Below are 72,089 nucleotides of genomic sequence, written 5' to 3'. Positions count from 1 at the left end.
ACCACGACCGCGTCCACAGCCTCTGGTGGTCTCAACTGGTGGCACTGGTGGTCGTCCACCTCATCCGGTAGCTCGCGTACTTACCATCTGTGAGAGAATAGAATAACAAAAGTTTAGTACTTGGAATAACAAGTTCGAACGACAAGGATTTCAAGAATGTGAAGTTTTTCCTAAAGGTTTTGATGCCTCTCGAGGATAAATACAGATGTCTCCGTACCGATCCGCGTGACTCTACTAAACCTGCTCATGACTTGTGAGACCTAAGTAACCTAGGCTCTGATACCAACTTGTCACGACCCAAAACCCGAACCCGGTCGTGATAGCGCCTCTCGTGAAGAAAAGGCCAGCCAGTCTAACACAGTACACTTCTTTAAGCAGTTAATTATCATAAAATGGTTTAAAGCATGATTTACTAGCAATAATTCATGGAAATATAGATAACAATAGAAGAAACCATCCCGACACAGCCCAAACCGGGGTGTCACAAGTCATGAGAAACTAAGGATCCCGATACGAGTCTACTAAATATAATATCTGGTACAACTGTTTGAAGGACATAAAAGTAATAAGATAAGGGAGACACGGGAGTTACAGATGCCAATAGCTACCTCATAGTCTCCGAAACACCACCTGGACTAGAGGAAATCAGCACTCAGGAGCGGGACCTGTTACGCCTGAATCTGTACACAAGGGTGCAGGGAGTAAAGTGAGTACTCCAACTCAGTGAGTAATAAACATAAATAATGGCTGAAAGCAAGAAATCATGTGAAAACACAAAGCAATCTATACCGAAGTAGTAAAATCACTTAAAAACAGTAAATCAGTGAAATATCAACTAAATTTTCCTTTTTCAACCAGTAAAACAAGTAATTCGACAGGTAATTAAAAAATAGAAATCCGCCCCTCGGGCAACAACTCTGAACAGTACCAGCCCCTCGGGCTCACTCTCAGAATAATATCAGCCCCTCGGGCTCACTCTCAGATCAGTATCAGCCCCTTGGGCTCACTCTCAGAACAGTATCATCCCCCCGGGCTCACTTTCAGAACAGTATCAACCCCTCGGGCTCACTCTTAAAACATAATGGGTACCCGCGCTCACTGGGGGTATGCAGACTCTAAAGGGGCACCTTACGGCCCAAGCGCAATATCAAGCCATATCGTGGCGTCATCTCTCGGCTCTCGGATTCACATCACTCAAGCCACCTTGTGGCGTCTAAATGTATATCAGGCCCTCGGCCTCATATCACTCATTGTATCCTCACATCTGGCCCTCGGCCACACTCAGTCAGAAAATCATCACAAGCCCCTCAGGCATTTGTAAAACAGTAGTGCTCAGGCCAAAACATCGTTTAGAAATATCATTTATGTCTCAAAACTAAGTAAAAGTGGCTGAGTTTAAAACAGTGGAAAAACAACAGGACTGAGTTCAAGTAATAAATCAATACAGTGAGGAAATAGTTATAAAATCCCCGGAGGGGTCAAATAGTTGCCATGAAGCCCAAATATGGCAATCAGCCTAAACCATGATGATAACAAACAAGTTTCAGTCAAATACACGGTAAAATCATCAATCGAGATGGACCAAGTCACAATCCCCAATAGTAAACGACTCCACGCTCATCATCAAGCGCGTGTCTCACCACAATATAGCACTAGATGTGCTATCCGGGGTTTCAAACCCTGAGGACATCATTTACAATCATTACTCACCTCAACCGGCTACAACTCTAGCTCGCGACACCTTTGCCCCTCAAATCGGCCTTCGCGCACGTCGAATCTCTCCAAAATCAGAACGAATACGTCACAATATGCTAAGGGAACAAAGCCCAGCAAAAACAATCGAAAAATATCAAAAATCCCGAAATTAGCAAAACCCGAGCCCCGGGCCCACTTCCCGAAACTCAGAAATTTTCACATCATTAGATTCCTTATCACCCCACGAGTTCATACATATCAAAAGTTCTCCAATTCGACCCCAAATGGTCCTCCAAATCCAAATTCAAAAGCTCAAAATCCCAAGCCCTAGTTCTTCCATTTTTAGCTTAAGTTTCATGATTTTATAGGTGGATTTCACAATAGATTCGAGTTTTTGGTCCGAAATCCTTACCTCCAAACGTTTCTCCTTGACTCCCTCTTCGATTTCCTTCAAAGAGCTCTCAAAAAGACAAACTATGGAGTAAATGAGCTTAAAAATTGCGGATGAAATAAATTTAAACATTCTGCCCAGGGGTTTTCGCTTCCGCGACCCCAATGCCCATTTCTACAGTACCGCTTCTGCGGTTATTTCTCCGCATCTGCGGAATTCACTTAACGAGCAAAAAACCACATCTGCGGTACACTGCCGCATCTGCGACTCCGCATGTGCGGTCCATATTCTGCATCTGCGGTTCCTGACCTCTCTCCTCAAATCCGCATCTGCAGAAAATCCTTCGCACCTGTGATGCCGCCCCTGTGGTCCCCAAACCACAGGTGCGAAAACACCAGAAGCAGCAGAAATTCTGCAATCACTCAAGTCCAAAATCTTCCCGTTAACCATTCGAAATCACCCCGAGGCCCCCGGGACCTCAATCAAAAACACAAACATAACCCAATACCTTATTCAAACTTTTTCCCATCATCAAAACACCTCAAACAACATCAAATTACCCGAAACACATAGGATTCAATCTTAATTTTTGAGAAATCTTCCGAAATAGGATTTCGATTAAAAACCCAAACAAACCACATCCGAATGAACTGAAATTTTGCACACAAATCCCAAATGACATAACGAAGCTATTGCAACTATCGGAGTTCCATTCCGACCTCTATATCAAAATTTCGCCTATCAACCGGAAATCGTCAAAATATCAACTTCGCCAATTCAAACCAAATTCTACTCCGGAATTCCAAAACCCATTCTGATCACACTGCTAAGTCATAAATCACCTCCGGAAGCTAATCGAACCATCGGAACTCACATCCGAGCCCTCTAACATATAAGTCAATATCCGACTGACTTTTCCAACTTAAACCTTCTTAAAAGAGACTAAGTGTCTCATTTCTTACCAAATCCACTCCGAACACCAATTAATCCACTCGATCATATAAAACACGGATAACGGAGCATAAAGAAGCAGAAATGGGGGGAACAGAGCGGTAACTCATGAGATGACTGGTCGGGTCGTCATATACAACCGTCAGAGGCCGGGGCCAGGGTAGAGGCCGAGGACGCGCACGTGGTGCAGCCAGAGCACCTTCGTGAGCTACCATTGAGGTACCATCAGCAGTTCTAGCTAGAGTTCAGGCACCTGATACGCCTACTGCTACTACTACTCCAGCACTTCAAGAGACTCTAGCATAGTTCATGAGCATGTACACTATTTTGGCTCAGGCAGAGTTGCTTCACCTTGTTGCAGCTACATCTCAGGCCAGGGGAGGAGCATAGACTACTGTCGCCCGTACTCCAGAGCAGTGAGTTCTCATTGTTCAGGTTCCAGGTATCATGGCAACACAGCCTGTGGTCCCATTTTAGCAAGTGGTGAGGACCTCTCGTCGAGTAGAGGACAGGTGGGTCCAGGAGAGAGAGGACATACGAGGTCAGGAGAGAGAGTATAGGGAAGTAAGGAGACCTCATAGACTGGAGAGAGCCATTGGTCGTTATCTTGGAGGAAGAGTACGGTACGGTAGAGGTTTTGTGGGTCAGCCAGCTCAGTTTGCATCTTAGACTTCATATAGTGTTTCAGGTGTTCAGGGGTCTTGGAGTACCCGTACCTCACAGATCCCACTGCCACATCCTCCCAGAGCTTGTTTTGAGTTTGATGACACACGCCATATGGTAAGGGATTGCCCTAGACTTGGGAGGAGTGTACCTCCATAGACTTCTCAGCCACGGCATGCCCGGTAAAGTTCTCAGGCTATGGTTACAGCACCAGTTGATACCCTACATACTCAGCCAGCTAGAGGGGGAGGCCAGGCCAGATACTATGCCCTTCCTACCCGTACCGAAGCTGTTGCCTCTGATTCTGTCATCACAGGTATTATACTGGTTTATCACAAAGATGCATTGGTTCTATTCGATTCAGGCTCTACTTACTCTTATGTGTCTTCTTATTTTGCTCCACATTTGGGTGTACCTCGGGATTCTATGAGTTCCCCTATTTATGTTTCTACTCCTGTAGGAGATTCTCTTGTTGTGGACAGCATTTATCGGTCGTGTTTGGTTGCTCTTAGTGGTTTTGAGACCAAAGTTGATTTATTGTTGCTCAACATGGTACATTTTGATATTATCTTGGGCATGGACTGGTTGTCTCCCCATTTTTCTATTCTTGATTGTCACGCCAAAATTGTAACGCTGGCTATGCCAGGTGTACCGCGTGTTGAGTGGGGGGGTACATTAGATCACACTCCCGGTAGAGTTATTTCTTTCCTTAAGGCTCAGTGAATGGTTGAGAAGGGGTGTGACACGTATTTTGCTTATGTGAGAGATACCAGAATTGATACCCCTTCAGTTAATTCAGTCCCAATAGTACGAGATTTTTCCGATATGTTTCCAACTGATCTTCCAGGCATGCCGCCTGATAGAGATATTGATTTTGGCATTGATCTGTTGTTGGACACTCAGCCCATTTCTATTCCTCCATATTGTATGGATCCTCCTGAGTTGAAAGAGTTGAAAGATCAGTTACATGAATTGCTTAATAAGGATTTTATTTGGCCCAGTGTATCACCTTGGGGTACTTCTGTCTTGTTTGTAAAGAAAAAGGATGGTTTTATGCGTATGTGTATTGATTATCGCCAATTGAACAAGGTTACAGTGAAGAACCGTTATCCTTTGCCTCGCATTGATGATCTGTTTTACCAGCTTCAAGGTGCACGAGTGTTTTCTAAGATTGACTTGCACTCAGGTTACCATCAGTTGAAGATTCGGGAGCCAGATATTTGAAAACTACTTTCAGGACTCGGTATGGTCATTACGAGTTCCTTGTCATGTCATTTGGGCTGACCAATGCCCCAGCAGCCTTTATGCATTTGATGCACAGTGTTTTCCGATCGTATCTTGACTCGTTCATCATTGTCTTTATTGATTATATTCTAGTGTATTCCCGGAGATGGGAAGATCATGAGCAGCACATGAGGACTGTACTTTAGACTCTAAGGGAGAAGAAGTTATATGCTAAGTTCTCCAAATGTGAGTTTTGGCTGGATTCCGTGGCATTCTTAGGCCACGTTGTATCGAGTGAGGGTATTCAGGTGGATCCGAAGAAAGTAAAGGCCGTGTAGAGTTGGCCAAACCATCCTTAGCTACTGATATCCGCAGTTTCCTTGGCTTGGTGGGTTACTACCGTCATTTTTTTGAGGGGTTTTCATCGATTGCAGCCCCTATGACCAAACTGACCCAGAAGGGTGCTCCGTTCTAGTGTACGAAAGAGTGTTAGGCGAACTTTCAGAAGCTCAAGATAGATTTGACTACAGCCCCAATTTTGATACTGCCTACAAGTTCGGGGTCTTATACGGTCTATTGTGATGCCTCGAGGATTGGCCTTGGAACGGTTTTGATGTAGGACGGTAGGATGATTGCCTATGCTTCCAGACAGTTGAAGGTGCATGAGAAGAATTATCCTGTCCACGACCTTGAGTTAGTTGCCATTGTTCACGCCCTGAAGATCTAGCGTCATAATTTGTATGGTGTGCCTTGTGAGATTTATACTGATCATCGGAGCTTGCAGTACCTGTTCAAGGAAAAGGATCTAAATTTGCACCAGATGAGGTGGTTAGAGTTGCTGAAAGACTATGATATCACTATTTTGTATCACCCGGGCAAGGCCAACGTGGTGGCCGATGCCTTGAGTCACCAGGCAAAGAGTTTGGGGAGTTTGGCTTACTTAGCAGCATCGGAGAGGCCTATGGCGATGGATGTTCAGGCCTTAGCCAGCCAGTATGTGAGATTGGATCTTGCGGAGCTCAGTCGGGTTCTAGCTTGCGCGTTTTCTTGGTCTTCCTTATTTGATCGTATCAGGGAGCGTTAGTATGATGACCCTCATTTGCTTGTCCTCAAGGACAAGGTTCAGCACGGTGATGCCAAAGATGTGACTATTGGTGATGACGGGGTATTGAGGATGCAGGGTCGGATTTGTGTACCCAATGTTGATGGGCTTTGGGAGTTGATTCTGGAGGAGGCCCATAGTTTGCGGTATTGCATTCATCCGTGTGCCGTGAAGATGTATCAGGATTTGTGACAGCACTATTGGTGGAGGCGGATGAAGAAAGATATAGTTGGATTTGTAGCTCGGTGCCTCAACTGTCAGCAGGTGAAGTATGAGCACCAGAGAGCAGGTGGGTTGCTTCAGCAGATAGAGATTCTGGAGTGGAAGTGGGAGTGAATCACCATAGACTTTATAGTTGGGCTCCCATATACTTTGAGGAAGTTCGATGCTATTTGAGTGATTGTGGATCGGCTGACCAAGTGCGCTCACTTCATTCCTGTGTGTACTACTTATTCTTCGGAGCGGTTGGTGGAGATTTATATCTGGGAGATTGTTTGTCTTTATGGTATTCCAGTTTCCATCATTTCAAATAGAGGTACTCAGTTCACATCACGGTTCTGGATGGCCATTCAGCACGAGTTGGGTACTCAGGTAAAGTTGAGTACGGCATTTCACCCTCAGACAGATGGACAGTCCAAGCGCACTATTCCGATTCTTGAGCATATGCTCCGTGCATGTGTGATTGAGCGTGGATGGTCTTGGGATGAGTTCTTTCCATTGGCGGAGTTTTCTTACAACAACAACTATCAGTCCAACATCTAGATGACACCGTATGAGGCTTTAAATGGTAGGCGATATCGATCCCCGGTAGGTTGGTTTGAGCTGGGTGAGGCCAAATTATTGGGCACAGACTTGGTTCAGGATGCTTTGGAGAAGGTTAAGGTGATTCAAGATAGACTCCGTACAGGCCAGTCCAGACAGAAGAGTTACGCAAACCAGAAGGTTCATGATGTTTCCTATATGGTTCGAGAGCGGCTTCTACTTTGGGTTTCGTCTATGAAGGGCATTACTACTGCTAATCCCTTTAATGCACTGGAATTAGAGGGCACTATTAATGCTAATCCTCCGAATGATGACCTAAAAATTTCCTCAAACAAACAAACTCTTACTCAAGCATATCTCACCCTCCCTATCTCCACGGCCCAATAACACTTGGTCCACTTTCCAGCACAACCTATCACCATGCATGCAATATTCCACGACCAACTCCCTCACATGCAAGACCTAACCCCTCTCTTACCCATTAGACGGTCAGCTTCATTTAATGATACCCAACAAAAGCCACAAACAACACACAAGCAAGACAAAAGGCATTATTCAATCACCACCTTCAAATTCTTCAAACCCTAGGCTAGTCTCCATGCAGGAACACAATCATGAGATATCCACTACCATATCTCATTCTTATTCAAATACACAACCTTCCACTTCATCAATCAAACCGCCTACATCCTTCATTCATATTCCTCCGGCTTTAGCTATACTATCATCTCCCACATCAGTCTTATCTCCTTTAAACACTGCCTCAGCAGCTCCCACTAAAGTATACAATGATTGCCAACAACTTCAACTACCTAAGAATGTCACAACCTCACCCACACAGACAGAACATCCATCGTCTACTCCGTTCACAGAACCCACTCTCATTTCCTCCCTCCCACTTGATAATGGAGCCCAACACCATAATCTACACAGCTCAGTAACCACAAGCTCCATTAACTTTAGCATCTTGGCGAGAAACGGGCCTCCAGAACCATGCCCTAACCTTCACTATGGAGGTCAATCAGCAAGAGGTGACCATCCTCATAAACAACCCAAGAAATCTTGCGCAGATAATATCGGAGGGCATGCAACTAGGGACGGAGTTATTTGCACGATACCATTGGTCTATGATGCAAGCTCCACACCTCTCCCCATATCAACCTCTAAACCTTCCAATTCCGGTATGGGACCCTACTCATTTTTACCCACATATAATTCGTGTGCCTTTTTATCCACCCCCTACCCCATCAACTCCATGGATATAGCCATATGCAAATCCACAACCCCTTCTACCTCTCTTGGAACCTCCAATACCAGCCCCATCTCCAGTCAACTCACCCTCGCCCAGTCCCAATCACGAAGAACAAGACGACAATTTACAGGCGGAACTCGACGCAACAATCGTTTACAACAGGGAAACTCGTCCAATACATGCATGGCTCAATGGGATCAAAGTGTTTGTGCAAAAGGAAGAATACGAAAGAAAAATATTCGTAAGGTGTCCCCCAACCCTAAGGAGAGTCTCTTTTTGGCTAAGGCCCACCACCAATCCAGAGGTGGGAAAATATGCAATGCTATTACTGCCAACCTTTCTCCTACATCCGGGAGAGAGCAGGAGTAATTGGATGAATCAAAGCATAAGTCCTACGGTTGACCTAGAAGATACTCATATGAATTTTATCATATGGAATTGTAGGGGAGCACTTTCCACTGAGTTTAGACGTAATTTTAGGTCTCTACTTGACTATAATAGGCCAGCGTTAGTTGTCCTTTTGGAAACACAATGTCAAACACATCAAAGTGTGAAGGATGATTTTAATTTTGATGGTATGATTGAGGTGGCCAGCACAGGCAATTCTGGAGGAATTGCTATTTTGTGGTTGGATAATGCATTAGATGTTCATCCAGTTGCCACCACTACACAAGAAATTCACTGACATGTCCAGGTAAAACCTTTACCTTTTAAATTTTTATTTACTGCTATCTATGCCAGTAATGAATTAGTTAATAGACAGTTGTTATGGGATAATCTCATGTCTGTACACGATAATTATCATGGACCTTGGTTAATTGGAGGTGACTTTAATGAAATCACTCATGCAACTTGGTGGACTTCCTTGATAATCTCATGTCTGATAAATTTGGTGGACTTCCTATAAATAACTCATGCTCAAATAAATTTTTAGACTGCCTTAATTATTGTCACATGACTGATTTAGGTTTTAAGGGTAGTCGATATACTTGGACTAATGGAAGACATAAGAAGTATACTATCCTTGAACATATTGATCGTATAGTTGCTAATTATGATTGGATTAATCAATACTCCAACGCTCTTGTTACACACCTTCCCCGTACACACTCGGATCATTGTCCCATTAAATTAGAACTTCATCATTGTCCATTACCTAGGACAAAATTATCTAGATTTGAAACTATTTGGACTAGTCATCCTGATTTTAATAATGTGGTTAAACAAGTTTGGCTGGATAATGTCACATTGCTTCATGCAATTGATAATTTCACAACAATAGTATAACAATGGAACAAATCTACCTTTGGTAACATTTTTAAGCAAAAAAAGAATATTCTTGCTAGATTAAATGGGATTCAGGCTTCTATCCACTATCCAACTAGTAAGTTCTTACAAAATTTGGAAAAAGACCTAATGTTGGATTTTAATAGAATTCTTAATTTAGAGGAAGAGTTTTGGAAACTAAAATCACGTATTGACTAGCTTAATAATGTGGATGCCAATAATAAATTTTTCCACCTCACTACTATTAATCGTAGAAGGCACAATAGAATCACAACTCTTCAAGACCAGGGGAAATTGGATAACACACCCTACAAAAATTCTTGATCATATTTTCCTTTATTATTAAAATCTATTTACCACGCAGAAAACTATCTCGATTTCAAAATCAATACTACTTCCTTCTAATATATTAACACGGGCTGACCATGATTCCTTAATACAACCTTTACAAAAATTTGAAATTCTGAATGTTATAAAGTCATTCAAGCCTATGAAAGCACCTGATCTTGATGGACTCCATCCCCTTTTTTACCAAAATTATTGGGACACTATTGGGGAATCTGTGATACAGTTCTGTCACAAGATGTTCACTAACTATAAAATTAACCCCAAAATAAATTCTACCTTTATCTGTCTTATTCCTAAAAATAATAATGCCTCCACAATTGCTCAATATAGACCTATTAGTCATTGTAATACTATTTATAAAATAATCACAAAAATAATGGTTAATAGATTAAAGGCGATATTGGAACACATCATGCATCCTACACAATCTAGTTTTCAACAAAATAAAAGAGTTGCGGATAATGCTATCATAGTTCAAGAAGTTATCAATAAATTTCAAAAAATGAAAGGGAATAAACTTAGTATGCTTCTTAAGATTGATCTAGAAAAGGCGTTTGACAAATTAGAATGGTCTTTTATTCGTAATACTTTAGTTAGTTTAAATTTTCCAGCTAAGTTTATTAAGTTAATTATGTCTTGTATTACCACCACTACTACCTCTATATTAATCAATGGTAGTCCAACTGATGCCTTTCAGCCCACAAGGGGTATAAGATAGGGTGATCCTTTGTCACCTTATCTGTTTATCCTTGTCTTGAAATGTTGTCTAGAAAAATCAATAATGTTGTTGATTATCAGGCTTGGAAACCCATATCATTAGCAAAAACTGGGCCTTCGTTATCTCATTTATTCTTCGCAGACGTTATTACCCTCACCTTGCAAATTACAGCTAGTACATGTCAATCAATGGTTAGTACTATGACACAGTTTACTAATCAATCTGGCCAATCTATTAACTTTGAAAAATCAAAAATCTACTTCTCCAAAAATTGTCAACCCAATACTAGAAATATAATTTTGCAACTTTTTTATATGAAAGAGGGTCATAGTTTTGGAAAGTACTTGAGTTTCCCAATTTTACAACCAAGCCTGCAAAATTTGACAATCAATTCTTACTTAATAATTTCAAAACAAATTGGCAGGCTGGAAAACTAATTTTCTTTCTCGAGCGGGAAGACTAACATTAATAAAATCCACCCTTAACCATCTTCCAAATCACTTGATGTTATATATAAAACTGCCTAGTTATATTCTAAGCCACCTTAATAAATACCAAAGGAATTTCCTATGGGGCACAACTGTATAAAGGAAAAAATTACATCTCCTTAAGTGGTCCACAATCACGCAACCTTTGGAACTTGGGGGTATAGGTATACAATGTCTTGATACTAAAAATAAGTCACTTCATGCAAGTCTTGCATGGAGAATGTTCAATGATCCACAACAGTTATGGCACAAGTCCTTTTACACAATTATGTACGGCCAAAGCCACTACCAAGTTACAATAGCTCTACTATATGGCATAATACTATTAACGGCTGGAAATATTATAGATTAGGTTATAACTGGAACATTGCAACGGGACAACATGTTAAGTTTGGACTGACCCCTGGCTCAAGCATAATTTCATACTTAGAGACTACATTCATGGCCCTATGCCTCAATTTGAGGAAAATAAATTAGTACCTAATTATTATTTTAATAATAGATGGCACCTAGACAACATACCCTTTGAATTACCTTTGCATATAATTTCTTTTATTAATAATATTTATATGCCAATAGAATCCACTAACTATGACAAAATTTACTGGAACTTAACGGATAATGGAATTTTCTCAGTTAATTCTATGTACAAGTGTTTAACCACCATTAATACACCCACTGGTACATGTCTGCTTAACTCCTACAAGTGGATTTGGAAACTTCCCATTCCCCCTAAAATATCTTTTTTCATTTGGTTATTATGTCATAACAGACTCCCAACAGCTGTGTATCTCTCACAAGTAGGTATTACTAACTCAGCAACCTGTCCACAATGTCACCAACATAATGAAACAATTCCTCATTTATTTCAAACTTGTGCTAATACAATACTTCTTTGAAAATCTCTTAGAATATCACCTCCCACTAGCACATTAGCTGTTCCTCAAAATGAGCTTATGCCTTGGGTGTACCAACTTATACATACACCTTTGCCTTCTACACCATACAATATCCCTTCTACAATTATAATTCCTTTTGCATTATGGGAAATATGGCTTAAAAGGAATAAGTTTGTTTATGAATAAAAAGTAAATGACTTAAATATGCTTTCTTTGTTCGTAAAGGTAGCTGAATATTACTTTTTAACAAATCAATCTAGTAAGAAGAGATAAAGTCTCATATCTATATTAAATGGCATTCACCTGATCATATGTATTAAAATTAAATATTGATGGATCTTGCTGCCCGGCTCTATGCACTTATGGAATTGGTGGAGTTATCCGCAGCCACAAAAGCAATTGGATCATAGGCTTTGCAGGATCTGTCAAAGAAGGCACCTCTATACAAATAGAACTCCTTGCACTCCTCAAAGGTTTACAAATTGCTATCCAATAAAGGCTCTTACCAATCATCATTGAGACGGATGCACAAGCAATAATTGGTATGTTAAAGTCACCAGCAATGAGCTTTATTAATATTATTAATGATTGCAGGTACTCCGACAGTTGGATAGTCCATAAGTACAAGTTATCTACAGAGAGCAGAATTGTGTAGCAGATAAATTAGCTAAATATTGTGCAACGCATGTACAGGAGCAATATTTACTTTTTCGAACACCCCCACCTTTTGTTATGTCTTGTTATGAACAAGATCACCAGGGCACACTCCACAGCAGGATGTCTCGGCAACTTATTAGGAATGTTACACAATCTCTATCTGGATCATATGTGTGAGCACGTGATTTTTGCCCTACATGAAGATAACTCCTTAAAGTAGACCAAAAATAATTTTTATTGATTTTTATGAATTTTTCTTTATTTAGTTGCATTTCATGCATTTTTAATATTTTAAAATCATAGAAAAAATCATAAAAATTGTCATTTTTACATATTTAACTTTTAGTCTTTAGAAATTAGTGTTTTACTTAGTTTTAAGTTAATTAGTTGTTTTAATAAATAAAGAATTTTAATCTCTACAAAAAATAGTTTAATTTAGGTTTTTAATTAATTAAAGAAAAGAAAAAGAAATAATAATAGAAGAAAATAGAAAAAAAATGTTTGGTCTTGTTTATCCAAAATTGGGCCAATCCTTAAGATGGACCACATTCAATTAACCCAAGTCCAACCCTTTATTCCAAGCCCATCACTCTAGCTTACCCAAACCCCTTACCCTTTAAAAAACCAAGATATAGGAGACCTAAAGGGAAGAACAAGATCAGATCCCTACCCCTAAGAAACCCAGCAAATGGCGCATCTCAGAGAAGCTCTCATTTTCCTTCTTCACTATCATCTTCAACCTTGAAGACTTAGCCACTGCTCCCCACTTTTCCACCATTTTCGTTTCTTCTCAAGCAAATAAAAGAGCCAGCTTCTTCAGTTTCTTTTCTTTACTTCAATGATCAGAAAATACAAGAAAAGATACCGAAAGAATACATAGCATAAAAGCTAAAAAATGAGATGAAATGAAAAGCAAGAGATCCTAGTTCCGACGAATTTTGGTGTAATTTGAATTTTTCGGCGAGGTCCAGGTCCGTGGAAGGTCGTACTCTGAGCTTTCCCGGGCTGATTCATTATTGTCTGCTTCATTGCTAAGCCCCAACTTTCCTTTGCCTTTACTTGACTGCTTTAGATCAAATGTTGCAATCTAGGTACGTTTATGTATTTCTGCCAACCTCTAAAGAATCATGAATAAAAATCCTACTTGTTCATTTTCTGATTCTATTCAAGATCATAAATGTAGCATGTGTAATTGTTAAATTGGTTTGAGGTTTCGTTTTTGCTAAGCTGTGAAATTACCAATATGTTAAGTTAGATACTCGAGTTGTTAAATGTTAATGGATAATTCGGTGATTTACTGTTGATGATTATTTAATTTATGAGATTATTGATTCATGCTTGAAATGCATCTTTAATTTCTTTTTTTGTGCTTTAATTTTATATTTAAAATACCTACGTTTTTTTTATTGTTTGAATGGAGTTCCTTTGTCGAATTTGCTAATGGTTAGATCATAAGTGACTTAGAAACAAAAAAAAATATATTAATGATCATTATTAGTTGTTTAGTATTTCTCTTCTAAAAAAATTGAATAAATACTGAATATTTATTTGATTTTAGGCATTATGCAATGGCAGATAATTGAAACGATTTTAGGATCAGTTGTAGTCAATGTGGGACTATTTGTCTTCTATTTCCTTGCAATGACTTCAAATTTAGAAAAATAATTAATTCATGAACATCCGTAGATTGCTTTAATTGAGTACAAATCTTTTAAAATAAATTGGGACGTGCCATGCCAAATAAAATTCCAAAACCCATGGCCCTCACTTAATTAAATTTAACCCTTTAGAAATCGAGGTGTGCCATTAGTTGAATTTTTCATGGCCCTAGCAAACTTGAAAGTGCGTAGTTGCTTTAGGCGCGCTATTAAATTAATTTACTTAAACTCGGGTATGCACTTCATGTGACCCAAATCCAAATCTCAACAACGTTAAATAAAAATATGTCAAGGACCGCAGGTGTATTTCATGTGGTGTGGTTCAAGGCGTGTTTTAAATAATGTTGAATCTTCCTAAAAATAATTTAAAAGAGGTTAATAATTTACAATTATACCATAGGTTAAAACATGTATTAAACTCAGATAATAGGCTAATTATAATAGTTTAAGCGATTGTGCTAGAACCACGGAATCCAGGGGTACCTTACACCTTCCCTCGATTAACAGAATTCCTTATTCAGAATTTCTGGTTCGCAGACTTCAAAAGGAAAGTCGAGTTTTCCTCGATTTGGGATTAAAAATAAACTGGTGACTTGGGACACCAATTAAAATATTCCAAGCGGCGACTCTGATAAATAAATAATCTCATTTCGAATAATGTCACTTAAAATGGAAAAATTCCCTGTAATACCTTCGGGTGTGTAAAAAAAAGGTGTGACAGCTCTGGCGACTCCGCTGGGGATCCGAACCCAGAACTCCGGTTCAGGGTTCAAGAATTCGAGCTTAGTATAGTTGTTATGATTGGTTTTATTTATTATCTGATTTTTGTACATGTTGGAGCCTATATGCTAAATGCCGCTTTTACCGCTTTGATATTCTGTCAACTGTATATTAACTGCTACGAAACTCTTCTTCTCTCTAAGTCTTCTAAATCATCTGGGGAGTGTGCACTTCGTGTGACTTCTCTTCTGTCTAGAGTCTTATCCAATTTTAGAACGAGGTTCAGACAAGTTGTAAAGCCGGTGAAGCTTCTGTATTTCCGGTACGCTGCCCTCCCCCCCCCCGGCTCGAGCTGTCCGCTCGGGTAAGCCAGGTCTAGAACAATAAATTCAGATTTTTAAACCTAGTATAACAAGCCTCATGTCGGATCCCTAGTAGGAACGTTTGTTTGCATCACGTGCATTTGACCTTGGAGACTCAACACAGGGGTTGGGTCTGTCTAGGACAGGTGTACCCAAATGAAAAAGACTATCCTTATGCATCTTACGTGCTACTTGCGCATCTGCTTGTTTCGGCTTGCATGTTGACCTGCTTCTACAATAGGGAAAGAAAAATAAAAAGAAAAAAAGAAAAAAAAAAGAGAAAATCAAAAAAAAAAGTGAGGTAGGTATTTAGAAAATCCTGAAAATCTGCCGAAATTCTGAAAAAAGAAAAGTCATTTCAAAATGAGCCAAAATTTTCAAGTGCCATGTTTCCCTTGTTCCGTCAAATCTGACCAAACTACGCTGGTCTGATTCTCACCGGATGTGAGATACGTAGGCAAACCTCATCGTTTCCGACCCCAATTTTCAAAAAATCCAAAAAAAAAAAATCATTAGTTCCTTCTTTAGAAATTTTTCCTTAGAAAATTCAAATAAAAAAAAGAAGAAGTTTTTAAAAAATCTCAAAAAAAAGTAGTATCCTTCTTTCTGAAGTTTTTCATACGGAAAAAGAAATAAAACGAAAATCAATAAAAATCAAAATCCAAAATACAGGTTTCCTTCATTTCGAAGTATTTTTCCCAAAAATTCAAAAAAAATCAAAAAGAAAATACTTTTTAGATGTCTTTCTTTTGTAAATGTCCATAAAAAAAATTGAAAAAAAATTAATTCCAAAAATATTTTTGCCTTTCTTTAGAAGTGCTTTTGTAAATAAATAAAAAAAAATCAGAAATCCAAAACATTTTCTTAAAAGTCTCTCTTTCGAAAATTAAGAGGCAACATCCAAAATCCAAAAATATTTTTCTTTCTTCTTTAGAAAAAGAGAAAACAAATGAAAATTCAAATAAAAATATTTTCTTTTTACTTTTAAAATTTCCAAAGTTCAAATCAAAAGCAAATGAATTTTTTAGAAGTCTTTCTTTCAAAAACAAAACAAAAATCAAATTTCAAAAGCAAAAAAAAATCAAAAATATTTCCTTTTTTCTTTTAAAGCATTTCTTTCAAAAATTCTAACCAAAAAAAAATAGTTTATTTACTCCTTTTTCGATCTTCCCGAACTACGCAAGATCTGATTCATGCGGGGTAATGATACGTAGGCAATCCTCATCGGATTCGATCATAGCTATAAAATAAATTGAGTGAAAAAATAAACTGAAAAAAAAAAGAGAAAGAAAATTGAGTGAAAAAGAGAAAAAGAAAAAATAGTGAAAAGAGAAAAAGAAAAAAAAAGTGACAAAAAATAAAAGAGTGAAAAAAAAAGAAAAAAAAGAGTGCCAAAAAATAAAGGAGCGGCAAAAACAAGAGTGATTAATGAGAGGCGGAAATGAAGAAAAGAGGAACAGAGTGAAAAGGGCTAGTTAAGGCCGGGATGAAACATGCAACCGTTCAAACACACGGTAAAAGCGTTTAACTATTAGGTGCATTGCATCCCAACGTGCGATTTTCTATATGTTAAATGTTTCAAAACTAACAAGGTTGTTGGATATGCAAGCATTTAACCAGGTTTTGGTGGTTGGTTTTGTTGTTAGTCTAGTCTCCCCTCCTTCACAAAGGCACATATGGCCTCCGCAAGCAATCTACCAATCATCGGTCCTGAGGATAGCCCAGCATCGGCTATTCTACAGCTAGAATCAGCAGCTGCTGAAGAGAACAAGATGTTGCGTCTTCGCATATTGGAAATGTGGGAAGCCTGGTCTAATGGTAGGGAACCTCCAAGTGCAATCCCTGGGTTCCCTGAATTGATCCCCAGGTCAGGTGAGGTTACCAATGCCCTTGTGCCCAACCCGCTCGTCCCATGCGGGCACCCTCCAATGCCTTCCGATGATCCTGGCATGCCTTATGTGGTTCGCCCCCAGGCACCGGCTTCAAAGGCACCGCCTCCAATGTTCATCTTTCAGGGTCCACAGCTTCAGTCAGAAATAGCATATGTGACCCCATACTCTTTCACTCAACCTCTGCAATATGACCTCTCGGCGGAGCAAGAAAAGGTTGTTGAAAATCCCGAGCAAGAAGAAATGGCTCGGAAGATGAAGAGCCTAGAACAAAGCCTGAAAAACATGCAAGGTCTGAGTGGCCAAAAGAGTGTGTCATACTCTGACCTCTATATGTTTCCCCATGTCCACGTGCCAGTTGGCTTCAAGATGCCAAAGTTTGAAAGTACGATGGGCACGGAGACCCGGTCGCTCATCTGAAATGATACTGTAACCAGTTGAGGGTTTTTAGTGGGAAAGAGGATCTGCTAATGGCCTATTTCGGGGAAAGCCTCACCGGAATCGCTTCTGAGTGGTATACAGATCAAGAAACTACTCAGTGTCATGTGTGGGACGATATGGCCAGAGATTTTGTTCGCCAGTTCCAGTATAATGTGTACATCGCTCCCAATAGAAACACTTTGTCAAATTTGAAAAAGAATATCACGGAAAGCTTCTGTGAATATGCTGTCAAATGGCGTGAGCAAGCTGCGAGGGTAAAGCCTTTGATGGACGAAGTTGAAATGGTCACGGTCTTTCTGCAGGCCCAAGAGGCTGACTACTTTCAGAACATGATGGCCGCTATGGGTAGGCCGTTTACTGAGGCTATCAAAATTGGGGAAATGGTTGAAAACGGTTTTAAAATGGGCCGAATCTTGAGTCATGCTGCCTTTAAGGCCACATCACAGGCTGCTCAGAATGGTTTGTTGGAGGGTTTGATGAACAAAAATGGGTTCGAAGAGGGAGCCATGATGGTGTCAAGCTCGAGGGGTGCGCGCAGGTCATTCAGCCAATCATATGTGCCTTCTGTCATCCCACCACATTATTATCCCCTTCAAGATGATGCTTATGCTGTGGCACCGCCTCCCTATGAGGTGATGGGTGTGCAATCTTACACGCATCCACAATATTATACACAAAATCGAGCTCCAACTCCCATAAATGCCCATCCTTACCAAGCTCCATATAATCCCCAACCAGATCTTCCCTAGTACAATCCTCGCCCAAGAGACCCTTTTAGAAAGAATCAGTTCACCCCTATTGGTGAATCGTATTCAAGCTTGTTCCAAAAGTTAATCAGGCTAAATCTATTGCAGCTAGTGGCCCCGAACCGGCTGAACCCTTAGTCCCCTCGCACCGAGCTGATGCTATATGTGAATACCACTCTAGAGCAGTGGAACACAGTACAGAGGACTGTTGGACCCTCAAAAGGGTAGTTGAGGGTTTGATTGAAGTTGAAAGAATTATTTTTCGGGAAGAAGAAGCTCCTGATGTGATAAACAATCTGTGGCCTGCCTACAACATCGGGCCAATAGTCGGAATGATTTGTGAAGCTGAGGAATTTGATTCGACATTGAAGGCCATTGCAGCCATTGCCGAGACAGGAGAAAAGCCAGAAAATGATCACCAAACATGATAGTTCCCCATTAGACGGGAGTCTCGGTAGCCAGTCTTGCTATCCTTTCTGCGTCCGGATTATCTCAGGGTGTGATCCGGACGTTTTACTTTATTGTCTTACTTTCTGCCCTTCTATCTTCAAAAATTAAAAAAAAAACAAAAATCAAATGAAATTAATATTTCATTGTCTAGGAATGTCTCTTATCTTAATCTTGTCATTTTTCTTTCTTATTCTTTTTTTAGTTTTGTTAAATGCAGATTTCAAAGATATGACATGCTTGCGGACTTCATGCCCAGATCCTGAAAGCTGTCAAACCTCGAAATAATGAATCAAGGATTAGATCGCAATGAAGATAAAGTTTAAGGAAATAAAACAAAGAGTTGGAACATCTGAAGGAAAATTGGTTCTAGATTGGAAAGGTCCATCCATTGCAACAAGAGTACTGCCAAAAGAGTGTGTTGTACTTGGGACACGTCAAAGGAAATGTCCCTGAAACAACTATCAATGCAAATGCAGTCAAAAGGTACTCTGTTTGATCCTTCATATAGCATTAATATTCTCCGATTGGGATGAAGAAGGCTTTTATTCTCACTACCCAAACACTATCAACCCTTTGCAAACCCTTTGAGTCGGCTACCGTTCTTTGACTACCCTCATTGGAACCTAAAAGTTTCATTGAAAAAAAAAAGAAAAAAAAAAAGAAAAAAAAGAAGAGCAAAAAGAAAGAATTGGAAAAATGGAAAATGAAATAGAAGGAAAAGAAAAAAAAGGAAGAAAAGACAGATAAAATGAAATGAAAAAATGAAAAGGAAAGGAAAAAGAAAGAGAAAACAAAATAGAAAAAAAAACAAAAGAAAATCCAAAAACAAAAGTTTCCTGAACTACGTTCGACTTGATTCCGAAAGGATACGTAGGCAGCATCTTTCTGGGGTTCAGTCACACCAAAATAAAAATTCAAAGTCCCCCAAAAAGTGAAACTGGGGCAGAAGTTATAATGGTTCGGCAATGATCCCGCCCAAAACGTTCCAAAGTTGTAATTCAATCCAAATTATTTTTACCCCAAACCTTGTTCAAGTCCTTCTGATCAATCGGCAAAGAGGTTCAAAATGGGAGGATGGAGTTATTTGGATCTAATACAACAAAATAAGAGGAATAAATGAGAGAGACTTATTGGTGAAAACTCACACGGGCACCGTAAGGCGATGGTAAGCAGAGAAAATCAAAATGAGAGAGTCTTGTTAGTGAAAACTCACACGGGCACTATAAGGTGCTGGTGAGAAGAGAAATGAGATAGGTTAGCTAGTGAAAACCTGCAAAGGGCCCCACTGATCGAAAAGAAGATCCTTACAGCCATCAGCATCGACAAAATCCTGGCAAGATTTCTCGAATTTTGAGGCAAAGTTGTGATGAATTTCTGAGAGTCGGATGGTTTACACAGATTTGGCATCCAGTCCAAAAGACATGTCATGTTCATTGAAGTCCGCATGTACTCCAGATAAGTCCTTCTTTCCTTTCCCCGAAAGGGATACCTCTTCTCTAAATTCGTTTATCAATTCCTTTGTCTGTTTTCTCTGATTCCTTTTCGGTCTAACACTGTTCTGAAACTAAGACAAAGAAAGGATGGCAAGGCTGATTTACAAGGCTTTCATTTGATACAAGTTAATGTCCAAAAGGCACCCAGCCTCATCAGGGGCATCAAGTCGACCTCGACTGGCCATGACGGCCGATGCTCCGAAACTGAAAACTCTTGGAAGGAGAAAATCAAATCGAAGTGCCCGTAAAGGCAAATGGAGTTGAAAACATTGAGTCCTACGTGGCCAACCATCTCGGCAAAAGTTTGAAAAGCCAAGGTACCAAAATGATCTGAAATTAACGTTGGAAGAAAGAAGCCAAAATGAAAGGCCTATGAAGGCGAAATAAAGTTGGAAAGGTTGAGTTCCACCGACCAACCGTTAAGGCGAAATCTGGAAAAATAACCCAGAGGTTCTCAGGGCCTGGAATGAAATGGGTCCCCAGGAAACAAGCAGTTGCAATTGAGATCTTCATCAAAGAAGCTAGGCCGAGATCAAGTGATTAAGACAATCAAGGCCACAAAACCAACCACCGTTTCAAACTAACAATTGTTCTTTGTTTGATAATTTGAAACAGGTGCAATCCAAAGCAACCGTTCAAGAAGCAGGTGCAACCAGAAAAAAAAAGAAGTGTGCAAGTGTTAGAAACAACTTTTTAATCCATATAAAGGGAAGTCCACTCCAATTTTTCTTTCCCGCATTTACTCATTTCAAAAAAAGGAGAAAATCCAAACAAAATGATAGCTTAGATTCCCAACCTCAATCTGTTACTCTTTTGCCAACATTAGGGCTCCAATCCCTGAGTTGAGCCTTTTTAGATATAGGGCCTCCATTCCCTAATTACCTTTTTGCCAAAATTAGGGCTCCAATCCATGAGTTGAGCCTTTTAGACATAAGGCCTCCATTCCCTAGTCGCCATTTTACCAACATTAGGGCTCCAATCCCTGAGTTGAGCTTTTTAGACATAGGGCCTCCATTCCCTAGTCGCCTTTTTGCCAACATTAGGGCTCCAATCCCTGAGTTGAGCCTTTTTAGACAAAGGGCCTCCATTCCCTAGTTGCCGTTTTGCCAACAATAGGGCTCCAATCCCTGAATTGAGCCTTTTTAGACATAGGGCCTCCATTCCCTAGTTTCCTTTTTGCCAACATTAGGGCTCCAATCCCTGAGTTGAGCTTTTTTGACATAGGGTCTCCATTCCCTACTCGCCTTTTGCCAATATTAGGGCTCCAATCCCTGAGATGAGCTTTTTAGACATAGGGCCTCCAATTCCTGAGTTGAGCCTTTTTAGACATAGGGACTCCATTCCCTAGTCGCCTTCTTGCCAACATTAGGGCTTCATTCCCTGAGTTAAGCTTTTTAGACATAGGGCCTCCATTCCCTAGTCGCATTTTTCCAATATTAGGGCTCCAATCCCTGAGTTGAGCTTTTTAGACATAGGGCCTCCATTCCCTAGCCGCCTTTTTGCCAACATTAGGGCTCCAATCCCTGAGTCGAGCCTTTTTAGACATAGGACCTCCATTCCCTAGTCGCCTTCTTGCCAGCATTAGGGCTCCAATCCCTGAGTTGAGCTTTTTAGACATAGAGCCTTCATTCCTTAGTCGCCTTTTTGCCAACATTAAGGCTTCAATCCCTGAGTTGAGCCTTTTTAGACATAGGGGCTCCATTCCCTAGTCGCTTTTTTTTTGCCAACATTAGGGCTCTAATCCCTGAGTTGAGCCTTTTAGACATAGGGCCTCCATTCCCTAGTCGCCTTCTTGCCAACATTAGGGCTCCAATCCCTGAGTTAAGCTTTTTAGACATAGAGCCTCCATTCCCTAGTCGCCTTTTGCCAATATTAGGGCTCCAATCCCTGAGTTGAGCTTTTTAGACATAGGGCCTCCATTCTCTAGTCGCCTTTTTGCCAACATTAGGGCTCCAATCCCTGAGTCGAGCCTTTTTAGACATAGGACCTCCATTCCCTAGTCGCCTTCTTGCCAACATTAGGGCTCCAATCCCTGAGTTGAGCTTTTTAGACATAGAGCCTCCATTCCTTAGTCGCCTTTTTGCCAATATTAGGGCTTCAATCCCTGAGTTGAGCCTTTTTAGACATAGGGGCTCCATTCCCTAGTCGCTTTTTTTTTGCCAACATTAGGGATCTAATCCCTGAGTTGAGCCTTTTAGACATAGGGCCTCCATTCCCTAGTCGCCTTTTGCCAACATTAAGGCTTCAATCCCTGAGTTGAGCCTTTTTAGACATAGGGCCTCCATTCCCTAGTCGCCTTTTGCCAACATTAGGGCTCCAATCCCTGAGTTGAGACTTTTTATACATAGGGTCTCCATTCCCTAGTCGCCTTTTTTGCCAACATTAGGGCTCCTATCCCTGAGTTGAGTCTTTTTAGACATAGGGCCTCCATTTCCTAGTCGCCTTTTTTGCCAACATTGGAGCTCCAATCCCTGAGTTGAGCCTTTTTAGACATAGGGCCTCCATTCCTTAGTCGTTTTTTGACAACATTAGGGCTCCAATCCCTGAGTTGAGCCTTTTTATACATAGGGCCTCCATTCCCTAGTCACCTTTTGCCAACATTAGGGCTTCAATCCCTGAGTTGAGCCTTTTTAGACATCGGGCCTCCATTCCCTAGTCGCCTTTTGCCAACATTAGGGCTCCAATCCCTGAGTTGAGCTTTTTAGACATGGGGTCTCCATTCCCTAGTTGCCTTTTTTCCAACATTAGGTCTCCAATCCATGAGTTGAGCCTTTTTAGACATAGGGCCTCCATTCCCTAGTCTCTTTTTGACAACATTAGGGCTCCAATCCCTGAGTTGAGTCTTTTAGACATAGGGCCTCCATTCCCTAGTAACCTTTTCGCCAATATTAGGGCTCCAATCCCTGAGTTGAGCCTTTTTAGACATAAGGCCTCCATTCCCTAGTCGCCTTTTCGCCAACATTAGGGCTCCAATCTCTAAGTTGACATTTTAGATATAGGGCTCCATCCCCTGATTTTTTCCTTTCTGGATAGATGCAATTCTTATTTCATTTGCTTTAAAAAAAACAAAACAAAAAAAACAAAAAAAAAGAAAGAAAAAAAAGAGAGGAATAGTTCAGACTTTTGTCACAAATAACTCACGAAATTTTCCTAGTGAAAACTGGGGCAGAAAAATTTCGTTTGTTTGTTTGTTTTGGCATCTGAGCAGGTCTGACCTCGAGGCACAGGGTTCGAGATGACCGAAAGAACGAGTCTCAATCCAGAATAAAGAAAAGAAGAAAAAGAACAAAAAAGTGAATTTAAAAGGTTGAAGCCGAGAAAGATGTGGACTTCTCAAGATATGATTGAAGTCACAAGCTTCGCATGTCCCCTCTTGACCCAAAGCTGAAGAAAGAACCAACACCTACAGCTAACGAGCATCAAGATTCAGATCGGAGTCCACATCAAGAACCAGCTAAGACTCAAGATCAAGCTTCAAGAGATTTATAGATAGGAATCTTGTAACTCGTAGTTGATAGACTTAGCTAGTTTAGCTTTTTACTTTCCCTTTTGGTGTAATAAGGAGCTCAGCAAGCAGAAACAGCAGCAACAACAGTGAAATAACAGCTTCTCGGTAGTCCCAGCTACCAAAACTTCCAGAACTACACTGACCTGATTCCTTTATAGCCAAGGATATTTAGGCAACCTCGGAAGCAAGGTTCGGTCAGATTTTTCCAAAAAATGCTTCTCATGGAGTTTTCCAAATGGGCAAAAATTGCTCATAATTGCTCATTTTATCTTTGCTCGAAAACCCTTCGTGTTCCCTAGCAAAGAGGGGCAGCTGTGAGCACGTGATTTTTGCCCTACATGAAGATAACTCCTAAAAGTAGACCAAAAATAATTTTTATTGATTTTTATGAATTTTTCTTTATTTAGTTGCATTTCATGCATTTTTAATATTTTAAAATCATAGAAAAAATCATAAAAATTGTCATTTTTACATATTTAACTTTTAGTCTTTAGAAATTAGTGTTTTACTTAGTTTTAAGTTAATTAGTTGTTTTAATAAATAAAGAATTTTAATCTCTACAAAAGTAGTTTAATTTAGATTTTTAATTAATTAATTAAAGAAAAGAAAAAGAAATAATAATAGAAGAAAATAGAAAAAAAAGATGTTTGGTCTTGTTTATTTAAAATTGGGCCAATCCTTAAGATGGACCCCATTCAATTAACCCAAGTCCAACCCTTTAGCCCAAGCCCATCACTCTAGCCTACCCAAAGCCCTTACCCTTTAAAAAACCTAGATATATGAGACCTAAAGGGAAGAACAAGATCAGATCCCTACCCTTGAGAAACCCAGCAAACGGCGCATCTCAGAGAAGCTCCCATTTTCCTTCTTCACTATCATCTTCATCCTCGAAGACTCAGCCACTGCTCCCCACTTTTCCACCATTTTTGTTTCTTCTCAAGCAAAAAAAAGAGCCAGCTTCTTCAGTTTCTTTTCTTTACTTCAAAGATCAGAAAACACAAAAAAAAGATAGAGAAAGAATACATAGCATAAAGGCTAAAAAACGAGATGAAATGAAAAGCAAGAGATTTGAGTTCCGACGAGTTTTGGTGTAATTTGAATTTTCCGGCGAGTTCCGAGTCCATGGAAGGTCGTACTCTGAGCTTTCCCAGGCTGATTCGTTGCTGTCTGCTTCATTGCTAAGCCCCAGCTTTCCTTCGCCTTTACTTGACTGCTTTAGATCAAATGTTGCAATCTAGGTACGTTTATGTATTTCTGCCAACCTCTAAAGAATCATGAATAAAAATCCTACTTGTTCATTTTCTGATTCTATTCAAGATCATAAATGTAGCATGTGTAATTGTTAAATTGGTTTGAGGTTTCGTTTTTGCTAAGCTCTGAAATTACCAATATGTTAAGTTAGATACTCGAGTTGTTAAATGTTAATGGATAATTCGATGATTTACTGTTGATGATTATTTAATTTATGAGATTATTGATTCATGCTTGAAATGCATCTTTAACTTCTTTTTTTGTGCTTTAATTTTATATTTAAAATACCTACGTTTTTTTATTTATTGTTTGAATGGAGTTCCTTTGTCGAATTTGCTAATGGTTAGATCATAAGTGACTTAGAAACAAAATATATATATATATATATATATATATTAATGATCATCGTTAGTTATTTAGCATTTCTCTTCTAAAAAGATTGACTAAATACTGAATATTTATTTGATTTTAGGCATTATGCAATGGCGGATAATTGAAACGATTTTAGGATCAGTTGTAGTCAATGTGGGACTATTTGTCTTCTATTTCCTTGCAATGACTTCAAATTTAGGAAAATAATTAATTCATGAACATCCGTAGATTGCTTTAATTGAGTACAAATCTTTTAAAATAAATTGGGACGTGCCATGGCAAATAAAATCCCAAAACTCATGGCCCTCACTTAATCAATTTTAACCCTTTAGAAATCGAGGTGTGCCATTAGTTGAATTTTTCATGGCCCTCGCAAATTTGAAAGTGCGTAGTTGATTTAGGCGCGCTATTAAATTAATTTCCTTAAACTCGGGTGTGCATTTCATGTGACCCAAATTCAAATCTCAACAACGTTAAATAAAAATGTGTCGAGGACCGCGGGTGCATTTCATGTGGCGTGGTTCAAGGCGTGTTTTTAATAACGTTGAATCTTCCTAAAATTAATTTAAAAGCGGTTAATAATTTAAAATTATACCATATGTTAAAACATGTATTAAAATCAAATAATAGGCCAATTATAATAGTTTAAGCGACCGAGCTAGAACCACGGAATCCGGGGGTGCCTAATACCTTCCCTCGGGTTAACAGAATTCCTTATTCAGAATTTCTGGTTCGCAGACTTCAAAAGGAAAGTCGAGTTTTCCTCGATTTGGGATTAAAAATAAACTGGTGACTTGGGACACCAATTAAAATATTCCAAGTGGCGACTCTGATAAATAAATAATCCTATTTCGAATAATGTCACTTAAATTGAAAAAACTCCTTGTAATACCGTCGGGTGTGTAAAAAAAAGGTGTGACAATATGGTTTAGCTAGTGTGTGTAATAGTACAACTCCCTTAGTAGCTTCTACTTCCAGTACTAGTGTTGTTTCCCAAGTAGTGGGAAACAAACAATCTAGCTCTATCTTTGTACAACGGATGCCGTATATGCATCCAAGACTCTAAACTTACGTAAATAGTTGTTATGTTATAATATTGCCTATCTTTCCGACCAAAAAAAAAGTACTGAAGTACTGTATCAACGATTGGGTCACAATTAGTTTTCACAATGGTTGCGGCACTTCGACATTATCTTACATTTATTCAGACCAATTGTAATAGCAGCAAATTAAGAAAACAGAGCCAAGAGGGGTTCCCTTTACTAGTAAATAGTACTTCATGGTTTCATTCTTCTACAAAATTTGGAGCAAAAATTCAGTTTTAATCATTCAACAGAAATGAGATCGTTGTACCTATTAGAAATGCAAGTACACAAAGGAAGAAGTAGCAGATTTCATGCTAACACCCAAACTGTAACTATTTGAAGAAAAACAACACTGTCAAACAGGAGACAGAGTTTGAACATACTGATAAGCACTAAGGCAATTACAACATACATCTCTCACAATATCACTCGGCAATTCCAAGTCAAGAATGATTTTAATCTTCCTCCGTGCAAAATTATAGGAAATGACTTTGCCAAAAATGGCTATCAGTACTACAGTATCCTTTTCCTTGTCTCCCTTGACCAAAGCAATTACAGAGAACTTGCGCTCTGTTCGATCATATTTGTGTGCCTCTGTCCCTTCCTTCGTAACTGCACGATATGCTGCTTTCGCAAGACTATAGGAAGCAAGGTAATACTTGTGCGGAATCCATTTTAAAGTAGCTTGATCCAGCTCATGCAAACTAAAATTCTCCTCACTTTTCATAACTGAATAGATAGTGTCATGCCATTGCCAGAGGGAGCCAATTTCCCATGAATGTTCCCTATCAAACACATAAACAAATGGCAATCTCATTAGCATCACCTTCTCCTCATTCGTATCGAACCGGATGTATTGTTCATGGCAAGCCCAATGAACAACACCATTTGAGAAGATTCCCGCAGCCATGTCTGGGCACATGTTCACTTTAAAAGAATTGCTAGATTTCCAGATATCCATCTCAGATAAATATATATATATCAAAAAATAGTAACTTCCAGTTGGTTCAGGTGATTCTTTCTTAATCCTCTTGAAACAAACAACTCTATAATTAGGCGATCGAGAAGGATCAAAAGCAAGTGTAAATGGACTTATCCAAGAGAATTCACCGTCAAACTTAGCGGATGGAAGAAACTTGAATTTCCCTGTTGTGGGGTTACAAACACAGAGGGTTCCACAGTTCAAATGACATAGTAAGAGGCCACTGCATGACTGTAAAATATTACAATTTTGGCCTAAAAACGAAAGGGAAGGCAAAGAAGGTTTACTTCTTTTTCTAGATAAAGAAAAAGAAAGGAATTGATTATAAAAGGAGTTATAGATGAAGAAACCAGAAGGGGAAAGAAAATTGGGGTTCTTTTTAATACTATATATGGTATGAGAGTGACAAAAGTATGGATCGGAGATAAGAGAAGACCATTGTTTGCTTACCCTACGGAATATGATTAGAGACTTCACAGGCAAACGGAGAAGAATTATGGTTAACACACTTTCATTGGTGCCGCTGATCCTTGCTGGCATGTCATTGGGTAAACTTCTTGACTTCTTCATCGCTCTGTTTTGCAAGGAAGAAAGAAGAATAAGTTGACTGAGGAAGTAAACAATGACAACCTTATTATATATACATGTGGTATAATAAAGAATAAATAACTTTTAACCAAAAAAAAAGAATAAATAACTTACTATAAAATGGGTCAATTTAATAAAGCATCCAACTTATTATTATTCAAACATCCACCTAATTTAACAAATCTCACAAATAACCCCCATTTGCTGATAAAGATTTAAGAGCATTAAATATCAAATTTTTTTTGACTAAAATGCCCTCCATTCCATTTTTATTTGATCTATGATTTTTAAATACGTATGAAAGTAACAAAAGTTGGACATTATATATGTTTCTGCAATGAAATAATAAAGTAACAGGAAGATTTTCGCTATTTTTAAAATTAAATGGGAGGTTTATTTTGTTTCGCTAAATCAAAAATGAGATTTATATCACTCACTATATATGTTTTGAAAGGATATGTTTCGAAACTAATCGGCACGTCTACGGATAACATCATTTTTGAAACTTAATATTGACTTTTGAATATTTTAAACAAAACTCTAACAAGAAATAAGTAAGTTATTTAATTAAAATATGACATATTCTTTTGATAAAATAACACCGACTTTATCATATTTTATTGTAGTTTAACAAGAAACCAAGATTAAGTGACACACAATGGGTGTGTAAAATATGGAGAAATTACAAAAATGGGTGAAAATAGTTAATTTGATGCTAAAACGTATTTACCGGTATTGAAAAAAATATTGAGATGCTTACTACACAGTTGTTTAGTGTCGTAGAACCCAATTACGGCAATAAATATGAAGAGAATGTCCTTCACTCGAAACGAATTTTATGTTTGTACTTTTTTGGTCGCATTATAATTGTAGATTTTGTTTTTGTATCTCTAATTTTTCAAATCTAAAGTTAAGAAAGAACTTTGTCAGGCATCATAACACCTTATTTTTTTTTTTATTTTTTTTTTGGTGAAAGAACGATTTTTATTCATCACCAAACAAAAACATATACATCGGCTATAGCCAAAGAGCAGAAAATAACAGCACCTATAAGACATCTCCTACAAAATTAAAGCTCTACTGCTTATTTACATGTCTATGTTGTTCTAGTGATAAAAAATTTCTCAGCCATATCCTATCATCCTCTTTCTTCCTTCGATCCAGACAGTCTCTCATCCGATGTATGCATTTTTCCTTCACTTGCTTGTATAAGCTCTGTGGCCTTGGGACTTTGTTTTTCCACAATGCTTCATTCCTTCCCTTCCATATGCCATATATCAGTGCAGACATGATGTCAAGGACAAAGTTTTTCCTTAGACGCCCTTTTACATTTCTTGTGATTCTTTTGCAAAGATCTTCCGGCTCCATGTTCTGCACTCATATCCTCAGCCATCGTAGTATCTCAATAATATATGCTTTAGAGAAAAGGCACTCAAAAAACAAATGAGATATAGTCTTTGTTGCTTGACCACATATCACACATAGGCTGTCTGAGTCCTATTCGTGCAAGCCAGTCTTTTGTTTGTAGCTTACCATGCATGGTTAGCCAACATATGCTTGGGTATATTTAAGCTATTCCACACCCAAGTTTGATGTTGCCTTAGTACCTGGCTTCCACTTAGCCATTTATATCCATTTCTTATTGTGTATTTTCCACCTTGAGAGATCTTGTGGTTATTCACATACCCCCTTGCCATTTTGTATTTGATATGGCATATCTTCTTCCAATACCAACTGTTGTCCTGAGGTACTTCGTAGTCCCACCAATCTTCTTCTTTTATATATAGGTGATTAACCCACATTACCCATAGATTATCTTCTTTCTGAGCTATATTCATACATATTTCCCTATGGCAGCATCATTCCAGCTCACACATTCTGTAACTCCTAGTCCTCCTTTCTTCTTTGGTCTAACACATCAAGTCCCAGGCTATCAATGGTACCCTGTTTGTGTTCACCTTCACATCTCAGAGGTAATCCCTATATATAGAAGTTATTCTTTTCAAGACTGCTCTAGGTAGCATAAAGATAGATGCCCAATACACAAGTGCCTGCATTGAAACTGAATTTATCAACTGCACTCTTCCAGTATATGATAGGGTTGCCGATCCCCATCCTCTAATTTTAGCAGTCAGTTTGTCCACCAACATTTCACAATCTACAGCTGATATCTTTCTTGATGTAATGGGGACTCCAAGGTACCTGAATGGGAGTTTGCCTTTTTGATATCTAGTGATCTCACATAACTCTTCCACGTGTTGCATATTTATGTTCACTGAAATTGTTTGATTTCCCTGCATTGGTGGTGAGTCCTGATGCCTGTGAAAATGTCTTCAAACCTCTGAGAATTAATATAATTGAATGGTAATCTCCTTTGCAAAATAGAAGAACAACATTTGCAAAACAGAGATGATTCAGCTTGATGACACGGCATTTTGTGTGAAATTCAAACCCCTCTTGTTGTGTAACCAGCTTGAATATTCTTGTTAGATATTCCATGCATATTAGAAACAGCAAAGGTGATACACGATCCCCTTGTCGAAGCCCCTTTTTTCCCTATAATCTTTTCATACATTCCACCATTGATTGTAACTATATACTGGGGGGTTGATATGCAAGCCATTATCCATTTGATGAACCTTGTTGGGAAGTTCAAAGCATGTAACATTTCCTCTACGAAAGCCCATTTCACATAGTAATATGCTTTTCTAAGATCAATTTTTATCAAGCAACTCTTTGTCGTACTCTTCCTATTGTATAACCTCACTAAATCCTGGCAGATTAGTATGTTTTGCACAATAGTTCTACTTGCTACAAATGCACTTTGATTCTTCGATATTATACAAGGCAATATTTGCTCGAGTCTGTTACACAACATTTTTTATATCACTTTATACACTGTGTTGCAGCACGCAATTGGACGATAATCTCCCACTTTGTCTGCATATTTTGTTTTTGGAATGACTGTTGTCACTTTGTTATTCAGTGCCTTCAACATCTTCCCTGTAACAAAGAATTCTAATACTCCCGCCGTTAGATTTTTCCCTACAGTGTTCCAGTAGTCTTTGAAGAAACTGTTCCCATATCTATCTGGCCCTTGTGCTTTTTCTCCATCAATGCCCCACGGAGCTTGCTTTACCTCTACACTTGTGAAATCAGCTTCAAACATTATCCTCTGTTCTTTATTCACAATAGGTCCTGCTCTAATTATGTTGCTGCATACATGTTTCCTGCTATCTTTTTTCGTCCCCAACAATTTTGTATAAAACTCCACAAAAGCCCTTGCAATTCCATCGATATTGTTTATTGTTTGACCGCCTTCTTCCCTTAATAGAGAATATTCTGTTTTCATTCCTTCTTGCTTTCATGAAGCTGTGAAACATTCTTGGGTTTTGATCACCTTGAGTCGGCCATTGTACCTTTCCTTTCTATCTAAGGAATAATTGATTTGCTATCTTCAGCCTACTATAGGCCTTTGATAGCTCTTGTTCCTCTCCAATGAGTGTTCTAATCATAGGATCAATTTGGATATTTTTCCGGCATTACAACAGTTTTTCTTTAGCTTGCTCTATACTGAATATTATTTTATTAAAAGAAGATATGTTTAACTCCTTTAAAAATCTTTTCAGTCTATTAAGTTTCCCCACCAATTAGTACAACTTTGTTCATGTACTCCTCATTTTCCAGCTTCTCTTAACTTTGTTTTGAAAATCTTGTGTTGTATCCACATATTAAAGTATTTGAATGGTCTGCTTATGTTTGTAACCCCATCATCCCATTGTCCCACTGCAGGACAATTATCATATAATCCTTCATTCATGAAAATTTACTTCTAAGGCTGGTGGATCAGTCATCCAAACCGTATTGACCATTACCCTATTAATTCTACTCATGACTTTGTCTTCTCCACTTTGCTTATTATTCCAAGTGTAGAAAGCTCTAGTGGACCTCAGCTCTTGAAAACAACAAGCTTCCATACATTGTCTGAAGTCTCTCATTTCTGCTAATGTAACATGGCTTCCCACTCTTTCCTCTCTGTTCAGAACACTATTGAAATCACCCATGACTGCCCGTGGACCAGGTATTTGAGTACATAGGTCCTCCAGATCTTTCCACAATCCCCTTCTCAATGCCATATCATTGTAAGCATATACTATTGTAAGATAGTATTGCTTACTAGTCCCTATGTGTTTAATTATATAATGTATGCGCTGATATGTTGTTCTTACTATACTAACTTCATGCATAGTTGTTTTCCACACCACCCAAATCCTACCTCCCTTATGCTGTGTTAGGTTTTTTGTCAAAGACCATCCATTACATATATTAAGAGTAGGTTTATCTTCTTTAGCTCTCTTATTCTTAGTCTCCATGAGTCCAAATAGTCTTACCCTACAATTGCGCATAAACAAATTGACTTCTCTCTATTTTTCCAACCTATTTAGAACCGTGACATTCCAAAAACCTATCTTATTCATTAGTAGGGCGGATTGCCCCATCCCTCTCAAGTTTGGGTCCTATATCCCCTATGTCCTCTTTGGGGTCAGGGGCACTAGGTTGGATCTTTCAACTTCCTTCCCTTGATTCTATCCCAATTCATCAAATATAATCTTAGTGCTAATCATCATTGTTTTATTGATATCTCCATTTCTAGGTCCCTTCCTGCCTTCATCACCTCTGTTTGCTCTTGTTTCCTCCATGTTATTCCATACTTTTATTCCCTTCTTCTGTTGTCCTTGTGGTACTAGTTTCTATATTTTCTTATCTGTTTGTTGCACCTCCTCTACTTGCTTACCTTTCTTATCTATCTCCGCTATCTGAAGTTTCCTGCAGTCCTGTAGCTCATTGTCCAGTGTTTTTACACTTTGGGCATAATGTAGGCTTCCATTCATGCTCGACATATTGTTCTATTATTTTACCCATTCATTTTCAAAGAACACAGAAGTTGGATATTTCTGATTAAGTGAGACTTCTACTAATACTCTTGCAAAAACTAGTCTCTCCTTGTTAGTTGTTGCCCTATCTGCTTCGAGAGGTTTTCCACCCATTCCAGCAATTTTTGTCAATGCTGATTTGCCCCAATATTTAATGTCCAACTCCCTTATACGAATCCACACAGGGATCTTATCTATTTGTTCTTTGCTCACATCAATGTCTGGTTCCATGGTTTTACAATCACTGCTTTTTATTAAATATCTGGACTCCTTCTACATCTTTAATTTTGTTTTCCCCTGAATGAAATCTAACTAGAAAAACCCCTCTATTCACTTGAGCAACCTTGTCAATGCCCATACATCCCCTAATTCTTCTGAAATAGCCATTAATTACCGATAATGGTGGATTTGAACCCAACACATAGCATATGACAGCAATTTTCCAGTATACTATTTCATCTTCGATATCTTCTATTGTGATTTAGACATTGTCTTTATTTGCCACATCGCCAGTCAGATCCAATCCCTCACCAGCCGGAATTGGACCTACTACCTTACTCCATGATTGAGCATTGGCCTTCTCTGAGGACCTAAGGTTTAGGTTAGTACCAATTTCCCCAGCACTTTCTTCTTCCTTCATGTCTGCCCAAGACGTTTTCCTATGAACAATTGCTATTGGAGTTGAATCAACTCTTCCTGTGGAGCTCCTCGCCCGAGTCATCGCCGGTGCCGTTGAGGAAGACACCTGGCTTAACCCTAGCGGAACAATTCCTTGTATGACATTGATACTCCTAGTTTTCTTAGAATCTACTGATTGCAGAACAATCCTTTTGCTTGGATTACTCCCCTGAACTGGTTGTCCCCTCCCCCCGTTCTTCATTTTCCTCGCCATTCACTCGAAACTGACAGAAAAAGTCATGTTAGAGAGACAAATTTTTCATGTATGCCTCATAACTCCTTATTTGTATCTTTGTTGTATATAAAAGTGCTTTAAGTTTCTTCCTATTCATAACCACTAATTTCATTCTAATGACAATTATACGAAGTATAGGGAAAAATATGATTTGGTCGCATCACACCTAATACTTTCTTCAAGTCTACGTTTTGGGGTATGTTCCATTCTAATCAGGTTTTGATTGCTCTAAACTCCACTTCTACTTTCTTCAATTTTTTATAACTTAGCCAAATATTTTAGTAAGTAGTATCTATGTGATTTTAAAAATTTTGTATTACTTATTGATAAGTTGAGCATTCAAAATTTTCTTGTAGAGATAAACATATACAGCTAATTACCATAAAGACATCTTCAAATACATGCATTATCTATTGTACTCTCAAAATAAAAGCATAACAATAAAGTTAGGCATGTGCGTGCATATGTTACTTTTTATATATTACTTTATTTGTCAAAAAATATTTATATTTCCATTTATATTGAAGAAAAAATATTATATGGAATGATATTATAAAGTGTGAATTTGCATGACTCAAATAATAAAAGATGTATCATTTGAAAAAATGAGATCAAAGAAGCAAAAATTAAATTGGATACTTAAAGTTAAAAGTTTATATATATCAGCAGAATACAAAAATGGAGATATATTTATTGCCATAACTTATGGATTGAATTTTTTCGTTTTATTACATTTTTATCAATATTATATCTTACTATTGAAGAGGAGCTTTGACATAACTAATAAAGTTGATGTCTTGTGATTAGGAGATCACGAGTTCGAGCTGTGGAAACAACCTCTTGTAGAAATGTAGGATAAGGTTACGTACAACAGACCCTTGTGATCCGGCCCTTCCCCGAATCCAACGCATATCATGAGCTTAGTGCAACAGACTGCCACATTAGCTCTTACGATTAATTGTACAATATTTTTCTAGGTGAATTTAATATATTACATACAATTAATCATCGCCACATAGTTAATTATAAGTAGCAAAAAGATCCTAAATGCATCTTTTGTGTTAAGAAATTTCATCATGAGTTTCCAGAATATATTTTATTTTGCGAAGAAATGTATCAAATTGAACCAGTATTTGTAATAGAATCAGAATAAGATAAATAACTTCACAAAAATTTCTGAGCATTTAATAATATCTTTGGTTTAATTTTACGTCTTTCAAATATTAAGCATGACAAATGAATAAATTTTCAAGAAATTTACACATTTAAGGATAAAAACAAACAAATCACGATCTTATAGAAATCAATCCTAAGTGAAAACAATTCATGTTTCCTTAGTTGTACTTTGTTATACAACCTATAACTTGTGAAATAAGATGTCTAAACTTCAAGAAACAAACTTATAAGAGAAAGACGTGTATAAAATCACACAACTAATCAATGAAACTTCGTATAACTTAAGTCTTTTGCTAGCTAAAGATATAACAATCGACATTTTGAAATTTGAAAATTAAAATAAAATCAAATTAAGTAAAAAAAATTAATATATATCTAATTAGATTTTCATAGTTCATCTTCGTAAGTTAAGATGATTTTCTTGAGCTCGATAAGCAAGTCATCATGCCAAAATACACATTGATAATTTGCATATCCCTTGTTCTAGGTGCACGCAAAATTTTAGGAGATTCGAGGCCGGTCGCCTGAATTCATGAAGATGGCGTGGACTAGCACACAAAAATTTGGGAATCATTCTGAATTCTTGTATTATTTTTTTAAATTATTATAAAATTGTATATTACTTGACTCGGCATACACGTGCAATGCACGTGCTGAGAAACTAGTACAGTAATAAAGTAACAAGGATATTTTGCTATTTCAAAAATTAAATGGGAGGTTTATTTGTTTCGCTAAATCAAAAATGAGATTTATATCACTTACTATATATGTTTCGAAAGAATCTGATCCGAACCTAATCGACACGTCGATAGATAACATCATTTTTGCATCTTAAGATTGACTTTTGAATTTATTTAATAAAATTCTAAGAAGAAATAAGTAAGTTATTTAATTAAAATGTGACATATTCTTTTGATAAAATGACACTGATTTCATCATATTTTAGTTTGACAAGAAACCAAGATCAAGTGACACACACATAATGGGCGCGTAAAGTGTGAAGATATTACAAAAATGAGTGAAAATAGTTTGATTCTAAAATGTACTTACCTGTATAGAAAAAAATATTGAGATGCTTACTAAACAGTTGTGTTTAGGGTGGTAGAACCATATTACGACAATAAATATGAAGAGAATGTCCTCCACTCGAAAAGAAAATAATGTTTTTACTTTTTTTGTCGCATTATAATTGTAGATTTTGTTTTTGTATCTCTAATTTTTCTAAACTAAATTAAGAAAGAACTTTGCCAGGCATCATAATTCCTTATTTGTATCTTTGTTGTATATAAAAGTGTTTTAAGTTTCTTCCCATTTGTAAACTAATTTCATTCTAATGACAGCTATATAAAGTTTAGGGAAAAAATACGATTTGATCGCATCACACCTAATACATTCTTCAAGTCTACGTTTTTGGGTATGTTCCATTCTAACCAGGTTTCAATTGCTCTAAACTCTACTTTTACTTTCTTTAATTTTTTATAACTGTAACGACCCGACCGGTTGTTTCGTGAGTTATAACACCGTTTCCCCCATTTCTACTTCCTTTTGTGTTCTTCATCTATATTTGATCGTATCGTGTTAGTTGGTTTGGGTCCGGAGTAGTTTTGGAGTAAATTAAGATACTTAGTTTCTTTTGTGAAGGCTTATGTTGGTAAAGTTAACCAGATTGTGACTTATGTGTAAACGACCTTAGATTTGAATTTTGATGATTGTGTTAGCTCCGTTAGGTGCTTTTGCACTTAGGAGCGCGTCCGGAAAGTGATTTGAAGGTCTGTGGTAGAATTAGGCATAAATTGGCGAAAGTTGAAAATTTGGCGATTTTGGTCAATTTGATATAGAGGTAGGAATGGAATTCCAAAAGTTGGAGTAGGTTCGTAGTGTCATTTGTGATGTGTGAGCAAAAATTGGGGTCATTCGGACGTGATTTGATAGATTTCGACGTCATTTGTAAAATTTGGAAATTTAGATGTTCTTAAGCTTGAATCCGAGGGTAATTTGGTATTTTGTATTTTGAGTAATTCGAAGGTTCGACAAAGTTTGAATTATATTATGGGATGTGTTGGTATTTTTGGTTAAGGTCCCGAGGGCCTAGGGTGAGTTTCTGGTGGTTGATAGATCATTGGCTTTAGAAGTTGGCTGATTTTCTGGTGTGATGTTGCAGAGATTTCCTTCATCGCATTCGCGAGAGGGCTCTCGCATTCGTGTAAGGCATTTGAGAAGCGAAGCTGAGTTGTTCTTCGCGTTCGCGAAGTACTTCCCGCGTTCGCGAAGGTGTAGGACTTTAAGGCTACGCATTCGTGCCCGGTTCATCGCGTTCGCGTAGAGTCAATGGTCATTGGAGCTTCAGGTGTATGAGCCTACGCGTTCACGAGGAGGGTTCCCCATTCGTGTAGGGTCAACCAACGTAGGCTTTGCGTTCACGAGTGAGTCCTCGCGTTCGCGAAGGAGGAATTCCTCATCAAATGTAGTTTGTGCTTTGCGAACGCGATGGCACTACTGCGTTCATGAAGAGTAAAATCTAGGCAGGCAGTGTTATATTCAAAATCGAGGGTTTGAACCCATTTTTCATATTTTGAGTTAGAGACCACGGAATTGGGCAATTTTTGAAGGAAATTTCAGAGAGCTGATTGGGGTAAGCGTTCTTCACTTGATTTTGGTTAGATTCCATGATTGTATCTTGATTTTTATCATCTAAATTTTGAATTGGGTGTAAAATTGGTGGAAAAATGGAAGAGAATTGGAGAGATGGTTTTGGGATCTGAATGGCCATTTGATGTCAGATTTGATTAATTTGGTGTGGGTAGACTCGTGAGTGAATGGACTTTCTAGTTTTATTATTTTTGTCGAATACCGAAATGTGGGCCCGGGGCTGAGTTCGAGTGGATTCAGATTTGTGTCTAAATTTGATAGTTGTTCTTGTGGAATTCATTCCATTAGCGCATATTGGTGGTATTGTTCTGGTTATGAATAGATTCAGAGCGATTGGAGGCCGAGTCGAGGGGCAAGAGCATCGCGGAGTAGAGATCTGATCGGTTTGAGGCAAGTAACGATTGTAAATCTAGTCCTGATGGTATGAAACATCGGATTTCATATCGTTTTTCTATTTTGAGGTAACGCACATGCTAGGTGACAGGCGTGTGGGCGTGCACGGTTGGGTATTATGATTTGGTCCGTCCTTTAGCAACTGTAAAGTTGCGTATTTGGTTGAAACTATATGATACTTATGTGTTTTACAAAGAATTTCTGTAAATTGGGTTGAATGCCATATTTAAGCCTTGTGCTAGAAATGTTTGGACACTTAGTGGCTTTTTTCTTACTATCCTCTCGCTGTTTTTGATTGAAAATCTATACTCAGTCATGTTAGACTTACTGATTTAATAACTCAGTCTTTATTACCCTGTTTTGATGCATATAAATATTGTTTGGGCAGAGTACCTTGTTTTTACTGAGATCCCGAGTGGCTTGAGAGGTTTATGACTGAGTGAGGCCATGGACCTGATTTGTAAGAATATTTATGGGATCAGGCTGCACGCCGCAACATGTTTTACCGATTCATTATTGAGTGAGGCCGAGGACGTGATTGATTTATGCCACGAGTTGGCTTGTTATAGCGCTTGGGCTCAAGGAGTCCCTTTGGAATTTTTGCACCTCTAGTGAGTGCATGTATATACTGAGTGCGAGTGCCGAGTGCTGAGTGACTGAGAGGCATGAGTGATGGTAAGGTATGCCTGAGGGGCTGTATATGAGTGATGTTTTGTTTGATGGTCTGCTTATGATTTTATCATTTTTGCTCACCTCTGCATTGAGCTTTTGTTTGAAAATTGTTGGAAAATATTTTTAAGTGAATTTTACTAGAACTGGGTTAAAAAGAGATGATTTGATTCAACCTTGATTTTAAAAGCCTGTTGTATATTAATGAGATTTCATGATATGAACTTTAAATGTTTTATTGGTCGTCACTACTTCTCAGCCTTTAATTACTTTGGTTACTTACTAGTTGGCGTACTCACGTGTCACGACCCTATACCCGAACCCGATCGTGGTGGCACCTCTCGTGAAGATAAGGCCAGCCAATTAAACCCAATTCACTTTTTTAAACAGTTAAACAACATAAAAGCAGTCTAAAACATGAATTAATAATTCTAAGTAGCGGATAATATCAATAAAGTGCGGAAGTACAACCCAACATAGCACTAACCGGAGTGTCATAAGTCACGAGCATCTAACAACACTGAATACTCAAATGTAACTACAGAGTTTAATACTGAACTAAGGATATAAAGGAAAAGAGATAGGGAGGAGTTCCGGGCTGCGAACGCCAACAACTACGTAAATACTCCTCGAGATCCGCCTGAAGCTGGAATGAATCAGCACTCGGGAGCGGGACCAGCTACGCCTGAATTTGCACACAGGGTGCAGGGAGTAAAGTGAGTAATCCAACTCAGTTAGTAACAAATATAAATAACGACTGAAAGTAAGAAAACACGTAAGGCACAAGGCAATCTATAATGAAGCAATAAAACTATTTAAAAACAGTAAATCAGTTAAAAGATAAGTAAAAATCCTTTTTCAACAAGTAAACATTTAATTGACAAGCAATTAAGGAGAAATAAACAAGTAAAGGTTCGCCCCTCGGGAACTGTATCAACAAAACCACTCATTGGGCAACATCTCAGAACAATACCAGCCCCTCGGGCTCAATCTCAGATCACAATGGGTACCCGCGCTCACTGGAGGTGTACAGCCTCCGGGAGGGGCCCCTTACGGCCCAAGCACAATAACAAGCCATCTCGTGGCATCATAAACAGGCCCTCACCCTCAACTCAATATCATTGTTTCCTCACAATATAGGCCCTCGGCCTTACTCTGTCACAAATCCTCATAAGCCACTCGGGCAATGATAAAACGGTGTTTCTCAGCCCAAACATTATTTAAAATATCATCTAAGTATTAAAACTGAGTAAAACATGTATGAGTATGGAAACAGTGTAAAATAACATGACTGAGTTTAAGTAAATATTTAAAACGGTGAGAAAATATCAATATAAATCCCCGAAGGGTTCAAATAGTTGGCACAAGGCCCAAATATGGAATTCAGCCTAAATCATGATGATAGCAAATAGATTTCAGGCAAATACGTGGTAAAATAGTCAATCGGGACGGACTAAGTCACAATCCCCAATAGTGCACGACCCTACGCTCGTCATCAAGCGTGTGTCTCACCTGAATATAGCACTACGATGTGCAAATTCGGGGTTTCAAACCCCCAGAACATCCTTTACAATCATTACTCACCTCGAACCGGCTAAATCTTTAGCTCGCGATGCCTTTGCCCCTCGAATCGGCCTCTACTCGTGTTGAATCTATCCAAAAATCCGAACGAGGACGTCAAAATATGCTAAGGGAACGAAGCCCAAGCGAAAATAATCAAAATATGACACAATTCCTGAAATTACCATAACCCGACCCTTGGGCCCATGTCTCGGAATTCGAAAATTTTCACATCAACGGATTCCTTATCTCCCCACGAGTTCATACATGTCAAAAACATCAAAATCCATCCACAAATGGCCCTTCAAATCCCAAATGTTTGGTCTCCAATTTCAAGCCCTAGTTCTTCAATTTTTAGACTTAGATTCTATGATTTTCTAGGTGAAATTCACATAATATCGAGCTTTAAGTCCAAAATTCTTACCTCCAAACGTTTCCCCTTGAAATCCCTCTTTCAAATCATCCACAAAGCTCCCAAGTCGAAGTAAAAATGGTGAAATAGCTCAAATTCGCGAAGGATGCAATTTATACCTTCTGTCCAGACCTTTTCGCATCTGCGGTGTCATACCTGCTTCTACGGTACCACATATACGATCCTTCCTCCGCTTCTGAGGAAATCGCTAACCAGCCTAAAATCGCATCTGTGATAAGCCTTCCGCATCTGCGACTCCGCATATGCGGCCATCCTAACCACTTCTGTGATTCCTAACATTCTTCCAAAATCCGCTTTTGCGGTTTCTCTTCCGCACGTTCGGCACCGCACCTGCGGTCCCTAATCCGCAGATACGAAAATACTAGAAGGAGTAATTTCAGCAGCTGCAACAAAAATCCAACTTCTCTGTTAACCATCCGAAATCACCCTGTGGCCCTCGGGACCTCAAACAAAAGCACAAACATACACTAATACCTTATTCAAACTTGTTCCAACCATCAAAATCCCTCAAACAATATCAAATCACCCAAAACACATCGGATTCAAGCTAAAATTTCCAAAATCTTCCAATTTCTGCTTTTGATCAAAAACCCAACCAAACCACGTCCAAATGACCTAAAATTTTGCACACACGTCCCAAATGACACAATGGAACTACTGCAACTCTTAGAATTCCATTCCGATCCCCATATCAAAATCTCGCCTAACAACCGGAAATCGCCAAAATGACAACTTCGCCAATTCAAGCCTAAATCTTCTCTAAACCTCCAAAACCCATTCCGATCATGCTCCTAAGTCCCAAATCACCTACCCAAGCTAACCGAACCATCGGAACTCACATCCGAGCCCTCTAACACATAAGTCAATATTCGGTTGACTTTTCCAACCTAAACTTACTACAAAGAGACTAAGTGTCTCAAATCATTATCAAATCCTTTCCGAACCCGAGCCAACCAACCCGATCACATATAGAACCATAATACAAAGTAATTAGAAGCAGAAATGGGGGAAACGGAGTGGTAACTCATGAGATGACTGGCCGGGTCGCCACATCCTCCCCAACTTAAACAAACGTTCATCCTTGAACGAGTCAAGAAACATACATGAAGTCTCAAACAGGTGAGGATATCTGCTCTGCATCTCCCGCTCGGTCTCCTAGGTAGCCTCCTCCACGGGCCGATCTCTCCACTGCACTTTCCCTGAAGCTATACCCTTCGACCTCAACTTCTAAACATGACGACCAAAAATAGCTACTGGATCCACATCATAAGTCAAATCATCATCCAACTGAACCGTGCTAAAATCTAGAACATGAGAAGGATCCCCAATATACTTCCGTAGCATAGAAACATGAAATACCGGATGCACACTCGACAAGCTGGGTGGCAAAGCAAGCTCATAAGCCACCTCCCCAATCCTCTGAAGCACCTCAAAAAGCCCAATGAACCACAGACTCAATTTCCCTTTCTTCCCGAATCTCATAACACCCTTCATGGGCGAAACTTTTAACAGAACATTCTCACCAAGTCTGTAGGACACATCTAGAATCTTCCTGTCTGCATAATTCTTTCGTCGCGACTGCGCTGTATGAAGCCTCTCCTGAATCACCTTCACTTTCTCTAAAGCATCATGCACCATGTCTGTCCCCAATAGCCTAGCCTCACCGGGCTCTAACCAACCAACTGGAGATCTACACCGCCTCCCATACAAAGCCTCATATGGAGCCATTTGAATACTCGACTGGTAGCTATTGTTATAAGCAAACTCTGCAAGTAATAGAAACTCATCCCATGACCCTCCAAAATCAATGACACAAGCACACAACATGTCCTCCAATATCTTAATAGTGCACTCGGACTGCCCATCCGTCTAAGGATGAAGTGATGTGCTCAACTCAACTTGAGTACCCAACTCTCGTTGGACAGCCCTACAAAATTGCAAAGTAAATTGAGTACCTCTATCTGAAATGATGGAAACCAGGACACCATACAGACGAACAATCTCTTGAATATAGATCCCTGCCAACCGCTCTGAAGAATAGGTGGTACACACCGGAATGAAGTGCGCAGACTTGGTCAGCCGATCCATAATCACCCAAATAGCATCGAACTTCTTCAAAGACTAAGGAAGTCCAATTACAAAATCCATAGTGACTCTCTCCCACTTCCACTCTGGTATATCCATCTGCTGAAGCAAGCCACCCGGTCTCTGATGCTCATATTTTACCTGCTGGCAATTGAGGCACCGGGCTACAAATCCCACAATGTCTTTCTTCATTCTCCGCCACCAATAGTGCTGCCTCAAATCCTGATACATCTTCGCGAGACTCGGATGAATGGAATACCGCGAGCTGTGGGCCTCCTCCAGAATCAAATCCCAAAGCCATTCATATTGGGCACACAAATCAGGCCCTGTATCTTCATCACTCCATCATCACCAATAGTCACATCTCTGACATCATCATGCTAAACTCTGTCCTTGAGGACAAGCAAATGCGGATCATCATACTGGCGCTCTCTGATGCGATCATATAAAGAAGACCAAGAAACCACACAAGCCAATACCCAAATGGGCTCCGAAATATCTAACCTCACGAACCGATTGGCCAAGGCCTAAACATCAACTGCAAGGGGTCTCTCTCTAACTGGAATATATGCCAAACTCCCCATACTCACCGCCTTTCGGCTCAAAGCATCGACCACCACATTGGCCTTTCCCAGATGATACAATATAGTAATATCATAATCCTTAAGCAACTCCAACCATCTTCGCTGCCTCAAATTGAGATCCTTCTATTTGAACAAGTGCTGGAGGCTACGATGATCAGTAAACACCTCACAAGACACACCATACAAGTAGTGCCTCCAAATCTTCAACGCGTGAACTATGGCAGCCAACTCTAAATCATGAACGGGGTAGTTCTTCTTATGGGACTTCAACTAACGAGAAGCATAAGCAATAACTCTACCCTCCTGCATCAAAATACAACCAATACCAACTCTTGAAGCATCACAATACATGGTATATGAACCTGAAGCTGATGGAAAAACTAACACTAGAGCTGTGGTCAAAGCTGTCTTGAGCTTCTGAAAGCTCTCCTCACACTTGTCCGACCAAACAAATAAAGCACCTTTCTGAGTCAGCTTGGTCAAGGGCGATGCAATAGATGAATATCCCTGAACAAATCGGCGATAATAACCTGCCAAACCAAGGAAACTACAAATCTCTGTGTCTTAGGACGGTCTGGACCAACTCTGAACCGCCTCTAACTTCTTTGAATCAACCTGAATACCCTCGCTAGACACCACGTGCCCCAAGAAAGCCACTGAACTGAGCTAGAACTCACATTTGGAGAACTTTGCACAAAGCTTCTCCTCCCTCAATCTCTGCAACACAACTCTCAAATGCTCCGCGTGCTCCTCCTGACTACACGAGTACACCAGAATATCATCAATGAAGACAATCACGAACGAAACAAGATAAGACCGAAACACACTGTTCTTTAGATGCATGAACATTGCTGGGGCATTGGTCAGCCCGAAAGACATAACAAGGAACTCATAATGACCATATCTGATCATGAAGGCCGTCTTGAGAATATATGAGTTCATGATCTTCAACTGGTGATAACCTGAATGGAGATCAATCTTGGAGAACACTCTCGCTCCCTGAAGCTGGTCGAATAAATCATCAATGCGAGGCAAAGGATACTTGTTCTTCACTGTTACCTTGTTCAATTGCTTATCATCAATGCACATTCTCATTGTGCCATGCTTCTTCTTCATAAATAGAACCGGTGCACCCCAAGGTGACACACTAGGCCGAATGAACCTCTTTTCAAGGAGTTCCTAAAGGTGCTCCTTCAACTCCTTCAACTCCACTGGTGCCATATGATACAGTGGAATAGAAATGGGCTGAGTGCCCGGCACCAGGTCAATACCAAAATCAATATCCCTATCCGGTGGCATGCCCGATAGGTCTGCAGGAAACACATCGGGAAAATCCCTCACACTGGAACAGAATCAACACCGGGAGTCTCAGCTCTGACATCCCTCACAAAGGCTAGATATGAAAGACATCCCTTCCCAACCATACGCTGGGCCTTCATGAATGAAATCACTCTACTAGGAACGTAATCAATCACACCTCGCCACTCAATCCGTGGCACACCCGGTATAGCCAAAGTGACTGTCTTGGCATGATAGTCCAGAATAGCACGACACAGAGATAGCCAATCCATGCCCAAAATGACATTGAAATCTACCATACACAATAATAAAAGGTACATACGGGTCTCCAGACCCCCAATAGTCACCACACACATGGTATACAACAACGGTATCTCATACTAGGGTAGATACATGAACAGGTGAAGCAAGAGACTCACGAGGTGTACCTAAATAATGAGCAAAGTATGATGACACATAAGAAAAGGTGGAACCAGGATCAAATAATATAGATGCATCTCTGTGGCAGACTGAGAAAATACCTGTGATAACAGCTTCTGAAGAAATAGTATCGGGTCTAGCTGGAAGTACATAGAAACATGCCTGACTGCCACCTGATCCACCTCCCCTCTAGGATGGCCTCTGGCTGACTGACCTCAACCCTTAGCTGATTGAGCGGGTGGTGGTGAAGTGACTAGCGCAAAAGCCGATGACTGACCCCTTATGAGATGAACTAGCAAAACGATGAGGACACTGTCTCCACATATGACCCATATTTCCACACTCAAAAAAACTCCCAGGTGCTGGAGAAGGGGGCTGAAGGGAACCACTAGCACCAGAGTGACTAGCAGATGCACCAGGCATAGAAGAGCCCTAAACTGATGGAGCACGGGATGAACTCTAAGCTAGAAGGGCAGTAAGTGATGACTGGCCTTTATGAGAACTGTGAGAACTATGACCCGACGGCTCCCCATGATAACCTGGGCGAGCTGGTTGAGCAGGCCTACATGGATAGCCTTTGCTGTACTGAAACTGACCCCTCAAAGGAGTACCACTGTAGCTACCTGAACCTTGAGGCCTCTTGGCCTCCCTCTCCTCTCACTGCTGGCAACCAACAGACTCAATCTCACGGGCAATATCCACAACCCCCTCAAACGTAGCACCAAATATCTTCTCTCTGGTCATAAGAATACGGAGCTGATAAGTAAGACCATCAACAAACCTCATAATCCTCTCTCGATCTGTCGAAACCAAACAGATGGCATTGCGAGCCAACTTAGAGAACCTCAACTCATACTGCGATATGGTCATCTCCCCCTGACGTAACCACTCAAACTGCCTACGCAACTCCTCTATGCGAGACTGCGGCAAATACTTCTCCAGAAAGAGAATTGCTACCAGGAAAGGGGTGCTGCACCAACAGGCCTATGCCTCTCAAAATCCTCCCACCAAGTGAAAGCAGCTCCTAAAAAATGATAGGTGGTAAAAGCGACCCCACTGGTCTCTCTAGAATACCCGTTGTACGAAGCATCCGCTGACACTTGTCCATAAATCCTTGGGCATCCTCGCCCTCTGTGCCACTGAAGGTCGGAGGATGCAATCTACCGAATCTCTCCAACCTACGCTGCACATCCTCTGGCATGACAGGAACCACACAGTCCTGAGCAGCTACAAATAGCTGGGCTAGATGCGCCCCCGGCATCTGAAGTCCCTGCACGACCTGCTCAGGGGTACGAGTGGTAGGAGTCTGATTGCTTCCCCCGACCAAAGAAGTAGTTGCGGTTGTAGTGGCTGAAACTGCCTGAGCAAAGCCAGTAAACTGATAAGATCTGAGCCAAGGCCTTCTGAAGACCCGGAATCACAATGGGCAAAGCTGTTGTCTGAGCTGGTGCTGCTGGAGGGTCCACAGCTGGGACCTGATCCTAAACTGGGGTAGCTGGTGGATCTGCAGGTGCTGCCTTAGCTGCTCTGCCTCTACCACGACCACAACCACATCCTCTGCCACTGGTGGCCACCGCTGGTGGTACTGGTGGTCGTCCATCCTGGCCGGTAGCGCGTGTCCTCACCATCCGTGATAGAATAGAATAACAGAAGTTTAGTACTTGGAACAACAAATTCGCACGACAAGAATTTCAAGAAGATGAAGTTTTTCCTAAAGGTTCTGCAGCCTCTAGAGGATAAATACAGATGTCTCCATACCGATTCGCGAGACTCTACTAACCTGCTCATGACTCGTGATACCTATGTAACCTAGGCTCTGATACCAACTTATCACGACCCTAAAACCAAACACGGTCATGATGGCGCCTCTCGTGAAGACAAGGCCAGCCAATTAAACCCAATTCACTTTTTTAAATAGTTAAACAACATAAAAGCAGTCTAAAGCATGAATTAATAATACTAAGTAGCAGATAATATCAATAAACTGTGGAAGAATAACCCAACACAGCCTAACCGGAGTGTCACAAGTCACGAGCATCTAACGACACTGAATACTCAAATGTAACTACAGAGTTTAATATTGAACTAAGGACATAAATGAAAAGTGATAGGGAGGAACTCCGGGCTGCGAATGCCAACAACTACCTAAAGAGTCCTCGAGATCCACCTAAAGCTGGAATGAATCAGCACTCAGGAGCGGGACCGGCTATGCCTGAATCTGCACATATAGTGCAGGGAGTAAAGTGAGTACTCCATCTCAGTGAGTAACAAATGTAAATAACGAATGAAAGTGAGAAAACACGTAAGGCACAAGACATTCTATAATGAAGCAGTAAAACTATTTAGAAACAGTAAATTAGTTAAAAGATAAGTAAAAATCCTTTTTCAACAAGTAATCATTTAATTGACAGGAAATTAAGGAGAAATAAACAAGTAAAGGTTCGCCCCTCGGGCACTATATCAACAAAACTGCTCCTCGGCCAACATCTCAGTACAATACCAGCCCCTCGGGCTCAATCTCATATCACAATGGGTACCCGCACTTACTAGGGGTGTATAGACTCCGGGAGCGGCCCCTTACGGTCCAAGCGAAATAACAAGCCATCTTGTGGCATCATAAATAGGCTCTCGGCCTCATATCAATATCAAGCCACCTCGTGGCGTACTTATCTCAGGCTCTCGGCCTCAAATCAATAACAATGTTTCCTCACAACATAGGCCCTCGGCCTTACTCAGTCACAAATCCTCACAATCCACTCGGGCAATGATAAAATGGTGTTTCTCAGCCCAAACATTATTTAAAATATCATTTAAGTATTAAAACTGAGTACAACATGGCCGAGTATGGAAACAATGTAAAATAACATGACTGAGTTCAAGTAAATATTCAAAACAGTGAGGAAATATCAATATAAATCCCTTAAGGGTTCAAATAGTTGGCACAAGGACCAGATATGGCATTCAGCCTAAATCATGATGATAACAAATAGATTTCAGGCAAATATACAATAAAATAGTCAATCGGGACGGACTAAGTCACAATCTCCAATAGTGCACGACCCCACGCTTGTCATCAAACGTGTGCCTCACCTCAATATAGCACTACGATGTGCAAATTCGGGGTTTCAAACCATCAGAACATCATTTACAATCATTACTCACCTCGAACCGGTTAAATCTCTAGCTCGCGATGCCTTTGCCCCTCGAATCGGCCTCCACTCGCGTCGAATCTATCAAAAAATCAGAACGAGGACGTCAAAATATGCTAATGGAACGAAGCCCAAGCAAAAACAATCAAAATATGACACAATTCCCGAAAATACCATAACCCGACCCCGGGCCTATGTCTTGAAATTCGAAAATTTTCACATCAACGGATTCCTTATCACCCCACGAGTTCATACATATCAAAAACATCAAAATCCATCCACAAATGACCCTTCAAATCCCAAATGTCTGGTCTCCAATTTCAAGCCCTAGTTCTTCAATTTTTAGGCTTATATTCCATGATTTTCTAGGTGGAATTCACATAATAATCGAGCTTTTAGTCCAAAATGCTTACCTCCAAACGTTTCCCCTTGAAATCCCTCTTTCAAATCGTCTACAAAGCTCCCAAGCCGAAGTAAAAATGGTGAAATAGCTCAAACTTGCGAAGGACAATTTATACCTTTTGTCTAGACCTTTTCGCATGTGTGGTTCCATACCCGCTTCTGCGGTACCGCATATGCGGTCCTTCCTCCTCTTCTGCGGAAATCACTAACTAGCTCAAAATCGCATCTGCGATAAGCCTTCCGCATCCGCTACTCCACAGATGCGACCATCTAACCGCTTCTGCAGTTCCTGACATTCTTCCAAAATCCACTTATGTGGTTTCTCTTCCGCACGTTCGGCACCGCACCTACGGTCCCCAATCCGCAGGTGCAAAAATACCGAAGCAGCAATTTTAGCAGCTGCAACAAAAATCCAACTTCTCTGTTAACCATCCGAAATCACCCCGAGGCCCCCGGGACCTCAACCAAAAGCACAAATATACCCTAATACCTTATTCAAACTTGTTCCAACCATCAAAACACCTCAAACAACATCACATCACCCAAAACACATCGGATTCAAGCCAAACATTCCAAAATCTTCCAATTTACACTTTTGATAAAAAACCCAACCAAACCACGTCCGAATGACTTGAAATTTTGCGTACACTTCAAAAATGACACAATGGAACTACTACAACTCTTAGAATTCCATTATGACCCCTATATCAAAATCTCGCCTAACAACCGGAAATCGCCAAAATGACAACTTCGCCAATTCAAGCCTAAATCTTCTCTAAACCTCCAAAACCCATTCCGATCACGCTCCTAAGTCCCAAATCATCTCCCGGAGATAACCGAACCATTGAAACTCACATCCGAGCCCTCTAACATATAAGTCAACATCCAGTTGACTTTTCCAACCTAAACTCACTCCAAAGAGACTAAGTGTTTTAAATCCTTATCAAATCCTTTCCGAACACGAGCCAACCAACCCGATCACATATTGAACCATAATACAAAGTAATTAAAAGTAGAAATGGGGGAAACAGAGTGGTAACTCATGAGACGACTGGCCGGGTCGTCACATCACGTTACTGCATGCACCTTGTCTGCAGATCCAGGCGTATCAGGACCAGTAGCAGCTATTGAATATTCCATCTATAGATCTTCTCGGAATTAGCAAGGTAGCTATTGGGAATTGCAACCCTGCTCTTCTCCCACCTATATTCCTAAAGTTGTTTGTAGTTACATTTCCAGACTGTGTTAGTCTCAGTATTTTGGGACAGATTGTAGTAGATGCTCATGACTAGTGACACCCCGATTTTGGGTTTTCTTTCGCACTTTCGTTATTTAGAATTTATTTAAGGAGTTTTATTATTGAAAAGCTTGAAGTCATCTTTAAATTGAAATATCGTGCTGTTTTTGGTAAAGAGTCGGCTTGCCTAGTACCATAATAGGCGCCATCATGACATGGTAATTTGGGTTGTGATAAGTTGGTATCAGAGCCTAGGCTACATAGGTCTCATAGATCATAAGCGGGTTTAATAGAGTCTCACGAATTGGTATAGAGACGTCTATACTTATCTTCGAGAGGCTATAGAACCTTTAGGAAAACTTCACATTCTTGAATTCTTGTCCTGCAAATCTATTGATTCTGGTACTTACATTTTTGTTATTCTATTCTCTCACAGATGGTGAGAACACGTGCTACCGGTCAGGACGGACGTCCATCAGTACCACCAGTTGGGGCCGCGAGAGGCTGAGGTCACGGTTGAAGCTGTGGTAGGGGTACAGGTGTAGCCCCCACAGTAGCTAGGAAGCACCTACAGATCCACCAGCCACCCTAGTTCATGATTAGGTCCTAGTTATGGATGCTCCAGCGGGACCAGCTCAAGCACCAATTGTGCTTATTGTTATCCTAGATCTTCAGGAGACCTTAGCTCTTTATTTTGACCGAGTGCACCAGTCATGCTCAGGCGGTCACTGTTTTTACTACAGTAGCTACTTCCCATACTAGGGGGGAGGAACTCAGACTCCTGCAACTCATACACCCGAGCAAGTTGTTCGCGAACTTCAAACATCGGAGGCACCACCAGCCCATCCAGTTACACCTGCTCAGGTTTATGTGGTACCAGTCATGCCTTTGACTTTTTGTGGTGCAGAGGGTGAGGATGCTCATGGTTTCTTGGACACGTGTTAGAGGATTCTACGTACAACGGGTATTTTGGAGACCAGTGGGATCTCCTTCACTACCATTCAGTTTACGGGAGCTGCCTTTACTTGGTGGGAGACTTATGAGAGGCGTAGGCCTATTTGTGCAACACCCCTTACCTGGTAGTAGTTCTCCTTTCTCTTTCTCCAGAAGTATGTGCCATAGTCCTGGAGGGAGGAGGTTCGCAGGCAGTTCGAGTAATTGCGCCAGGATGATATGACTATGACATAGTATGAGATGAGGTTCTTTGAGTTAGCACGTCATGCTATTTGGTTGGTTCCCATAGATAGGGAGAGGATCAGGAGGTTCGTTGATTGCTTCACATATCAGCTATGGATATTTATGACTAGGGAGAGGGTGTATGGTGCTTCTTTTGAGGAGGTTGTTGTCATGACACGAACTGTTGGGGCGAGACCGGCATCTAGTGCCTTACCTATCCTTCCATACCAATTTGCAACTAAGGGACTCTGAACATGTAAAGTCATACTTTGGCTATGGGCCACATTGCAAGACAATTGTAAATGGTGACTAAATATCAATACAAAGCTGGGTCGACAAGGCCGTCATGACTACTACAGCTGGCAAACCAACAAAATATACATAAAAGGACTATAAGTCTAACATACTGCACTAACTGACAAGATATGTCTACAAGCCTCTACTGATGGATATAGTGTGATGGGAATATGGTCGCAGCGTACTCATTATATATACATATATATATATATATATATATATATATACAAGATGTACATAAAGCTCTAGACCCGGCAAATCCGAAGGGTATGGAGCTTACCGATCAAGCTGAACTCGGGCAACACCTAATGAGGAGGTCTACCCGTCTGTCTGTATGAACCTGTACGCATGAAATGTAGCACCCCCAGATCCGTACGAAATAATATACCAAGTATGTAAGGCAATATATTGAAAGTTAAAACTGAACTGATAATATAATAACTCATAGGTGCTCGGCCATACTACGCTCTGTATCTCGACCAACTAGGCTGGCTCGTAGGCACTCGGCCACAACAGGCTTGATATATAACTCACCATCTGATCAGAGGTTGACCAATAGGGGCCTGCCCATCGATTATAGCTCGATGGTAATGAAAATACTATAATATTGTATACATAGACTCTCTGTTCTCTTGATTGGAAGAAGGAAATACTCAAATGAATATGAAGTCCCGATAAAGAGAATATTGTAACTTACAAAACTAGGAAAATATACGTAACTTGTGAGACTAACAAAATATACGTAAATACCGGGAGAATTTTTCTTTAAGCCTCGTTATCACACTTGTGTAATTAGATATCATGCCAAAGTGAAGGAAGATCTTAGCCTTAACATACCTAGAGTAGGGAAAAATTCGTATGATATTTTTGGCAAAGATTGCACCGTACTCCCTTTGAATCGCAAAATCTCACGTTGCTAATGTGCTAAGAAATCTCGTTGGATTTTGGTTGAAGAATGAAAGTCTTCACTGAACTCGAATGTTACAATCCTAAAATTATTACATGAAGTAATCTAAGAGTGAAATCATGCCAGAGAATTTAATAGATCTCTCTTTTGTTAATTTTATCCAAGTCTCACATGGCTTTTGTCGAATCAGGGAGGCATTTCATGGCTTTTTGTTGAAGTACTCTCGTTTTACTCCTCCATATCCTTGTGAATTGAGTCTTTTATGGTTTTTATCCAAGATTCCCTTTAAGTGCCACCCATCCTCACAAATAGTTAGTCATCTTAGGCTTAATTAAAGCTTCCCACATGCTGCCACCTAACCTCAAAAAATAGTTAATCACTTTAGGCTTAATTAAAACTTCCCACATTTTTGGCTTTATCCAAAAGCATTAATTAACCACCCACCAATCCTTAATTAACTAGTTAATTTTCGTTTAATCAATAATTATCCATTTATCCACATAATTAAGAATTATCTCAAATTACTTAAAATACTACTTATTTTTAAATACCTTATACATCATACTATTATGGTCATATGGTAACTTGTATGGCACTAGCCCATAAATATCGGGTATTAACGGTCGGCCCGTATTTTATCCCAACATGCCAAACTTGGACGAAAATTTATTTTCCTTGACTTGCTTCCCTTCTCACCTTTAGGAATTTACTCATTACTTGTTTGGAATAGCATAATCCTTATAATCTCCAAATAATATTTTCCTTGGACTGATGTCAATTACCTTACGACAAATTCAACGTACAATACTACAGGGTGGAACATCGTCGTAATTTAATACTGCAAAGCGTAACATTATTGTATATAATACTGCGGGACATAATATCGATGTAATATTGCAGGGCGTAACTGTTGTTAACATTGCTTGGTACATAGAGTCGATTCACCCTCAAGAGCGAGTGGAGAGGGAGGCCAAGAGTCCTCGTGGATCCGATAGTTTTGGTGGTGATCCTCATGGAGGTCAGTTCAAGCACGGCAAAGATCGTCCATTCAGACATGCTCAGTCAGCTTGCCTAGTTCACCGTGGGGCATCATCGAGCCATGGTTCTCACAGTTCTCATCAAGGCCATTCATCACTTAGTGCCCTCCCAATCCAGAGTTTGTCCTATGCTCCATCAGTTCAAGGCTCCTCCAAGCCAGGTTCTTCTATTAGTTATCCCGGTGCTAGGGGTTCCCTTTAGTCCCCGTCACCAACATCAGGGGTTGTTTTGAGTGTAGGGAGTTTGGGCATATATGGAGGTAGTGAACTCATCGTCAGGGGGGTCTGCCTCAACAGAGGAGTCAGCCTTCGACTTCAGCATCAGTTACTTCACCACCCGCCCAGGACACTAGGGGTGGGGGTTAGTCAGCTAGGGGTTGCCCTAGAGGGGAGGTCAATCAGGTGGTGGTTAGGCCCATTTTTATGCACTCCTAGCTAGGTCGGATGCTATTGCTTCAGATGCTATGATCACAGGTATTGTCTCAGTTTGCCATAGGGATGCCTTTGTATTATTTGATCTTGGTTCAACTTTTTCATATGTGTCTTCATATTTCTCATTATTAGATAGGCCCCGCGAGTCTCTTATTTCATCTGTTCATGTATCTACTCCTGTAGGCGATACAATTATTATGGACTACGTATATCGGTCTTGTGTGGTGACTATTGGGGGTTTGGAGACCCAAGTAGACCCTATGTTGCTTAGTATGGTTGATTCTGATATGATATTGGGAATAGATTGGTTGTCTCCGTGTCATGCTATTGTGGACTATTACGCTAAGGCAGTGGCGTTGGCTATGCCGGGGGTGCCATGGATTGAGTGGCGAGGTTTGTCAGATTTGTTCCCAGTAGAGTGATTTCATTCTTGAAAGCCCAACGGATGGTTGAGAAGGGTTGTCTTTCTTATTTGGACTTGGATAGGGATGTTAGTGTAGAGACTCCTACTAATGATTCAGTTCTGGTGGTGCGAGATTTTCTAGATGTATTTTCTACAGACCTGTTGGGCATGCTGCCAGATAGGGATATTGACTTTGGTATTGATTTGGTATTGGGCACTCAGCCCATTTTGATTCCACTGTATCGTATGGCACCGACGGAGTTAAAGGATTTAAAGGAGTAGCTTCAGGAACTCTTTGATAAGGGGTTTATTCGGGCTAGTGTGTCACATTGGGGTGCGCCTGTTCTATTTGTGAAGAAGAAGGATGGCACTATAAGGATGTGCATTGATTACAGACAATTGAACAATGTCACAATCAAGAACAAGTATCCTTCGCCTCGTATTGATGATTTATTTGACCACCTTTAGGGAGCGAGAGTGTTCTCCAAGATTGAACTTAGGTCAAGGTATCACCAGTTGAAGATCAGGGGCTCGGACATTCTTAAGGCATCTTTTAGGACCCGATATAGTCATTATGAGTTCCTGTAATGTCTTTTGCGCTGACCAATGCCCCAGCAGCATTCATGCATTTGATGAACAACGTGTTTCGGCCTTATCTCAACTCGTTTGTTATTGTATTCATTGACGATATTCTAGTGTACTTGCGTAGCCAGGAAGAGCACGCCGAGCATTTGAGAGTTGTATTGTAGCGGTTGAGGGAGGAGAAACTTTATGTAAAGTTCTCTAAATGTGAGTTTTGGCTCGGTTCAATTGCGTTCTTGGGGAACGTGGTGTCCGGTGAGGGTATTCAGGTTGATCCGAAGAAGATAGAGGCGGTTCAGAGTTGGACCAAACCGTCCTTAGCCATAGAGATTCGTAGCTTCCTAGGATTGTCAGGTTATTACCAGCAGTTCATTCAGAGATTTTTATTTATTGCATCACCATTGACCAAATTGACCCAAAAGGGTGCTCCTTTCAGATGGTCGGATGAGTGTGAGGCGAGCTTTCAGAAGCTTAAGACCGGCTTGACCACAACTCTAGTGTTAGTTTTGCTATTAGCTTCAGGTTCATATATAGTATATTGTGATGCTTCTAGAGTTGGCATCGGGTGTGTGTTGATGCTAAAGGGTAGAGTGATTTCTTATGCTTCCCGTATGTTGAAGCCCCATGAGAAGAACTACTTTGTTTATGATTTGGAGTTAGCTGCCATTGTTCACACGTTGAAGATTTGGAGGCATTATCTCTATGGTGTGTCTTGTAAGGTTTTTATTGATCATCATAGCCTCCAGCACTTATTCAAATAGAAGGATCTCAATTTGAGGTAGCAGAGATGGTTGGAGCTGCTAAAGGACTATGATATTACCATTTTGTATAATTTGGGAAAGGTCAATATGGTGGACGATGCCTTTAGTAGGAAGGCGGTGAGTATGGGAAGTCTTGCCTTTATTCCTGTTTGGGAGAAACCTTTTGCGGTTGATGTTCAGGCTTTGTCCAATCAGTTTGTGAGGTTGGATATTTCGGAGCCCAGTCAGGTCCTAGCTTGTGTGGTTTCTCGGTCTTCATTGCTTGATCGTATCAGAGAGCGCCAGTGTGATGATCCTCATTTGCTTCTCCTCAAGGATATTGTTCTATATCATGATGCCAAAGCTGTGACTACCGATGATAATGGGGTATTGAGGATGTAGGATCAGATATGTGTGCCCAATGTAGATGAGCTTCGAGAGTTAATTCTTGAGGAGACCCATATTTTGCGCTATTCCATACATCCGAGTGCCATGAAGATGTATCGGGATTTGAGACAACACTATTGGTGGAGGAGAATGAAGAAATATATAATGGGGTTTGTAGCTCGATGTCTCAATTGTCATTATGTGAAATATGAGCATTAAAGACCGAGTGGCTTACTTCAGCAGATAGAGATTCCAGAGTGGAATTGGGAGCGGATCACCATAGATTTCGTAGTCGGACTCCCACGGACTTTGAGGAAGATTGATATTATTTGGGTGACTATGGATTGGCTAACCAAGTCTGTGCACTTCATTCATATGTGTACTACCTATTCTTCAGAGCGGTTAACTGAGATTTATATCCGAGAGATTGTTTGCCAGCATGGTGTCCCAGTTTCAATCATTTCAGATAGATGTACTCAGTTTACATCGCATTTTTGGAGGGCCATGTAGTGAGAGTTGGGTACTTAGGTTGAGTTGAGCATAGCTTTTTACCCTCAGACGGGCAGACAGTCCGAGTACACTATTCAAATATTGGAGGACATGTTACGCGCTTGCGTCATTTATTTAGGGGGTTCATGGGACCTGTTTCTACCTCTCGCGGAGTTTGCATATAACAACAATTATCAGTAAAGTATTTTGATGGTTCCATTTGAGGCTTTGTGTGGGAGGCAGTGTAGATCTCCAGTAGGTTGGTCTGCGCAGGGCGAGGCTAGGCTTTTGGGTACAGACTTGGTACATGGTACTTTGGACAAGGTGAAAGTGATTCAGAAGCAGCTTCGTACAACTCATTCAAGACAAAAGAGTTATGCTATGTGTCTTATATGGTTAGAGAGAAGGTTCTACTGAAGGTTTCACCCATGAAGGGTGTTATGACATTTGGGAAGAAGGGCAAGTTGAGCCCTATTCATTGGGCCTTTTGAGGTGCTTCAGAGGATTGGGAAGGTGGCGTATGAGCTTGCTTTGCCAATTATCTTGTCGAGTGTGCATCCGGTATTTCATGTTTATTTGCTCTGAAAGTATATCGGCAATTCGTCTCTTGTCTTGGATTTCAGCACGGTTCATTTAGATGGTGATTTGACATATGATGTTGAGCTAGTGGCTATTTTGGAGCAGCAGGTCTGAATGTTGAGATCAAAGAATATAACTTTAGTGAAAGTGTAGTGGAGAGGTCAGCCCGTGGAGGAGGATACTTGAGAGACCGAGTGGGATATGCGAAGTAGATATCCATACCTATTTTAGGCTTCAGGTATGTTTTTAGACTCGTTCGAGAATGAACCTTTGTTTAAGAGGGGGAAGATGTAACGATCCAGACGGACATTTCATGAGTTATAGCCCCGTTTCCCCCATTTTTGCTTCCTTTTGTGTTCTTCAGCTATATTTGATCCTATTATGTTAGTTGGTTTAAGTTCGGAATAGTTATGTAGTAAATTGAGACACTCAATCTCTTTTGTGAAGGCTTAAGTTGGAAAAGTTGACTGGATGCTGACTTATATGTAAACAACCTTGGATTTGAATTTTGATGCTTCCGTTAGCTCTGTTAGGTGATTTTGGACTTAAGAGCATGTCCGGAATGTGATTTGGTGATATGTAGTAGAATTAGGCATGAACTGGCGAAAGTTAGAATTTGGCGATTTTGGTCGGCAATGGTAAATTTGATATCGGGGTCAGAATGGAATTCCGGAAGTTGGAGTAGGTTAGTAGTTTTATTTGTGATGTGTGTGCAAAATTTGAGGTCATTTGGACGTGATTTGATAGGTTTCGTCGTCGTTTGTGAAATTTGGAATATTAGATGTTCTTAGGCTTGAGTCCGAGGGTAATTTGGTGTTTTCATGTTGTTTTGAGTGATTCAAAGGTTCGACTAAGTTGAATGATGTTATGGGATGTGTTGGTATGTTCTTTTGAGGTATCGAGGGCCTCAGGTGAGTTTCGGGTGGTTGACAGATCAATTCTTGGCTTTAGAAGTTGCCAAATTTTTTGGAGTGATGTTGCAGAGATTTCCTTCATCGCGTTTGCCAGAGGGCTCTCACGTTCGCGTAAGGCATTTTAGAAGGGAAGTTGAGTTGTTATTTGTGTTCGCGAAGGTGTAGGACTTTAAGGCTACAGGCGTATAAGCCTACACGTTCGCGAGGAGGGTTCTGCGTTCGCGTAGGGTAAACCAGCGTAGGCTTCGCGTTCGCGAGTGGGTCTTTGCGTTCGTGAAGGAGGAATTCCAGGTCAGAGGCAGTTTGTGCTTCGCGAATGCGAGGGCACTACCGTGTTGGCGAAGAGTAAAATCGGGGCAGCTAGTGTTAAATTCAAAATCGAGGGTTTGAGCCCATTTTTCATATTTTGAGATAGAAACCACAGAATTGGGCGATTTTTGAAGGGAATTTCAGAAGCTGATTAGGGTAAGTGTTCTTGACTTGACTTTGGTTAGATTCCATGATTGTATCTTGATTTTTATCATCTAAAGTTGGGAATTGGGGTGTAAAATTGGGGGGAAATGGAAGATAATTGGAGAAATGATTTTGGGTATTCGAATGGCCATTTGATGTCGGATATTGAGGAATTTGGTACGGGTAGACTCGTGAGTGAACGGGCTTTCTATTTTTATGTTTTTTTAGATTCCGAGATATGGGCTCGGGGGTGTCACGACCCTAAATCCGGACTCGGTCGTGATGGCGCCTCTCATAAAGACAAGGCTAGCCGACATATTCTCATTCAGTTTTAAGCAATTAAACAATACGAATTAAGTCTAAAACATAATAAATAATCCCAAAGTATAAGCAGTGAACAGTACCGTTTGTGGAAATAAAACCCAACATTGCCCGATACCAGGGTGTGACTAGTCATAACCATCTATCAATACACTACAAGTCTGAAATGCCTACCAAGCTATTACAGAATAATTGAAAAAGAGATAGAAAATAGATAAAGGGGGAGAAACACGGGACTATGGACGCCAAATAGCTACCTTGTGAACTCCGAAGTCTACCGGGAGCTCTCAACTCATGCTAGCAGGATCCGCAATGCCTGAATCTACACACGGGGTGCAGGAAGTAAAGTGAGTACTCCAACTCAGTAACTTATAATCATAAATAAAGATTGAAAGCAAGAAATCACGTAAGGCACAATACTGGCTATAATGAAGCAGTAAAACAATGAATCAGTAAAGATATGTAGAAATCATTTTAGTTTGGTTTAAACTTCTTAAAAGGCCTTTTTAACAATTAAGCAGGTAAAGGATAGGCAATAAGGAATATAAACACATAAAGATTCGCTCCTCGGGCACAATGTCAACAAATCCGCCCCTCGGACAATATCGTAGATTAATACCAGCCCCTCGGGCTATATCTCATATAACAATAGTTGCCCACACTCACTGGGGGTGTGCAGACTTCTGGAGGGGCCCCTTACGGCCCAAGCGCAATATCAAGCCATCTCGTGGCATCATCACTAGGCTCTCGGCCTCATATCAACAAGCTACCTCGTGGCGTACATATCTCAGGCCCTCGGCCTCACAATCATAATCCGGTGTTTCTTCACAACATAGGCCCTCGGCCTTAGTCTGTCAAAATCCTCACAAGGCACTCGGGCAATAGTAAAACATGATTCTCAGCCCAAAATATTTTTTAAAGGATCATTTAAGTGTTAAAACAGAGTAAACATGGCTGAGTAATGAAAACAATGGAATATAACATGACTAAGTTCAAGTATAAATTCAAAACAGTGAGGAAATATCAATAAAATCCCCTAAGGGTTCAAATAGTTGGCACGAGGCCCAAATATGGCATTCAGCTGAAAACATGATGACAACAAATAGATTTTAGTCAAATACGCGGTAAAATAATCATTCAAGACGGACTAAGTTACAATCTCCAATAGTGCACGACCCCACGCTCGCCATCAAGCGTGTGTGTCACCTCAATATAGCATAACAATGTGCAAATCTGGGGTTTCATACCCTAAGGACATCATTTACAATCATTACTCACCTCAATTCAGTCCAAACTCTAGCTCGTGACGCCTTTGCCCCTCGAATCGGCCTCCACTCGCGTCAAATCTATCCAAAATTAGAATCATGGCGTCAAAATATGCTAGAGGAACGAAGTCCATGCGAAAGCAATCAATTTACAACAAAAATCCCGAAATTACCAAAACCCAACCTCCGGGCCCACATCTCGGAATTCGATAAAATTCACATCAATAGGTTCCTTATCTCCCCACGAATTCATACATATCAAAAGTATCAAAAACCGACCACCAATGGTCCCTCAATTCCTCAAGTCTTGGTCTCCAATACCAAACCCTAGTTTCTCCAATTTTAATCCTTAAATTCCATTAATTGTACCTTTAATCCTTGAAATAATACCATAGGAACGAGTTTTTGGTCCAAAATCCTTACCTCAATGAAGTTTCCTTGAATTCTCTCTTCAAAATTGCCCAAAACTCCAGAATTCACGTTTAAAAAATGGTGAAACCCTCTGAAAATTGCGAAGGAAGAAATATATACATTAAACCCAGGCATTTTCGCACATGTGGTCAATCCACCGCATGTGCGGTATCGCTTTTGCGGTCCAAGAGCCGCTTCTGCAGTTATCACTTAAACGTCCACTTTCACTTCTGCGATCCCTTTCCCGCACCTGCGCCATCGCAGATACGGCCACTCAGCCGCTTCTGCGGCTCCAGCCTTCCCAGGCCCTTTCCGCTTCTGTGGCCCGCTTCTTTGCATATGCGGCATCGCAGCTGCGATCCCCAAATCTACAGGTGCGGACACACCAGAAGCAGAAAATCTGCAGCTTCATAAAAATTCCAAACTCTCCGTCAACCTTCTGAAATTACCCCGAGGCCCCCGGGATCTCAACCATAAGCACAAACATAACCCAAAACCTTATTCAAACTTATACCAACTTTCAAAACACCTCAAACAACATCGAATGAACCAAAACTCATCGGATTCAAGCCTAAGTTTCCAAGATCTTCCGAATTCCGCTTTTGATTAAAAACCCAACCAAACCACGTCCGAATGACCTGAAATTTTGCACACACATCCCAAATGACACCACGGAACTACTGCAACTCTCTGAATTCCATTCCAAACCCTATATCAAAATCTCACCTATCAACCGGAAAACACCAAAAATCCAATTTCGCCAATTCAAGCCTAAATCTACTCCGGACCTCTAAACAACATTCTGATCACGCTCCTAAGTCCCAAATCACCTCCCGATGCTATCCGAACCATCGGAACTCCTATCTGAGCCTTCTACACGTAAGTCAACATCCGGTTGACTTTTCCAACTTAAGCTTCCTCAAAAGAGACTAAGTGTCTCAAACCTTACCAAATCATTTCCGAACCCGAGCCAGCCAACCCGATCACATATAGAACCAATAGACAAAGAAGTAAGAAGCAGAATGGGGAAATAGAGCGGTAACTCATGGGACGACTGGCCGGGTTGTCACATCCTCCCCCTCTTAAAAAATGTTCATCCTCGAACGAGTTAAGAAACATACGTGAAGCCTCAAATAGGTGAGGATATCTACTCCGCATCTCCTGCTCGGTCTCGCAGGGAGCCTCCTCCATGGGCCGACCTCTCCACTGCACTTTCACTGAAGCTATATCCTTTGACCTCAACTTTCAAACCTGACGACCCAAAATAGCTACTGGCTCCACATCATAGATCAAATAATTATCTAACTGAACCGTGCTGAAATCCAAAACTTGAGACAGATCCCCAATATACTTCTGGAGCATAGAAACATGAAAAAACGGATGCACAACAAAGCAAGCTCAGAAGCCACCTCCCCAATCCTCCGAAGCACCTCTAAAGGCCCAATGAACCGAGGACTCAATTTACCCTTCTTTCCAAACCTCATAACACCCTTCATGGGTGAAACCTTCAACAGAACCTTCTCGCCAACCATGTAGGATACATATCGAACCTTCCTGTCAGTATAACTCTTTTGTCTCGACTGCACTGTACGAAGTCTCTCCTAAATTACCTTCACCTTTTCCAAGGCATCCTGCACCAGGTCTGTCCCCAATAGCCTAGCCTCACCCAGCTCGAACCAACCAACAAGAGATCTACACTGCCTCCTATACAAATCCTTATATGGAGCCATCTTAATACTCGACTGGTAGCTGTTGTTATAAGCAAACTCTACAAGCGGTAGAAACTGATCCCATGACCCTCCGAAATCAATGACACAAGCACGCAACATGTCCTCCAATATCTGAATAGTGCGCTCGGACTACCCGTCCGTCTGAGGGTGAAAAGCTGTGCTCAACTCAACCTAAGCACCCAACTCTCGCTGCACAGACCTCCAAAACTGCGAAGTAAACTGAGTGCACCTATCAAAAATGATGGAAACTGGGACACCATGCAAACGAACAATCTCTCGGATATAGATCTCAGCCAACCGCTATGAAGAATAGGTAGTACACCCAGAAGGAAGTGCGCGGACTTGGTCAGCCGATCCACAATCACCTAACTAGCATCAAACTTCTTCAAAGTCCGTGGAAGTCCAACTACAAAGTCCATAATGATCCGCTCCCACTTCCACTCTGGAATATCCATCTGTTGAAGCAAGCCACCCAGTCCCTGATGCTCATATTTCACCTACTGACAATTAAGACACTGCGCTACAAATCCCACAATGTTTTTATTCATTCTCCTCCACCAATAATGCTGCCTCAAATCCTGATACATCTTCGCGGCACCTGGATGAATGGAATACCGTGAGATATGGGCCTCTTCCAGAATCAACTCCCGAAGCCCATCCACATTGGGCACACAAATACGGCCATGCATCGTCAACACCCCATCATCACCAATGGTCACATCTCTGGCATCATCACGCTGAACTCTATCCTTAAGGATAAGCAAATGTGGATAATCATAATGGTGCTCTCTGATACTATCATATAAGGAAAACCGAGAAACCACACAAGCCAATACTCGACTGGGCTCCGAAATATCTAACCTCACGAACCGATTGGCCAAGGCTTGAACATCAACTGCAACAGGTCTCTCCCCAACTGGAATATATGCCAAACTACCCATACTAACTGCCTTTTGGCTTAAAGCATCGGCCACCATATTGGCCTTCTCTGGATGGTACAGAATAGTAATATCATAATCCTTTAGCAACTCCAACCATCTCCGTTGCCTCAAATTAAGATCATTTTGCTTGAACAAGTGTTGGAGACTACGATGATCAGTAAGCACCTCACAAGACACACCATACAAGTAATGCCTCCAAATCTTCAATGCGTGAACTATGGTAGCCAACTCCAAATCATGAACGGGGTAGTTCCTCTCATGGGGCTTCAACTAACGAGAAGCATAAGCAATAACTCTACCCTCATGCATCAAAACACAACCAATACCAACTCTCGAAGCATCATAATACACGGTATATGAACCTAAATCTGATGGCAAAACTAACACTGGAGCTTTGGGTAGAGTTGTCTTGAGCTTCTGAAAGCTCTCCTCACACTCATCCGACCATACAAATGAAGCACCCTTCTGAGTCAACTTAGTCAAGGGTGATGCGATAGATGAGAAGCCATGAACAAAACGGCGATAATAGTCTGCCAAACCAAGAAAGCTGCGAATCTTTGTGGCTAAGGACCGTTTGGGCCAACTATGAACCGCCTCTATCTTCTTCAGATCAACCTGAATACCCTCACTAGACACCACATGCCCCAAGAAAGTCACTGAACTGGGCCAAAACTCACACTTGGAGAATTTTGCATAAAGTTTCTCCTCCCTCAATCTCTGCAACAAAAATCTCAAATGGTCCGCTTGCTCCTCTTGACTACGCGAATACACCAGAATATCATCAATGAAGACTATGACAAATGAGTTGAGATAAGGCCGGAACACGCTACTTATCAAATGCATGAACGCTGCTGGGGCATTGGTCAGCCCAAAACACATCACAAAGAACTCATAATGACCATATCGAGTCCTGAAAGCTGTCTTAAGAATATCCGAGTCCTTGATCATCAACTGGTGATAAAACGAACAGAGATCAATCTTGGAGAACACTCTCGCTCCTTGAAGATGGTCGAATAAATCATCAATGCGAGGCAAAGGATACTTGTTCTTAATTGTTACCTTGTTCAATTGCCTATAATCAATGCACATCCTCATAGTGTCGTCCTTCTTCTATACAAATATAACCGGTGCACCACAAGGTGACACACTAGGCCGAATGAACCCCTTATCAAGAAGTTCCTGAAGATGCTCCTTTAACTCCTTCAACTCTGCTGGTTCCATATGTTACGGGGAATAGAAATGGGTTGAGTGCTCGACACCAAGTCAATATCCCTGTCCGGTGGCATGCCTGGTAGGTCAGCAGGAAACACATCGGGAAAATCCCTCACAACTGGAACAAAATCAATACTGGGAGTCTCAGCACCGACATCCCTTACAAAGTCTAGATATGAAAGACAACCCTTTCCAACCATACGTTGGGCCTTCAAGAATGAGATTACCCTACTGGGAACATAAACAGTCAAACCTCGCCACTCAATCCGTGACATACCTGGTATAGCCAATATAATTGTCTTGGCATGATAGTCTAGAATAGCACGACATAGAGATAGCCAATCCATGTCTAAAATAACATCAAAATCCACCATACAAAATAATAAAAGATCCACTCGGGTCTCCAAACTCCCAATAGTCGCTACACACGATCGGTACACATGATCTACAACAACAATATCACCCATCGAGGTAGATACATGAACAAGTGAAGCAAGAGACTCATGAGGCATAACCAAATAATGAGCAAAGTATGATGACACATAAGAATAGGTAGATTCAGGATCAAATAATACAGAGCAATCACTGTGGCAGACTGAAACAATACCTGTAATGATAATATCAGGTCTAGCTGGAAGTGCATAGAAATGGGCCTGACTGCCACCTGATCGACCTCCCTCTCTAGGGCGACCCTTAGCTGACTGACCTCCACCCCTAGCTGGTTGGGCGGGTGGTGGTGAAGTAACTGGCGCTGAAGCTGATGACTGACCCCTCAACTAAGATGAACTTGCAAGACAACGAGGACACTGCCTCCACATATGACCCATCTCTCCACACTCATAGCAACTCTCGGGTGCTGGAGAAGGGCACTGAAGGGAACCCCTAACACTGAATGACTAAATGATGCACCTGGCATAGAAGAGCCCTAAATAAATGGAGCACGGGACGAACTCTGAGCTGGAAGGGCACTAAGTGATGACTGGCCCAGACGAGAACTGTGAGAACCATGACCCAGTAATGCCCCACGATAACTTGGGCGAGCTGGCTGAGCATGCCTAAATGGACGGCCTCTGCCGTGGTGAAACTGACCTATCAAAGGAGCACCACTATAACTACCAGATCCTCGAGGCCTCTCTCTCCTCTCACTCCTGGCGACGAACAGACTCAATCTCACGAGCAATGTCCACAACCTCCTCAAAGGTAGCACTAGTCACCCTCTCCCTAGTCATGAGAATACGAAGTTGATAAGTGAGGCCATCAACAAACCTCCTAATCCCCTCTATATCTGTCGAGACCAACCAAATCGCATGACGAGCTAACTCGAAGAACCTCATTTCATACTGTGTCACAGTCATCTCTCCTTGACGCAGCCACTCAAACTGCCTGCGCAACTCCTCTTTACGAGACTGCGGCACATACTTCTCCTAAAAGAGAATGGAGAACTGCTGCCAGGTAAGGTGTGCTGCACCAACATGCCTATGCTTCTCAAAAGCCTCCCACCAAGTGAAGGCAGCTCCAGAAAACTGATAAATAGTGAAAGAGACCCCGTTGGTCTCCAGAATATCTGCTGTACGAAGCATCTTCTGACACATATCCAAGAAACACTGGGCATCCTCGCCCTCTACACCACTGAAGGTCGGAGGCTGCAGTATACCAAACCTCTTCAACCTACAATGCTCGTCCTCTTACATGGCAGGAACTACATAGTCTTGAGCAGCTGCAACCGGCTGGGCTAGAGGTGCCTCCGGTGTCTGAAGTCCCTGCATGACCTACTCAGGTGTGCGAGCGGTGGGAGTCTAAGTGCCTCCCCCAGCCTAAGAAGTAGCTGCGGCTGTAGTAGCTGAGACTGCTTGAGCTAGGCCAGTGCAAACTGATAGGATTTGAGCCAAGGCCTCCTAAAGAGCCAGAATCATAATGGGCACAGTTGGAGCTACTAGAGCGTCCACAACTGGGACCTGATCCTAAACTGGGGCGGTTGGTGGGTCTGCAGGTGCTGCCTTAGCTGTTGTGCGGGCCACACCTCTGCCCTTATTGCGACCACGACCACGTCCTTGGTCTCTAGTGGCCATAGCTGGTGGTACTGGTAGTCGTTCGTCCTAACCGGTAGCACATTTCCTCACCTTCTGTGAGAGAATAGAATAACAGAATTTTTGTACTCGGATCAACAAATTCGCACGATAATACTTTCAAGAATATGAAGTTTTTCCAAAAGGTTTTGCAGCCTCACGAGGATAAATACAGACATCTCCGTACCGATCCGTGAGACTCTACTAAACCTGCTCATGACTCGTGAGACCTATGTAACCTAGGCTCTGATACCAACTTGTCGCGACCCTAAACCTGGACTCGGTTGTGATGGCACCTCTCGTGAAGACAAGGCCAGCTGACACATTCCTATTCAGTTTTACGGAATTAAACAAATACGAATTAAGTCTAAAACATAATAAATAATCCCAAAGTATAAGTAGTGAATAGTACAGTTTGCGGAAATAAAACCCAACACAACCCGATACCGGGGTGTCACTAGTCATGAGCATCTATCAATACACTACAAGTCTGAAATGCCTACCAAGCTATTACAAAATAACTGAAAAAGAGATAGAAATGAGATAAAGGGGGAGAAACATGGGACTGCGGACACCAAGCAGCTACCTCGTGAACTCCGAATCCTACTAGGAGCTCTCAACTCGTGCTAGAAGGATCCGCAATGCCTGAATCTGCACACGGGGTGCAGGGAGTAAAGTGAGTACTCCAACTCAGTGAGTAATAATCATAAATAAGGACTAAAAGCAAGAAATCACGTAAGGCACAATACAGGCTATAATGAAGCAGTAAAAGCCAGTAAAACAGTGAATCAGTAAAGATATGTAGAAGTTATTTTAGTTCAGTTTAAACATCATAAAAGGCCATTATAACAATTAAGCAAGTAAATGACAGGCAATAAGGAAGATAAACACATAAAGGTTCGCCCCTCGGGCACAATGTCAACAAATTCGTCCCTCGGGCAATATCTCAGAACAATGTCAGCCCCTCGGGCTATATCTCACATCATAATGGGTACTTGCGCTCATTGGGGGTGTGCAGACACTTGGAGGGGCCCCTTACGGCCCAGGCGCAATATCAAGACATCTCGTGGCATCATCACTAAACTCTCGGCCTCATATCAATAAGCCACCTCGTGGCGTACATATCTTAGGCCCTCGGCCTCATAATCATAATTCGGTTTTTTCTCACAACATAGGCCCTCGGCCTTACTCATTCAAAATCCTCATAAGCCACTCGACCAATAGTAAAACATGATTCTCAGCCCAAAGTATCATTTAAAGGATCATTTAAGTGTTATAACAGAGTAAACATGGCTGAGTTATGAAAACAGTGGAATATAGCATGACTGAGTTCAAGTATAAAGTCAAAACAGTGAGGAAATATCAATAAAATTCCATAAGGGTTCAAATAGTTGGCACGAGGCCCAAATATGATATTCAACCCAAAACATGATGATAGTAAATAGATTTCAGTCAAATACGCGGTAAAATGGTCATTCGGGACAGACTAAGTCACAATCCCCAACAGTGCACGACCCCACGCTCGTCATCAAGCGTGTGCGTCACCTTAATATTGCATAATGATGCGCAAATCCGGGGTTTCACACCCTCAAAACATCATTTACAATCATTACTCACCTCAATCCGGTCCAAACTCTAGCCCGCGATGCCTTTGCCCCTTGAATCGGCCTCCACTCGCGTCAAATCTATCCAAAATCAGAATCACAACGTCAAAAGATGCTAAGGGAACGAAGCCCACGCGAAAATAATCAATTTACAACACAAATCCCGAAATTACCAAAACCCAACCCCCAGGACCACCTCTCGAAATTCGATAAATTTCACATCAATAGGTTCCTTATCTCCCCACGAGTTCATACATATCAAAAGTACCAAAATCCGAAAACCAATGGTCCCTCAAATCCTCAAGTCTAGGTCTCCAATACCAAGCCCTAGTTTCTCCAATTTTAACCCTTAAATTCCATTAATTATAGCTCTAATCCGTGAAATAATACCATAGGAATGATTTTTTGGTCCAAAATCCTTACCTCAATGAAGTATCCTTGAATTCTCTCTTCAAAAATGCCCAAAACTCCAGAATTCGCGTTTAAAAAGTGGTGAAACCCTTTGAAAATTGTGAAGGAAGAAATATATACATTCTGATCCAGGCATTTTCGCACCTGCGGTCAATCATCCGCATCTGCGGTACGGCTTTTGCGGTCCAAGAGCCGCTTCTGTGGTTATCACTTAAACGTCCACTTCCACATCTGTGATCCCTTTCCCGCACCTACGCCATCATAGATGTGGCCATCTGCCGCTCCAGCCTTCCCAGGCCCTTTTCTCTTCTGTGGCCATCTTCTTCGCATCTGCGGCATCGCACCTGCGGCATCGCACCTGCGGTCCCCAAATCCGCAGGTGTGGAAACACCAGAAGCAGAAAATCTGCAGCTTCATCAAAATTCCAAACTCTCCATCAACCACCTGAAATCACCCCGAGGCCCACGGGACCTCAACGAAAAGCACAAACATAACCCATAACCTTAAACAACATCGAATTAACCAAAACTCATAAGATTCAAGCCTAAGTTTCCAAAATATTCCGAATTACGCTTTTGATAAAAGACCCAACCAAACCACGTCCGAATGACCTGAAATTTTGTACACACATCCCAAATGACACCGCCAAACTACTGCAACTCTCGGAATTCTATTCTGACCCCTATATCAAAATCTCAACCATCAACCGGAAAACGCTAAAAATCTAATTTTGCCCATTCAAGCCTAAATCTACTCTGGACCTCCAAACCACATTCCGATCACGCTCCTAAGTCCCAAATCACCTCCCAAAGCTATACAAACCATCGGAACTCACATCCGACCCCTCTAACATATATGTTATGATTTGGTTGACTTTTCCAACTTAAGCTTCCTCAAAAGAGACTAAGTGTCTCAAACCTAACCGAATCCTTTCTGAACCCTAGCCAACTAACCTGGTCACATATAGAACCAATAGACAAAGCAATAAGAAGAAGAAATGGGGAAACAAAGTGGTAACTCATGAGACGACTGGCAGGATCGTCATAGGGGGCTGAGTTTGAGAGGATTTCTGGATTCGTGTCTAAATTTGATTGTTTTTCTTGTGGAATTCATTCCATTAGCACATATTGATGGTATTGTTCTGGTTATGAATAGAATCGGAGTGATTGGATGCTGAGTCGAGGGGCAAGAGCATCGTGAAGTACAGATTTGATCGGTTTCATGTAAGTAATGATAGTAAATCTAGTTCCAAGGGTATGAAACCCCAGATTTCGTATCGTTTTATTATTTAGAGGTGACGCACATGCTAGGTGACGGGTGTGTGAGCATGCACCGATAGGGATTGTTACTTGGTCCGTCCCGTAGCAATTGTAAACTTGCGTATTTGGTTGAAGCTATATGATACTTATGCGTTTTAGAAAGAATTTATGTAAATTGGGCTGAATGCCATGACCAGAAATGTTTGGACCCTTAGGGGCCTTTTTCTTACTATCCTCTAACTATTTTTGACTGAAAATCTATACTAAGTCATGTTATACTTATTGATTTCATAACTCAGTCTTTATTACTCCATTTTGATGTATATAAATGTTATTTTAGGCTAAGTACCCCTTTTTTACTGAGAGCCCGAGTGACTTGAGAGTTTTTTGATTGAGTGAGGCCGAGGGCCTAGTTTGTGAGGATATTTATGAGATCGGGCTGCACGCCGCAACATGTTTTACTGATTCATGGATGAGTGAGGCAGAAGGCCTGATTGATTTATGCATCACATGGCACTCGCAACATAGTGCTTATGGTGAAGGAGCCCCTCCGGAGTCTGTATACCCCCAATGAGTGCAGGTACCTACTGAATGCGAGTATCGTGTGCTGAGTACTGAGTGGCTGGGAGGCATGAGTGATGGTAAGGTATGCCCGGGAGGCTGTATACGAGTGACTGTGAGGTTTGCCCGAGGAGTTGTTTATGAGTGATGTTTTGCCTGAGGGGTTATTTATGATTTTATCATTTTTGCTCACCTATGCATTGAGCTTTTGTTTGAAAACTGTTGGAAAATATCTTTAATTGATTTGACTAGAACTGGGTTTAAAAGAGATGATTTGATTTAACCCTGATTTTAAAAGTGTGTTGTATATTACTAAGATTTCATGATATGAACTTTAAATGTTTTATTGCTCGTCACTACTTCTCAGCCTTTATTTAATTTGGTTACATACTGAGTTGGCATACTCACGTTACTACCTGCACCTTATGTGCATATCTAGGTGTATCAGGACTCGATAGCAGCTGTTGACTAATTCAGTTGTAGATATTCTCGGAGTTAGCAAGTTAGCTGCTAGCGATCGCAGCCCTGCTCTTTTCCCTCCTATCTTCCTATAGTTGTTTGTCGTTACATTTCTAGACTATGTTAGTGTTACGCCCCGCAATATTACGTCTGTTTACCGTGAAAATGGTAACAACAATTAAATTTGTAAATGAGATTCTAAAAATACGTGATCTATTCCCGAGCTAGTTGTTAAAGCAGTTAATGCTAAGAACGTAAAGTATAATGATAAAATGCGAGCTAAGACGAGGCAATAATCAAACCAAAGGGTCCTGTTGCACGAATGTCGAGATGGTCGATGAGACCTTGAGGCCGGTGTTGGTATCGATATCGTACTATCAGGGATAACCGGGAATGGGATAACAGTTAAAGGTATAGTAAGATATGGCTCTTTCGGCCAATATTAATCTATGAAATGAAGAACAAGTTAAGAGGCAATGAAAAAGGGGGTGGCCTCAGGACAATGCCAAGTAAGAAAAATGACCAAAGATAAATGACTTTGAGCCAAGGGGAATAAGCAATTTAGAGAAGAGAGAAAAATAGAAGATATTATTGCACTTGTGGAGAAATTGAGCGATATCCGTCCCTTACAAGGTGGGGCGAGTCCCCTTTATATAGGAGGAGAGACTCGACTACAAGTATGTGGGAATTAATTACAAAGTACGGTGCTGGGATGGCTTGGCATGATGCTTCATCATAGGCTCTGGATAGGCCGGGCGTATCAGACGTAGCCAGTTTCCTAGATGGCTTCCCCCTTTGTCCTGGCTTCGTTCTTCATTTTCTCTGAGTCGGGCTTCGACGAGTCCCGAGGTAGGGAATTCGGTCGTGACCTCCTACCCTCGGGGCCCTAGGGCATGCTTCCAAAATTTCTCGATAGCGAGAAATCAAGTATTCTGATTTTGCCGCGTACAAATAGTCTCCACGTTTCCCATATCGAAGTGATGGGAAATGATTCTGACACTTGACTCCTTGAGCTTCTTTCGGTGATACCATATCGATGATGCGACCCCTGGCTCATGCTTTTCGATCTCATTCATTGCACTCCCTGATTTTTGCTTCCCAATGTACAAGTACCGCCGTCGGTTAAGTTTTTCATAAATGCATTAACCACGCCTGTCAGTCAGTCTTCCAAAGCATAGATGACCGTGTTGTAATCCCCTATAAATAGGGTGTGCCTTGGCTTTGTTTTTCCTATATCAATGCTTCCGTTGGCTTGCTTGCCTTGCATCGAGTGTCAGCGTTTAAAGCTTACCATGGCTTGACTTCTTTGGGCCGAGGTTCTTAACGAAAAATGCTGCCCCGAGCATGGAGAAAATATGAACGACCCCTTGAGTCTTGACTCCTCATTGGAGGATGCTTTCTAGATGGGGTATCGACCCATCGATCTGTATCGGGGCTGTTGGATTTTCGGGGCTTGCCTCGGGCAGGCGAATCATCGTTGCTTCTCGCATATATTTGGGGCTGTCTTAGCACCATCTGTTGGTGCGCGCCCTTGCCTTGACCTGTTAGTTTTGCCATAGTCATGGGAA

The 72,089-nt window shown here is 40.8% G+C and overlaps 2 protein-coding genes across 2 annotated transcripts; both read right to left on the bottom strand.

Moving 5' to 3' along the window:
- Positions 1–26,629: 26,629 nt before the first annotated feature.
- On the bottom strand, positions 26,630–27,985 carry LOC104229797 (F-box protein At5g07610-like). Its single transcript, XM_070168545.1, has one exon. It carries the CDS (start codon positions 27,962–27,964, stop codon positions 26,768–26,770), a length of 1,197 nt encoding a protein of 398 aa, XP_070024646.1. The 5' UTR covers positions 27,965–27,985; the 3' UTR covers positions 26,630–26,767.
- A 2,443-nt stretch (positions 27,986–30,428) lies between these two features.
- On the bottom strand, positions 30,429–31,334 carry LOC104229799 (uncharacterized). The gene is made up of 2 exons (XM_009782500.2): positions 30,873–31,334; positions 30,429–30,755 (listed from the first exon to the last, which is right to left on the bottom strand). The coding sequence occupies exons 1-2, from the start codon at positions 31,332–31,334 to the stop codon at positions 30,429–30,431; spliced, it is 789 nt and encodes a 262-aa protein (XP_009780802.2).
- Positions 31,335–72,089: the final 40,755 nt, after the last annotated feature.

This window comes from Nicotiana sylvestris, chromosome 3 (genome assembly GCF_000393655.2).
Source record: "Nicotiana sylvestris chromosome 3, ASM39365v2, whole genome shotgun sequence".
In the NCBI taxonomy this organism is placed as follows: Eukaryota; Viridiplantae; Streptophyta; class Magnoliopsida; order Solanales; family Solanaceae; genus Nicotiana; species Nicotiana sylvestris.
The sequence above is the reverse complement of the archived record's forward strand: the minus strand, read 5'-3'. Positions and strand labels throughout refer to the sequence as shown.

Excerpts from the sequence above, each read along its gene's own strand:
- LOC104229797 (XM_070168545.1), bottom strand. The coding sequence starts at position 27,964 with ATGAAGAAGTCAAGAAGTTTACCCAATGACATGCCAGCAAGGATCAGC.
- LOC104229799 (XM_009782500.2), bottom strand. The coding sequence starts at position 31,334 with ATGAAAACAGAATATTCTCTATTAAGGGAAGAAGGCGGTCAAACAATA. Across the intron at positions 30,756-30,872 it reads GCTGCAACACAGTGTATAAA|GATTTAGTGAGGTTATACAA; the intron begins GTGATATAAAAA and ends CTAATCTGCCAG.